The sequence below is a fragment of the Eulemur rufifrons genome, chromosome 7 (genome assembly GCF_041146395.1).
Source record: "Eulemur rufifrons isolate Redbay chromosome 7, OSU_ERuf_1, whole genome shotgun sequence".
Taxonomy (NCBI): domain Eukaryota; kingdom Metazoa; phylum Chordata; class Mammalia; order Primates; family Lemuridae; genus Eulemur; species Eulemur rufifrons.
The window spans coordinates 196,003,371-196,067,835 of NC_090989.1; the positions used below are offsets into that span (position 1 = coordinate 196,003,371).

At 42.9% G+C, this 64,465-nt stretch overlaps 1 protein-coding gene across 5 annotated transcripts; it reads left to right on the forward strand.

The window, feature by feature from the left end:
* The first annotated feature begins 24,400 nt into the window (after positions 1-24,400).
* NFIL3 (nuclear factor, interleukin 3 regulated) lies at positions 24,401-37,854 on the forward strand. 5 transcript variants are annotated; one of them, XM_069473984.1, is made up of 3 exons: positions 24,401-24,463; positions 28,205-28,341; positions 35,968-37,854. In XM_069473984.1, the coding sequence occupies exon 3, from the start codon at positions 36,143-36,145 to the stop codon at positions 37,529-37,531; it is 1,389 nt and encodes a 462-aa protein (XP_069330085.1). In that variant the 5' UTR covers positions 24,401-24,463; positions 28,205-28,341; positions 35,968-36,142; the 3' UTR covers positions 37,532-37,854. The 5 variants fall into 5 exon arrangements, with proteins under 5 accessions (XP_069330085.1, XP_069330087.1, XP_069330083.1 ...); XM_069473985.1 differs by lacking the exon at positions 24,401-24,463 and adding an exon at positions 27,663-27,677; XM_069473986.1 differs by lacking the exon at positions 28,205-28,341 and having other exon boundaries at positions 24,403-24,463.
* The last annotated feature ends 26,611 nt before the right edge of the window (positions 37,855-64,465 follow it).

Consider the following 64,465-nt stretch of genomic DNA (forward strand, 5'->3'; position numbering starts at 1 on the left):
TGGGTTGTGTTACAAGACAGGAACTCACAGAACTTAAGAGAGTCATCGCTATTATGATACGTGCAGAGAGACTCTTTACTCTCTGTCTGGGTGGAGACATTACCACATTATCTCTTAGTACTTCTCACCAGAAATAAAATTCTAAGGAGTGGGTCCAGATAAAGGGTGGTCAACCTCTTGTATTCTGGGCAAACCCAGCAAGAACATGAATATCAAAGATTCCATCTATTGCAGAACTGTCTCTTTCTCCCTTCAATTCAGTAAATCTTAATCGTCAATATTCCACTCCCAATAATGAATAGAATATTTATCCATAAGATCCATGAGGATACAGAGGACTCAAACGACACTTCAAACTAGACCTAACAGACATACACAGAACTCTCCACCCAACTACACAAGAATATACATTCTTCTCAAGTGCACATGGAATATTATCCAGGATAGATCATATGTAGGCCACAAACCAAGTACCAATAAATTTTAAAAGACTGAAATCATACAAGGCATCTTCTACAACCATGATGGAATTAAGCCAGAAATCAATGACAGAAGGAAAATTAGAAAATTCATAAGTATGTGGAAATAAAACAACATATTCTTATATAACTGATGAGTCAAGAAGGAATCATAAGAGAAATTAGATGATTAGAGACAAATGAAAATGAAAATACAACATACCAAAACCTGTGGGATGTATCAAAGGCAGAGCTCCGAGGGAAATTTGTAATTGTAAATGCCTACATTTAAAAAAGAAAGAAAGATCTCAAGTCAGTATCCTAACTTTATACCTTAAGGTATACAAGGGAAAAAAGAACAAACTAAACTCAACTAAACTCAACTATACTCAAACGTAAGAGAAGGAAGGCAATAACAAAGATTAGAAGTTATATAAATAAAACAAAGAATACAAAAAAAGAAAATCAATTAAACCAAAAGTTGGTTCTTTCAAATAATCAATACAATTGACGAATTTTATCTAGACTAATAAAGAAAAAAAGAGAGAAGCAAATAACTAAAATCAGAAATAGAAACGAAGACATTACTACTGACTATACAGAAATTAAAAGGCTTATAAGAAAATACTAAAAACAATCTTATGTTCAAAATCAGATAACCTAGGTGAAATGGACACATTCCTAGAATCACACAAATTGCTTAAACTGACTTTAAAAGAAAAAAAAAATCTCAACAGACCTATAACAAGTTAAGAGATTAAATCAGTAACCAAAAATGTCCCAACAAAGAAAAGTTCAGGACCACATAGCTTCGCTGGTGTATTCTACCAAACATTCAAAAAATTAACACCAATCCTCAAACCCTTTCAAAAAATAGAAGAGGAGAGAACATTTTCTGACTCATTCTATGAGGCCAACATTGCCCAGGTAAAAATATCACAAGAAAAGGAAATTTCAGTCTAATATCTTTTATGAATAGAAATGCAAAAATCCTCAATAAAATACTAGCAAACTGAATCCAACAGCACATTAAAAGTATTATACTCCATAACCAAGTGGAATTTGTATGGAATATGTGAGTGGTTCAACATAAGAAAATCAATAAATATAATATATCACATTAATACAAAGGAGGGGAAAACACATGTAATTATCAAAATTTAATGCAGAAAAGGCATTTGACAATTAAATATCCTTTCATGATTTAAAAAGACTGTCAGAAAACTAGCAATAGGAGGAAAATTCCTCAAGTACTAAAGAGCATTTACAAAAAACCCACAGCTAACATCATACTCTGTGATAAGAGACTAAAAATTTTCTCTCTAAGATCAAGAATGAGACAAGGAAGCCCACTTTCACCTTGCTATTCAACATCATACTAGAAGTTTTAGCCAGAGCAATTACACAAGAAAAAATAAAACAACAAAATAAAAGGTATCCAAATTGGAAAGGAGCAGATGAAATATCTTAATTTGCAGATGGCATCATCCTACTTATAGAATATTCCAAAGAATCCACAAGAAAGGTAACACATTAATTCAGCAAAGTTGCAGGGTACCAAGTCAACACCAAAAATCAGTTGTGTTTCTATATACCCTCAATGAACAATTAGAAAAGGAAATTAAGAAAGTAATTTAAAATAGCATTTGAAAGACTTGTATGTTGAAAATTATAAAACATTGCTGAAAGAAATTAAGACCAAAATAAATGGAAAGACATCTCATGGATAGGAAGACTTAACAGTATAAAGATGTCAATACTACCCAAAGAGATCTACAGATCAACTGCAATCCCCATCAAAATTCCAATGGCCTTTTTGCAGAAACAGAAAATCCAATCCTCAAATTCATATAGAATTACAGGGGGCCCCAAATAGCCAAAGCAATACTAAAAAGAAGAATAAAGCTAGAGGACCAATGTACCTCAAGTTTAAAACTTACTACAAAGCTATAGTAATTAGTATGGTTTGGATGTGGTTTGTTCCTTCCAAAACTCATGGTGAAATTTGATCCCCGAGGTGGCAGTGTTGGGAGGGCCTAGTGGGGGGTACTTGGGTTGGGGTAGATCCTTGTGAATAGATCAGTACACTCCCTCAGGGGTGAGTGAGTTCTCGATGTTATGGAAATGGATTAGTTACCATGACAGCAGTTGTTAAAGAGCCTGGCTTCAGTGTTTTCTCCCTCTTGATTCTTCTCTCACAATGTGATCTCTTTGCACACACCCACACACTTTCACTTCCCACCATGAGTGGAAGAAGCATGAGGCCCTCACCGGATGCAGTTGTCCAATCTTGGACTTTCCAGCCACGGAATCATGAGCCAAGTAAACCTGTTTCCCTTGTAAGTTACTCAGCCTCAGGCATTCTGTTACAATAGTTCAAAAAGGACTAAGATAGTAAGCAAAACAGCATGGTGCTAGCATGAGGATAAACATTAGACCAGTGGAATAGAATTGAGACTTCAGAAAAAAACTCATACATTTGACAAAGGTGGCAAATCCATGTAATAAGGGAAAAATATCTCTTCAACAGATAGTTCAAAAGAATGAAGTTAGACCCTTACTTCACACCACATATACAAAATTAACTCACAATGGATCAATGTTCTAAATATAAGGACTAAACCATAAAACTCTTAGAGGAAAGTATAGGGGTAAATCTTCAAGACACCTTGGATTTGGCAATGAATTCCTAGATATGACACATAAAGCACAATTAACAAAAGAAAAAATAGACAAATTGGACTGCATCAAAATTAAAAACTTTTGTACATGAAAGAACACTGTCACCAGAATGAAAAGGCAGTCCACTTAATGGTAAAAAATATTTGCAAATCACAAATCTGATAAGGGTCCAGTATCCAGAATATATAAAGAATTCTTGCAATTCAATAATAAAAAGACCAACAACCCAATTAAAAAATGGTCAAAGGACTTGAATTTCTCCAAAGAAGATATGCACATGGTCAATAAGCACATATAAAGATGCTCAACATCACTAATCATCAGGAAAAAGCAAATTAAAACCCCAGTGAAATACCACCTCACAGCCACTAGGCTGGCTATAATTTATTTCTGTTTTCTTAACAGGCTTTTCACTAGGGCATTTAGGATGGCTAAAATTTAAAAAATGAAAAATAACAAGTGTTATCAAGGATGTGAAGATATTGGAATCCTGGAGCACCACTAGTAGAAACGTAAGGCCGTGCAGCCTTACGTTTGGAAAATGGTTTGCCAGTTCCTCAAAGAGCCAAACATAGAATTACTGCGTGAAGGCCAGGTCCACTCCTAGCAATCTCAGTACCCAAAGGAATTGAAAGCAAGGATGAGAACAGATACCTGCGTGCCAATGTTCATCTCAGCATTATTCATAATAGCTGAAAGTTGGAGACAACTCATTCGTCCATTGACAGATGAATGGATAAACCAAATGTGATATACACATACACAATGAAATATTATCCAACCTTAAACAAATGAAGTTCTCATACATACTATCCCATGGACGAGACTTGAAAACTCCATGTTAAATGAAATAAGCCAGACACAAAAGCACAAATATTATAAATTCCGCTAATACAAAATATCTAGAATAGGCAAATTTATAGAGACAGAAAGTTGATTAGAGATTACCAGGAGCTGAGGGAGGGGGAATAGGGAGTTATTGCTTCTGGTTACAGGGTTTCTGTTTGGGATGATGAAAACGTTTTTGGAAATAATGGTGTTTGTTGTACAACATTGTGAAAGTAATTAATACTACTGGATTGCATGGTTAAAATGTGCAGTGACATCCCAAGATGGCCAAGTAGACATGCCTAGCACTCCTTCACACACACACAGCTCAAAACAATGAATTAGCAACTACAATTCAAACAAAATGACTGAAGGAGAATACCAGAGAAAAGCAAAGGAGCTTCAGAAACCCTGTGACACACCAAACCCAGCACGGCCATGTGGAGCAGGGAAGGAAACAGCTAGCCTCCACCACCCTGTCCCCCGTCAAGATCAGCCTGGAATCAGGAGCGACTTCTCCCTGTGGGGAAAGGGAAGCAAGAGGGCCCAGCAGCCCCATCACCAGTAAAGACACCTGCAGGCTTCCCTGCTGGAGACTCCCCCAGTCCACACAGGCTCTGAGCCCCACACTGCTTTTGCACCACCCCCGGAGGAGGAGCTGGCACCGTGCCCCCACCCCTCATGTACTGCGCTGCTCTGCACCATCTTGGAGCTGGAGCCACTGCTAGACTGTGACCTGCTCTGGGGATGAGTAGCCATTGCACCCTCTATCCCTGAGTCTTCACCCACTTGACAGCACACCGTCCATGAGCCAAGCCGTTGCCACCTACCCCTGTGGCCAAGCTCCTGTGGAGCCTCTCCATCCCCCCATTTCAGTCACAGGTGCACCCTGCCCCTCAGGGCCTGGACCCACATGGTGCTCCACACCCCTGGGATCTCAAGCCTCTGGCACCAGAGTAGTCGCACCCCACACCTGCGCTATAGCTGAGGCAGTGCCCTGCCCCCAGGGACCCCAAGCTTCAGCCCACTAGAATAATCATGCCCCCCAGGGCCCAAGCCCATGTGGTGCCCCGCAGAGAACTGGAGCCTCTGCTGACCTTGTAGCCATACTTTCTGGAACCAAGTTGATGTGGCGCCACTTGTCCCAGGGAACAAGAGTGTTGGCTGAGCTGTCCCACCCCACCCTCCAAGCTGAAAGCCACAATTCCCCACCTCCCTGGAACTGGACTAGTCCCCCCAGCATCCAAGCTGCTGAGGCACCCCCTTTCCCTGGGGAGTGGAGTCATCACTGCTCTGCTTCCTGCTCCCCCCAGAGCCCAAGTCACAGCTGTGCCTGGCCATTCCTGCATCCTTGCTGCCGCTGCAACCAGCCTCATAGAGCCTGAGCTACTGCCATGCCCCAGCATCCCAGGGGTCCAGAGTAAACACTGCATGGAATCTCATCCCCTGCAGCCCAAGCTGCCACAGTTTCCTGTTGAATCCGCGACCTAATTGCAGCTGTGCCCTGATCCCTGGGGACAAACCGCAGAGCATCCCTTCTTCCCTGGAACCATGCCAGTGCTGTTCCCTGACCCCCAAAATCAGAGTCACTGCTACATCCCAGCCCCCTGGGCCCAAGTTGCTGGGGTGTGCCTCAGAGCAACAGACCCCAGCATTGTTGGAGAACTAAATCCACTTATGTCTTACAGAGTGACTTGCACCTCAAGTCCCAGGTCCTATAGTAGTTTTGCAAGATCCTGAGCCCAAGACCCTGGCTTCACATCCACTCTGAGCACTCGTGCCCTGGATCCCAGCACCACTATAGGTGCCTATGGGCCATGTCAGATGCAAAACCAAGAGAGATTCCCTCCGCTAAGAATTCCCACTGTGGGAAGAACACAAACAGGTGGAATCCTAAAGCTCTCCCCACCAAGGGCCCCAATTACCTATGCTACCACCACCACTGCCACAAAATCCTGCAGCCTGGGCCGCAAGCACCTGTGCTCATCACTGATGTTGGTTATAGCTAAAGAAGCTGCGTGGAGACTTACACCACCTGGAACCAGAGCCACCTCACCCTGACCAACTGGCTCCCTCAGGCCCATGCACAAGTGAAAGTCATCCCCTACAAAAGCCACTCTGTAAAGTTTGGGAGAGGTGACTGTTCCATTCAATGTGGAGAAATCAATGCAGGAACACAAGGAACATGATAAAGCAAGAAAACATGACACCACCAAAGGAATATAATAATTCTTCAGTAACTGACTCCAAAGAAATAAAATTTTACAAATTGACTAAAAATGAATTAAAAATAATGATCTTTAAGGAAACTCAGGAAGATACAAAAGAATACATACAGACAATTCAATGAAATCAGGAAAACCATTCATCATCTGAATGAGAAATTCAACAAAGAGATGGATATCGTAAAAAAGAACTGAACAAATGTTGGAGCTGAAGAATTCAATCAATGAAATAAAAAATTCAGTTGAGAGTTTCAACTAGGTCAAGAAGAGGAAAGAATCTGTGAACTGGAAAATAGGCCTTTTGAAATGAATTAGTCAGTGGGAAAGGGGGGGAAAAAAGAATGAAAAAGAGCAAAGAAAGCCTATGGGATTTATGTGACATCATTGAGCAAACAAATGTTTGCATTATGGGATTTCCAGAAGGAGAAGAGACAGAGGGAGGGCTAGAAAGCTTATTTAATGAGATAATTTCTGAAATCCCCCAAGTCTTGGGAAAGATATAAATGTCCAGATCCATAAAGCTTAATGTTCTCCAGATAGACACAACCCAAAGAGGTCCTTTCTGAAGCACATTATAGTCAAGCTGTCAAAAATCAAAGACAAAGAGAAAATTTTAAAAGCAGCAAGAGAAAAACCATCATGCCACATATGAAGGAATTCCCATCAGACCACCAGCAGATGGCTCAGCAGAAACCTTGCAAGGCAGGAGAGAATGGGATGACCATTCAAAGGGGGAAAGCCAGCCTGGAAGACTACACCTGACAACGCCATCCTTCAGAAATGAAGGCAAAATAAAATCTTTCACAGAAAATCAAAAGCTGAGGGAATTCATCACCACTACTCCTGCCTTATAGAAATAATTAAGGGAGTTCTTTAAGCAGAAACCAAAGGATGATAGTTACGATCGTGAATACATATGAAGGTGTAAAATTCACTAGTACAGATAAAGACATAGTCAAATTCAGAATGCTCTAATACTGTAATGGTGGTGTGTGAATCATTCATATCTTCAGCGTGAGGGTTAAAAGTCAAAATCATCAAAAATAACTACACCTACAATAAATGGTTAAGGAATACACAATATAAAATATTCAAATTGTGAAATTTAAAACATAAATGGTGTGGAGGACGGTTAAAGTCTAGAATTCTTGTGTGTGACAGAGTTAAGTTGTTATTGGCTTAAAATAGTCAATTATAATGATAAGATGTTTTACGTAAGCCTCATGGTAACCACAAAACCCAAAACTGCAACAGAAATACAAACAATATTGAGAAAGAATCAAAGTTTAGCACTACAGAAAACGATCAAATCACAAAGATAGACAAGAGAAGAAGAAAATAACAAAGGATCTACAAAACCACCAGAAAACAAATAACGAGATGGCAATAGTAAGTCCTTATCTATCAGTAATAACCTTGAATGTAAATGGATTAAATTCTTCAATTGAAAGACACATAGTGGCTTAAAGGATTGAAAAATAAGATCCAAGTGTATGCTGCTCACAACAGATCCGTTTTAGCTTTCAGGACAAATACAGGCTAAAAGTGGAAGGATAGGTGAATAGATTTCATGCAAACCATAACCAAAATAGAGCAGGGGTGGCTAAAACTTATATCCGATCGAATAGCCTCCAAGTCAAATACTGTCACAAAGCAAAAAGTGTCATTATTTAGTGATAAAGTGTCAAATTATCAAGGGGACATAACAATTGTAAATATATATGTGCCCGACTTTGGAGGACCTAAATACATAAAGCAAATATTAATGGACATGACAAAAGAAATATATAGCAATAAAAAATGATAGGAGACTTCAACACTCCATAGTCAGCCATGGCTAGATCAACCAGACAGAAAATCAACAAGGAAATACTGGACTTGAATCGCACGTTACACTAAATGGCCCCAACGGACACACACAGAGCATTCCATCCAACAGCAGCAGAATACACATTCTTCTCAAGCACACACAGAACACTCTCTGTGATAGGCCATATGTTAGGCCAGAAAACAAGTCTTAACAAATTTAAGAACATTGAAATAATATCTAGTATTGTTTTTGACCACAATGGCATGAAACTAGAAATCAATAGCAAAGACATCACAAAAAAGAAAACTGCAAGCCAATTTCTCTGATGAACATTGATGCAAAAATCCTCAATAAAATATTATCAAACCAAATTCAACAACACATCAAAAAGATTATACATCATGACCAAGTGAGATTTATCTCTGGTATGCAAGACTGGTTTAACACATGCAAATCAACATTAACAGAATGAAATGTTTAAAGCCACATGATCATCTCAGTGGACATGGAAAACAGATTCCACAAAGTCCAACTAACTAACTTTCTTTCTTTCTTTCCTTCCTTCTTTCCTTCCTCCTCTTCTCTCCTCTCCTCTCCTCTCCTTCCTTCCTTCCTTCTTCTTTCTTTCTTTCTTTTTTTTTTTTTTTTTACAGGTCTCACCCTGTAATCCAGGCTAGAGTACAATAGCATCATCCTAGCTCACTGCAACCTCCAACTCCTGGGCTCCAGAGATCCTCCTCCCTCAGCTTCCTGAGTAGCTGGGACTACAGGAACACGCCACCATGCTCAGCTATTTTTTGTAGAGATGGGGTCCCTGTCTTGCTCAGGCTGGTCTTCCAACATCCTTTCTTGATAAAAACTCTCAACAGTTTAGGTGTAGTAGGAAAATTCCTCAAATATAATAAAGGTCATTTGTGAAAAACCCACAGCTGACATTATAATTAATAGGGGAAAACTGAAAGTGTTTCCACTAAGATCTAGTACAAGGCAAGGATGCCAACTCTCTCCACTTCTAGTCAACATAGTACTGAAAGTCTGAGCAAGAACAGTCAAACAAACAAAAATAAACAAACGAAAGGCATCCAAATTTGAAAGGAACAAAATAAATTATCTTTATTTGCAGATGACATAATTCTATACGTAGAAAACCCCAAAGATTCCACAGAAAAATTGGTAGAACTAAATAAATTAATTCAATAAGGTTGCATGATACCAAAATCAACATACAAAAATCAGTAGCATTTTTATACACAAATAATGACATAGCTGAAGGAAAAATCAAGGAAAACAATGATATTTATAATAACATCACAAGAAAATAAAATACTTAGGAATTTAACCAAGGAGGTGAAAGATGTATACACTGAAAATTATAAAAACATTGATGAAAGAAATTGAAGAAGAATAAATGGAAAGATATCCCATGTCCACAGACCATAAAAATTAATATTGTTATAATGCCCACACTACCCAAAGCAATATGCAGGTTCAGTGTGATCCCTATCAAAATCTTGATAGCATTTTTCACAGAAATAGAAAAAACAATTCTTAAATTCATATGGAACCACAAAGGACCCTGAATAGCCAAAACAATTCTGAGAAAGAAAAACAGAGTTGGAGGCATCATACTTCCTTATTTAAAATTCAATCTCATAACTATAATAATCAAAACAGCATGGTACTGGCATAAAACCAGATACATCGGCCAGTGAAACAGAATAGAGAGCCCAGAAATAAATCCAAATGTATACAGTCAGTTAATTTTTGAAAAGGGCACCAAAAAGACACAATGGGAAAGGATAGTCTCTTAATAAATCATGCTTGCAAACCTGGATTTCCACATGCAAGAGAATGAAACTGGACCTTCATCTTATACCTCAACTCAAAATGGATAAAAGACCTAAATGCAAGACCTGAAACTATAAAACTTCTAGAAGACAACACAGGGGAAAAGATCCTGGACATTAGCCTTCACAATGATTTTTTCCAATCACACCAAAAGCTCAGGTTACTTGTGCAAAAATTAATAAATGGGACTAATTAAACTAAAAAGCTTCCAGTAGCAAAGGAAATAATCAATAAAATGAAACAGCAGCCTACAAATCACAAAAATAAATTGCAAACCATTTATCTGATAAGGGGTTATTATCCAAGATTTATAAGTGCTCATCCAACTCAATAGTAGAAAAACAAATAACCCAATTAAAAAATGAGCAAAAGACCTGAATAGACATTTCTCCAAAGAAGCCTTAAAAATGCCAACAGGTATACGAAAAGGTGCTCAACATCATTAATTAGGAAATGCAAGCCAAAATCACAAGATGCCACCTCACACCCATTAGGATGGCTGTTACTAAAAAGTCAAAAGATAATAAATGTTGGCGAGGGTGTGGAGCAAAGGGAACCCTTGTACACTGTTGGTGGGAATACAGATTGTGCAGCCATTACGGAAAACAGTATGGAGCCTTCTAAAGAAGCCAGAAATAGAACTACCGTATGAGCCAACAATCCCTATTCTGGCATGCACCCAAAGGGAATGAAATCACCACCTCATAAAGATATCTGTGCTTTCATGTTTATTGCAGCATTATCCACAATAGCCAAGATATGGAAACAACCTAGTGTTGATGGGCAAAGAAACTGTGGTATTTACACACACACACACACACACACACACACAATGGAATATTATTCAGCCTTAAAAAGGAGGCAATCCTTCCATTTGTCACAACATGCATGAACCTAGAGGACATTAGCTAAGTGAAATAAGTCAAACACAGAAAGAAAAATATTGCATGATCTCACTTATATATGGAATCTTAAAAAAAAAAAAAAGTCAAATATACAGAGATAGAGAATAAAACTGTGGTTACCAGGGGTGAGGGTGAGGACAAAATGGGGATGTAGGTCAAAGGACACAAAGTAGCGGACACGTAAGACGTACAAGTCTGCAGACCTAATGCGCAGCAGGAGGACTACAGGTAATAACATTGCATTGTATTTGGGATTCCTGCTGAATAAGTGGATTTTAACCGCTGTTACCGCAAAATCCAAAAACAAAAATTCATAACAATGTGAGATGGTAGATATGCTAATTTTCTTCATTATAGTAACTATTTCCCTACCTATATGTATCCCATGACATCATGTTTATACCATACATAATGAAATCTATCTTAAAGATGCTTAAATGGCAAATTTTATTACATAAATTTTGCTGCACTTTTAAAACTTTATAATGTAATATACCAAACACCATTGAATTGCACACTTTAAATGGGTAAACTGTATGGTATGTAAATTATATCTCAATATAGCTGTTTTTTAAAAGGAGATTTAAGAGGTAAAGTCAGTAGGAAATTGTAACTGACTGTATGTGGGGGAGTAGTGAATATTTGTCACTCTATGGCCACTCAGCAGCTGAACCGCCTCCTATGTTTGGGAATAGAGCCCGCCTCCATCAGAGAAATTGAAAATCATCTACTGATTGTCCCAGCCTCCTGGTAGCCAGGGCCCTGCACATGATCTGGATTCTGCCAATCAAAAATACCTAACCCCTCTTCAACTCCTCACCCCCAACTCCCGATCAGAAGGTAGTGATGTGAAGAGGTGAAGATCTTGCCGGTTCCTTCCCCGTGGGGACAGTGCCTGTGACGGTGGCTATATCCTGTCTTCAGGGGCACTCATTCTGGTAGCAGCACTGGAGGAGGGAGCCAGGCGGGCTGCAGCTCCTCTGTCCGACAGCAGAGACAGCAGTGCTTTCCTGGCAGTTTGATTTAGGGCATGGCTCCTGGCTTTGTAGCCTCTAAACTGGATTTGTCAGCCTTCCCATCGATTCTGTGAGTTGCCTGGTTTTTTTGTTTGTTTGTTTCTTTTTTAATAAGTTACTGTTCTGCTCACATTAGCCAGAATTATTCTTCGCTGCTTGTAACAAAATACCCTGAGTGATGTAAAAATTGGTCCCAGATTCTCAGGAAGTTGAGTGAAATGTGGGATGGATTATTCTGGACAGGATGTAACTGAAGGAAGTAAAAACCCAGCTAGTATCAAAGACAGGAGCTCCGCTAGCACCGGGCACATACAGGTGAAACGTTAGTTAGACGTGGAACCGAGTGCTCACGGAAGGCTGCCCTAGGGAGTCTGCGTGGCCAGGGTCACAGAGTAGGCAGTAGGCAGAAGACCATGTGGCCAAGCCCTCATCCTCACCTCGCCAAGGCAGACCTAGTTACTGACACTGCGTAGTCTCCAGGTGCCAGCAGTGACTGAAACTGACTTGGTGCCACATGGAGAGTCACCCCATGCCTTTGATGGATTAGATTGGGCCTCATGGGTGCCATGGTGAGTTGGCAGTCAGGTTCCATTCCAACCTCCTTTGAGAGGCCTTTTATGTACCACAGAGCCTAATGTCCATATTTACTAGTCTCTCTGCAACTGGTATTCTGGATGCCAATTGAGAGAAAATTTGGTGGTGAAGGAGGAGTGTGGCAGGTCTTCCTGTTGACGTAGCAGTTGCTGCAGGCAAACAAGGCCATAGAGAAGGACGCTGGGTTTCTGCACCAGTATTCTCTGGGCCTGACACTGGTATCACTGCAACAGTCAGCCCTGCCAAATGTTTCTGTTCCAGTCTTCACAGCCATGGGTTCTGCTCATTTAGAGGACTGAATATGCATGGGAGGAAAAGCTTCTACCAGTTGACATAGCAAGTATTTCTTTAACCTGGAGGTTGAGACTGCCATCTGGCCGCTTTTTATGGCCTTTACTGAGCAGCTAGTAACTGGGAGGCTATGCTGTTTGATCTGCTTGATGTAGGAATGAGGAAAGAAGGTAGAGAGCATGAGTAGACTGAAGGGAAAGCAGGTACACAGACCCTGTTCCGGTGAAGGCAGTGTGGGGCATCAGTGGTGGTGGCTCTAGCCATGGATAGCATCCTTTGTTCAGGGTCAGAAATGTAAGTGATGCAAAGACAGGAGTCTGTGCCCAGATTCAGTAGCAGTTTTACCAGTTGACTGGATATTGTTTCTGCTTCTGCAGCTGCTAGGCGTGCACTCTCGTTCTCCAGTTTTGCTATAGAATCCATGAGCTACTGAGCATTCTTTCAGTAAAAAATCCATCCTACTTAGACCAACCAGAGTTGGTTTCCCTGGTTTACAATTGAGAACCCTGACTGACAGCAAGAGAGATGAGGGAACAGTAAAAAGTGAGTCAGATGCCCAGTGACTTGTGTAGACAGTGGTCCCACTGTCTGAGACGGGTAACTGGGAGTGGTGCCCGATGCAATAGGGGTGATGATGAGATTGATTTGGGACAAGCTGAGTATGAGTTGCCTTGGACACATCCAAATGTGTATATTTAGTAGGTATTTGGATATACCAGTCTGCAGGAAAGAGATCTGAACTAGACATAGACTTGGCTTCACCGGCATATCGAAGGGTCAAGGGAGCTTGGTGACTGCATGAAGGATGGCACTGGCAAAAAGGCGGCAAAGGTCAATGGAAACTAAGATGACGTGCAGGCGCGGAGACGAAGGCTCACCCGTGCTGAGCATTGCTGACTCCACATCCAAGGGGTATGCAGACGGAATGTGTGTCTGGATGTGCACTGCTGACTCTGGCGCTGAGGCCCGTGCGGTGGAACGGAGTGACAGGGCCCTGCCAGCAGCGCTGGGGAACCGAGGACACCACGCAGCAAGGATGGCCGGCAGATTCCTGAAGCCACTCCTCCAGTCATGTGACCCGGCCTCCTTTTTCGTTGAAGTGACTGGGAGGTGAGCAACCAATACAGATTATAAAACAGGTGTTTCAAGAAGCTTAGGTGTGAAGGGTAAGAGAGACTTAGGAAAGGAGGTAAAGAGACAGTGTGGGCTTGAAGGAGGATTCGTTCCAAATATGGGAGAAAATTAGGGTGAAAAACTCATTCCAGTCTTAGTACTGAAAGTTTCTTCAGTCCCCAGCAAACGCGGACGGCTGGTTACCCTAAATTCAGGTGCAGATGACATCCGGGCTAACACGGAATGGCAGGGAGAGGAGGCTGCGACCGAGGCCTGGCGGGGCGGGACTGGACCTAGACGGAAGGGCAAGGTCAGGCTCGGACCGCAGGCGAGGCGTGCGAATTCTGCGCCTCGGAGAGCCAGAAAGGAGGTTGTGTGCTCGGGTAACTTGGCGTGATGGAAAGTGGTGGGAATGGAGGGCTTCTACTTGTCTTTCCTCCCCGGGTCTGAGCAGGGGCACCGCGGCGGGAGGTGTGCGGAAAGCAGGAGGGCTTTCTTCTCCAGTCGGGGGAAGGCAGCTCCTCGGGGCCACTGGAGTTGGATTTGGTGATACGTGGTCATTCTCCTGAACCAGCCTCTCCTTCCCCAAACTCCAGGAAAACAGCAAGACAGGGATAGGGTTTTAAAGCGTTAAACCACCAAGACTGAAAGGATGGGAGGGGAGTCACCTGAAAATGAGCAATGTCAGAAACCTAAGGGCGAAGGGCACGGCCCCACAGGCGCCTGCGGAGGGGCGCTCAGTGAGAAGGGCCTCAGTTTCCACCCTGCAGATGCCAGGGCACTCAGAGCCGACAACAGGGTAGTGGCGGGGTGAGGAGTGATTGGCTGACAGTATTGGGTGAGTCACGGTATAGATCATTTTTAGTCCTCTGTCCCCTCCCCATGTAGACACCAGCTGCCACCACCCCATTACTAGGATGCCTGGAGGATTCTTCCCTGGAGAAGCTAAGAGAAAGACTTTCCTCTCCTCATATTCGCGGACCTGGCGTGGCTCCCACAGCGTCAGCCCAGTGGAGAGTCGGGGAGGGGCATTCCCACAAAGGAAGCCTGCGGCGCCGCTACCCAGAGAATTACAGGTGGGACTGGGTGCCGAGCAGACAGCACCAATCTGCCCCTGGGCAGGATATTTTTAAGCTAGACCTAAGAAAGAGACGGAGCAAGCCATACAAAGCATTGGGTAGAATGTTCCAGGCAGAGGGAACAGTTCGTGCAAAGGCCTGGGTGGGAAAGAGATTAACATAGTCGAGAGCCAGGAAGACTAGTGCGCTGTCTCCTAAGGAGTAAGAGGAGCGGCGTGAGATGGATTTAACGGGTAGGAGGGATCGGATTTTGCAGACTCCTATGGATCATATGGTTTGGCTTCTTCCCAAAGTATGCTGAGAAGCCGCTGAACAGAGCTGACCAACGCCTGGCTGCGCTTTGTTCTGTGTGGAGAACGAGGACACAGTGACAGCGTTAAGTGAAGACGAAGGAGGCTGGGGCCATGGTGACGGCAGTGAGGGCGGAAAGACACAGCAGCTGCGGGGCGGGTCTCTGCGGGCCTTGCCGCCTGGGCGCCTTGCCGCCTGGGCGCCCCGCACGCCACCGCCGCCGCAGCGGGGAGTCTCCCTACACTGTGGATCAGATGGTGTTTGTTGAATGAGTATAAGTTCTGATGTACACTTTCTTTAGATCAGATACTTAAGCAAAAAATACCATCGTGTTGTTTTATTTAACTGAATAAGCATTCATATAGGCCTCGGTAACTGAGGCCCAGAGAGGTCAAGCCATTTGCCTGGGGTCACGTATCTGGTAAATGGTGCGGTGGCTCCAGGGTAGATGCTTCCAATCACATGCTCCACTGCCTCTTCTGACAGACAGGGTTCGGGCATTTTGACAAATTTACAATAAATGTTTTGTTAATATTTTTTAAAATAGTCTGAAACATATTAGATACTGAATCATTTGTTTAAAAAAAAAACCCCAAAGAATAGATTTATAAATGAGAAGAAAAATTCAAGTACAAAAATTCAAAGAAAATTTTTTTTCCCAAAGGAAATTGTTAAGCAATGTAACATGTATGATTGTATTCAGGAAATTACAGCAATAGACCAATTTTGACAGCTTGCACAGGCAAGCAACAAGATAAGGTGACTACCTTTTAGCAAAAAAACAATATGCAGATCAGGCAGGTAAGAGACAAACAATAAGTGCCAAAGGCAGTAACTGTGGGTGTTTGGTCAGGAGAGCAGAGTCTGCACACAGCTATGATCTCAAGGTTGCCTGGCAGGTGCTGGTTTTACAGACAAAGGAACACTGGCAATGAAGTTAATCAATCACTCTAACCCAGTAGCAGCAGCTTCCCCAAAGAAAGATGCACTGCAACTTTAAAATGCCAATGCATCCTTTGATTCTGCTCCTAAAATTAGGAAATATATCCTCAGATAATCATGCAATTCCTGCCATTTAGACTCAGGGACATTAAGGTGGAGCCTCAGTTTCTGTGTCTGTCGACAGCTGGCCTCTAAGCTCCTTTTGGCTTTAACTGGGGAAAGTCACCTTGATGCCATGCTTATAGGTCAAATGGCTGAATTTGAGATTTACTTGTTTCCAAATTTTCATTTTTAAAAATAAAGTCTTTTGTGATATATGCCTTTTTCCAGATAATTTTTCAACTTTAAAGAAGCACATATAGTACAAAGTGAAAATTCTGCCCACATCGACTCCTACTTCTGTAGCCCCAGAGGTAACCGCCATGTCCCACTGGTGCGTCCTTCCAGATTTTATGCATATGGAATACATACTTTTGCCTTTTAAAAAAGTTACCCATACAGGTCTACTTTTGACTTACTACATTATTGTCACCTTCAACATCAGTATAAATAGAGCTACTTCTTTTAATAGTTGTTACTGTTCCATTTTATGGAGGTATCATAATTTATTTAATGACCCACTGATGGGCACTAAAAGTTGCTTCTGATTTTCCCTCTCACAAATAACAGCACAGTGAATATCCTTGGGGATATCTTTGTTCACTTATGTGATTATTTCTGTGGGACAGATTCTGAGAAATGTGTTGCTAGTTCTATGAGACACATTGTTGGAAGTGCGATTGTGGGTTAGAAGGTAGGGATGACTTAACATTGGTATACACTGTCAAAATTCACTTTTTGAAGTTAGTATTTGTTTGCACTTGATTTCTCTAAAACCCTTGCCAACAATGCATATTATCATTCTTCATCATTGCCAGTTGGATAAGTAAAAAATATATCATTTTAATTTCCATTTCTTTCATGATTAATGAAGTTACTCATGTTTCTGTATGTTTCAAAGTCATTTGCACTTGATTTTTTTCAAAAATCAATTATTCATATCTTTTGCCTATTTCACTATTGAATGTTGATCTTTTTCTTGTGAATGTATAAGAGCTCTTAACATTGTAAGAATGTTAACCCTTTGTCTAGAATAAAAATGATAAATATGTTCTCAAACTTTTGTCTTTCTACTTTGTTTAAGGTGTCCTTTATCAAACAAAAGTTGCTTGAGTTTTACTTAATTAAATACATTATATTTTCTTTTACAATTTCTGGGTTTTATATCATGCCCTAGCCCAAGATTATAGATCTGTTCTCCCATGTGTTGGCTTAGTGCCCTTATGTGTGATTTTAACACTTTAATCACATGGGAATATTTTTATGCTTGGAATGAGGGGAAGGTCCAGCCAGTCACCCCAACAGGATGTATTTTCCCACTGTTAGCAGCTACTTAGCATCCGTTTTCTCAACCTTCATGTAATCTGGTGTCCATCTGGGGAGACTGGAAAGCTAAGAAACATTTCCTAGAGTCCCCCCTGCAGCTGCGGTTCTGGAGGCATGTGTTCCGTCATGTAGATGCACTCATGGGAGACTCCAGGAACAGAAGTAAGCCATCTTCCCAGGGCTCCTGAATGCTGCCGTTAGCAAGGGAAATCAGATGATGCGGGGCTCTCTGGAACCAGTGTTCTGGCATCTAGCGCCAGCTTCCTGGGAGTCAAGGTGCAATGGCGGTAGGGACAGCTTCTTAATGTGACTTCCTAATCCCAAACTACAGCTCTGGACACCACTCTGCAGCTTCCTGAATCATGAGAGACAGTCACCAAGGCAGCAGCTGCTTGTCTCGGACACGGCTTCAGTGGTCCCTCATTGAACAGCTCTGCCTGGGCTGAGGCATTCCAGGAGGCCCAACCTGGGCCATGGTCCCATGGCCCTTCTAAAAGTGTTGTAAACATCGAACGCCCTATAACACATCACTCTCTGTTCAAAATGCCCACAGAAACATCTATTACCTGCACTAAACCCCAAGTGATATACTCTTTGGTTTAAATTATCACATTTATCCCAATTTCTGGACTTCTTGGTGCATTTACCAACTGATAGCATTCATTCTAATCTTGTGCTGAAACAAACCACACCTCCAGAGACAACTTTTATCTCTAAGTGTCAGTGTGGAATTCAACATGTAATTTCCTCTTGTGTGTGTTACAATTAGGCAAAGGGAAGATTATGAATGAACCAGTATTAGCCGGAGCTGCTTCCCCACAAATGCCAAATTAGCAGTTTCCCCTTTCTGCACTGCGTGCCTGTGGCCCACACCAAAGGGTCACCCCGTGTTTATGCTGGAAGGGACACTGCCAACCGCCTGGTTTACTCCCTCAGGTCTCAGGAGAAGGAATGTTCAGAAAGGAGAAATGCAGCAAGGGAAAACAGACAACCTACAGAAGGGGAGAGAATATTTGCAAACTATACCTCTGACATGGGACTAATATCCACAATCTACAATGAACTCAAATAAGTCAGCAAGAACAAAACAAATAACCCCATTAAAAAGTGGGAAAAACACATGAACTGAGTTTTTTCTAAAGAAGATATACAAATGGACGACAAACATGAAAAACTGCTCAACATCACTAATCATCAGGGAAATGCAAAATAAAACCACAATGAGATACCACCTCAATCCTATCAGAATGGCCATTATTAAAAAATCAAAAAACAATAGATGTTATCATGGATGTAGTGAAAAAGGAACGCTTATACACTGTTAGTGGGAGTATAAATTAGTACAACCACTATGGAAAACGGTATGGAGAGTCCTCAAAGAACTAAAAGTAGACCTACCTTTCAATCCAGCAACACCACTACTAGGTATCTATCCAAAGGAAAAGAAGTTATTGTATCAAAAAGACACCTGTACCAGAATGTTTATCACAGCACAATTCACAATTACAAAGATAGGGACTGAACCTAAGTTGATTCCAATTGATGAATGGATAAAGACACACACACATCCCATGCAGTACTACTCAGCCATAAAAAAAGGAATGAAATAATGCCATTTGCAGCAACTTGGATGGAACTGGAGAACATTACCCAAGTGAAGTATCTCAGGAATGGAAAAACAAAGAGCACATGTTCTCACTGATAAGTGGGAGCTAAACGATGGGTACACGTGGTCATGAAGTGGTTTAAAGGACATTGGAAACTAAGAAGTGGGGAGAGTGGGAGTAGGATGATGGATAAAAACTTACCTATTGGGTACAATGTACACTATTCTGGTGATGGGACACTAAAAGCCCTGATTTCATCCATGTAACAAAAACACTGTACCCCCTAATATTTTGAAATAAAAATTATTGAGAAAAAGGAAAGGTGAAATGATCCCTTGGTGAGTCTGAGGTTCAGAATGCACTACAATCCCAGCTTCTGAGTTGCAGCCAGGACTGTCTCCAGTAAACTACCCTGTGCAGGACTTGGCAGAAATGCTTAGATAAGCTTTATCTCACTGATTTGAGCTGGATTGCAGTGAGGATGTGTCATCTCTTATTCTTAGTAAAATGAATTTTGTTAGAACATATTTCACAATTTTACATCTTACGTACTCGTAACCCTGCTAGCTGTGTCCCCATCTGAGCTTACTGCTGCCACAATGCTTGCTCCATCGCCAAGATTTTGCAATGAACACAATTGCAAAGCTGCTTCCAAAGTCTTGACCATTTTTAGTGTATTCTCCTGCTTCCCACCCACTTTTTTTTTGTTAATCTCCTTTATTTTGGTACCCTTACTCACATATACCATTTAATCTCAATGAATAAAAATGCTTACAGAAACGTGTGCCATCTGTGGTGGCTGAATTTAAAGACATGTTTCAGTTTTTGTAATAGTGTACTTGCAACATTTTCTCTTCTTTACAAAATCACCTCTTTTTTATCTTTCCCTGGTCTTTTGGAAATGCTCTGAAATGGATTTAGACCATCAGCTGCTTTTGTCTGGGGAAATCATGTCGTTGGTGTAGAGATCTAATTTCTTTCTTAACTTGAGCAAGAGCTGTTTAATAGGAAACATTTTGGCTTCCCATACTTTGAAGCCATAGTTTCTATGGAGAGTGTTATTTGACCATCCTCTATTACCCAATTTCCCACAAAAACTAGTTTTTGAAGAGTAAGGCCAAGCATGCTAATGGAACTCCTACTAATGGAACCATGGCAGAAGCTGGGGGACTGACAGAGGCTGGAGGACAGAGTGGAAATTTTTAAAACTCACAGGGTCTAGGTTGTGGCTGGGATGGGTAGGTGTCAAGAGAGAAGAGGAACGTGGATGTTTGGTAGAATAAAGGAATTCCAAGGAATAATGAGGATTTGAATGATTGGAGAAAGGCCAAAGGAAAAAAATTAAGAATGAATTGACTAAATCAGGAGAAAGAAATACAAATGAAAAACAAAGGTCAACAAAAGTAGAAGAATAAAAAGAAAAGGCAAAGAGGAAAGAGAAGCTGAATGATTAGAAATGGTATGAAGCACAGAAATAAAAGAAAGCACACAAGACAGAAATACCATTCCAGGAAGTTTCTGCCTAAGCAGTCAATGACTCATGAGGTCAAAGCCAGAATCCCGGCAGAGAGCGCATACCAATGGGCGTGGAGGACGAGAACCTCGCCGCTGCTGCCATGCTAGCTCACGTCTTAAAGCCTCGACTTGAAAATGAAACGAAACCATACCCTATGGATTCTGAGAAACTGAACTTCTGTTCATGAAGTTTAACAAAAGGGCACAAGACAATCCATAAACATAGTACAGTGGAAAGAAAACAGTCCTGGCAAATAGGAGCCCTGATGCTGGCTACAGCCGCAGCAGACAAAACCAGCCAGTGGTCACCAAAGGGTTTTTAGCTATTGAAACTTTTCCTCAAAGAAAGCCAGAAGCCCAATGCACAAAGCACATAAGGGGGAGCTGCCCAGTCTGGGTTGCCAGGTAAGGGAGCCTGCCCTCCAGCTGCTGAGCCCTCCCTCCGAGGTGCCTGTGCAGAACTCCTCTGTCAGAAGGCATGGACCATCCAGTCTCCACCTAGGTAAGTCCTGCTTTTGTTGTTGCTATTGTTGTTTTAATGAATTGCTGCCACCACTGAAAAAATCAGGATGTTTTACTCAAAAAAAAATTTAAAATATCAACTCTCTTTTGAAAAATTGGAGCCATGGGCTCCTGCGAGTGTGTCCCAGCACTGCAGCAATCAACAAGAGCTGAAAAACACTGTCTCCTAAAATGGGGCACTTGCTTTTTGGCACAGTCCACAGTCAGCTGGCCTGAATTCTCATACCCCTGCCTAGTAAGGTCCAGGGTAAAAACCTCCAGTTATATATGACCTCTTAGGGATCTTCCAGTTCGAATCATGCTAAACTGTAGCGTTCTTCCCATGTTAGAAAGGAGAGGTCACAGCTTTAGTTGTTCTGTCCTCAAGGTATAGCTCTTTCATTTGCTTAATTAGAAAGCATGTTGGCAATGTAATAAAATGAAGCAGAATGTGGTTGATTATCTTCTGCTAGTAGTTCTCATCCCTGTCCCAGCCACCTCCTCCCTCACCGCCACTGAGAGGGGCAGGCCACTGAGAGTAAGAAAGTTTTGGGCCGGGCGCGGTGGCTCACGCCTGTAATCCTAGCACTCTGGGAGGCCGAGGCGGGTGGATCGCTCAAGGTCAGGAGTTCGAGACCAGCCTGAGCAAGAGGGAGACCCCGTCTCTACTAAAAATAGAAAGAAATTATCTGGCCAACTAAAATATATATAGAAAAAATTAGCCGGGCATGGTGGCGCATGCCTGTAGTCCCAGCTACTTGGGAGGCTGAGGCAGGAGGATCGCTTGAGCCCAGGAGTTTGAGGTTGCTGTGAGCTAGGTTGACATCACGGCACTCACTCTAGCCCGGGCAACAAAGCGAGACTCTGTCTCAAAAAAAAAAAGAAAGTTTTGACTTCATACCTAAACCAGAACCTCTTCATCCTCCTCCTGAGAACCTCCCAGCCCAGCTCCACAATCAGGCACATGCCGATGTCTTCCCTAAGCCTTCCCACGCTGGTTAATTTGTTTCAAATATCTTAGGTTCTATTAACTCAAGTTAATCTGCAAGTACTTGCCTATTCTGTGACATAATACTCAACACATCACCACTTGGGTTCGGGAAACAGATCCTTCACCATATTGTTTAGTGGTTCCCTGATCACCAGGAGGAGCTAAAGAGTTATTTTCTAAGCTGGTATCACAGATACCTTTTACACTTCCTCTGATTTCCAAGTTAGATAGTAATAAAAAATGATGAACAAAGATGATACAGGCACAATCTAAAATATTCCAAGTAATTAGAGGAGCATTAAGTTTCAAAATTCAGCATAAAGAACAAGTTTCCACATTCAGAGAATTCCTCCACTGTCATTGCCTGGGGTGACTCCCGGAGTGTTACCTACCTATCTGGAAGGTCAAGTTGTCTTTTTATAAAAACATTTACTACCCATTCTACAACAGCTTTGGAATTCTATGAAATTATTCAAAATGAAGAACAATATGGAGAACATGTTGTGGAGGGGAGAGGAGACTATGCAGGGCAGCTCTGCATTTCTGGAAACTAGCTGCATTTCCGACCCTGAAAAGGTAACTGATTTGTGGATATGGTTTTGATTTCATCTAAGAGAGATTTCAACACTATAAATAGGCATTGAGAGGGTTTGGAAAAAAGGAAACTATCAGTAAACTTGAGAAAGGTGGAAATTAGAAACCAAAATCAGGATTCATTTTCATGAAGGTAGCCAACTCTTTGGAATAAATGTGTGAGGGAGGGGATGTGGTTCTGGAATTGGTCAGCACCTGGGAAGGTGGGGTGGGGGAAGATGTTGAAGTCCACGTTGCGTGACTGTCTGTAAGGGCCTTGTCTGTAAGGCTGTACTTCACCAGATGAACCACAACATTGCCCTGTGAAGCTTTCCAAAACCTCAATTGATAGGTGATCTGTATTTTTAAAACGTGATTCTTTGGGTGCTTATGATATTGTTAGGTCTGGTGGAGGGTAAACAGGTGGCAAGGAGGCCGCTAAGGGCGGAACCAAATTGCGGCTAGGAACTACTCCCTGCTGAGAAAATACATAGTAAAAAGTTCCTAGTAACCTTTAACTGACTTAGCGCTCATTACCATTTAATTAGCATAACATAGGTGGAGCTTCGTGGAGAATTCTAGAAAAGACACATGCAGAAAAGGAAATTTATATAACCTACTCTGTTATGTAACCTGTCACGTGATGTAACACCAACCTGTCACTCACCCTCAAAGGTGGGAAACGGCAACCAATCCTGCCAGGGAAAGGCGGGACACACTAGCAGGCTTACGAAAGGCAACACGTGCTCAGCCTCCAGCGTCTCTCCACTCGTAGGCACTGGCCTTCTCTCAGGAACGTATTTTCCCTTTGTGTAGCTACCTTTAGTTTCATTCTTTCCTTTATGTGATAATAAACTGTATTAAGTTGCTCTGTTTGCGACCACTCCGTCACCGGCTGCACTCAGTACCAGCACTCATTCTTGACACTGGGGACCGGGGGCCCAGGGAACATCCACACGGGGAACCTAACAATACCACTGTGTAATGTGACAATGGGAAAGGCAGGAAAGAAACAAACTCGGTGAGCAGATTTTCTGTCGATGGTGGCTACTGAGGCTGTAGAGATGGTATCTGGGTGTTCACTCTGCTCTTCTCGAAACTTGGTGTTCGATTTTTAGAAAGGTAAGGAGGCAAAACTGCAGTCTGGAGGCACTCAGCCTGGCTCCCACGCAGAGCAAGGAGCAGGAGGGGACTGGCTCCGGGAGGCCCTCCCACCTGCCACCTTCCCTATTTGGCAAGTCTGTGAGTCACTGCAGGGACGCGGCTCCCCTCCCCAGGCTGGCGCTGCCCCTCCGTCTCTCTATCTGCAAAGGCGGGGCGTGTGCCGCGTGCCCCACCGTCGCCGCGCCACGACCTAGGGACTCGCGGGCAGGCGTCCTTTCTCCCACTCGGGGAATCTGGGGGAGAAGACGATTGCACCCAGTTAGGGGCAGACACGACACTGACCAGGTATTAGCTCAAGATCGCCGTTGGAGACCCAGCGCGGCTGTCTCCAGCGCCGGCACCCAGGGCCGGCGGGCGTGCCATCGGGGCGCCCCGGGGCCGCCCGTCCGCGTGCCGGGGAGGGGCGCTGCAGACGGACCTCGACGGGTCTTGTTGCCCAGTCGTGTTACGCAACAACTGTGCCGCCGTCATCTGAGCCCTCATTGAGCAGAGGGCGGCGTTTCCGCATCGCGCGGTCCCTCAGCTCCCGGCCGTCGCGGCTCTCGGGGAGGCCCGGGGCATTTCGTCGCTGCCCGCGTACTGCCGGCTCCCGGCCGCCGACCCGGGTAGGGGAGTCCTCTCGGGAGTGCGCGAGGAAGGGGAGGCCGGTCCCTGCCACGCCCGGCGCTCGGGCCGCAGCAGGTAGCCCGGCCGGCTGCGGCTCCCCGGGAGACACAAAGTGCCTCTGCGAGCGCGCGAGAGTCGCTGGGCGCACAGAGCCGCGCGGCGCCTGGGAGGTGGCGGTGGCGAGGCGCGGACCGGGCGGCGGGGCTGGCAGTCCCGCGCTCCTACCCAGGCTCGCCCGGTCGTGTCGGCGGCGCCGGCCGTTGCGCAACCCTCGTCGCGCGGAGCACCGGGCCTCGGCCGATGCGGACGCTCGGGCCGCCGGCTGCCGGTGGCGCCGCGGAGCAGGGGAGCCGGGAGCACGGGGCGGGGGGGGGGGGGGGGGCGGCGGAGGCGGGGCGCAGTGGGCGGGGTCGAGGAGAGCCCGCCCCCGCCGGCCGCGACCATTGGCGGCGCGCAGGGGGCGGGGGCGGGCGCGGCGATTGGGGCAGGGGCCGCCAGTCACGCGGGGCTGGCGGGCGGCGACGTAGCGCGGCGCTCGGAACTGACCTACTAACACACATCTCTCGGCGCGGCCCCGGCGCCGCGGACCCGGCGTGCCCGCCTGCTTCCCCGCCGCGCCCTCACCGCCCGCCGCCGCCCCGGAGGCCCCTCGCGAGCGCGAGTCCGAGCCCGAGCCCGAGCGCCGCCGGCCCAGCTCCGGCCGCCCCTTTCTCTCCTCGCCCGTCCGGGAGCAGGAACATGGTAAGCGCTCCGCCCACCGCCGGCCGGGGGCCGCGCCGCTCGGCAGACGCGCGGCGGGCGGGCGGGCGCGGGTGCGGGCCGGGCTGCGCGCGGGCCCCGGCGGCGGCGGGTGTGCGCGGGGCGTTCGTTACATAAACTTTTGCTGCCTTGTCGGGATGGGACTCGCCACCTTTAGGTGGCTGCTTTGATTGCAGCGCCCGGCGCCGGCACGTAGCCCGCTGGTCCCGCTCCCCCGCGGCTGTTGCATAATGTCTTCTGATTCCGGGAGAACTGATGTTTTGGTAGGGAAGGGCGCCGGGGACCGAGCCTCTTCGAGCGGGAAGATGCTCTTTACCCCCGTCCCTTCGCCGGGGCCGGCGGCGCGGGGCAGAGGACGGCGTTGAGTAATGGGGATGGCGTTGGTTTGCTCGCTGAGAAAGGGCTGGTGGCGTGAACGGTGACGGCATTCGGAGAATGCCTGCTCGGCGTTTGTTTGTGTCAGCGGCTGTGTCTGCACAGACGTTTTCCACCCTGTTTGTCGTCAGCGTGTTTTACAAGCCCTCGGGAAGGTTGTGGGATTTGTCCTTTCATACATTGCATAATCTGCCCACGGCGAAAGGTTGGCAAGGATTACGGGCTCATATGGGAATGTGTGCGCGTGTGCGCAATGATTTGGTAATTTTAGCGTAGCATTGGATATTAGATCGTTATTTACGTCTACATTACTTCCCAAATAAACATGTTTTAAAACGATCCTACAAAGCATAAAAGGAAGAATTCCCCGGGTTGAATTCTGATCTCCGGTACTACTGGGGTTCGCCCTTTCAGTGTTCCAGAGCTGTTATTTTTGAATCTGGGACGAACCATTGTGACGTTTGCTTCCTAATTTTAATGCATGCCATTCGATCAGCCCTTTTTCTCACCTTATTGTCATTGCTTTTTCAGACACGACAAGACAGATCACATAATAGTTTCCTGGAAATGTTGCATTATGTAACTGCCAAATTTGCTGGCAGTGAGCATAGAGAGAGGGAGGTAATTACGTGATTTTATAATCTTGCTACAAAGAAAGTAGGACACTCTCAGCCTTTAAGAATGTCACTATAACTGTTTTGGGTGTTTCTTTTTTCTCCTTAATGATATTTTAAACAGGAAAGTAGACAACCGGGTAAGCATTGAGTTTGCTCACGCTGCTGAATGTGTCTTTTGCCCTAAATGAAATGTGCGTTCTTCTAAATTTAGCCCTATCACATTTTAACAATTGTGGCCTGGCAGTGCTATTTCTGGTGTTTTCTTCAGGGCTGTGTGCAAATACAAGTTCAAGGCCATTTGCTGTAGTTTTAACTGCACGCCTTCAGAGACCTTCGATAAGATTGTATTTTTAGGAAGGCATTTCGCGCGCCCGGAGCTTTGCCGAACGCTGACTCCCGTTTATCTTTTTAAGGACACTTTAGGAAACTGCTGTTCTCTGAGAACAGCAGGCAACGGCCAAGTGTCATCTTCTGTTCTTGGCTTTTGTAATAACAACAGCAAATGAGGTCAGAAGTATTTATTTCACATCGTATTTTTTCCCCGGACCAGGGATGATTTATGGGAAACAGATATAGGTTAGTAGATTGTTTTTTTGGTCTGGATACCCTAGTTTTACCCATGTGAAAATATATGAATATATAATTTGCCCAGATATTAAACTTCTTCCAGGACTGTTACATAGAGTAATTACGTGTGACTGTATGTATATATGTATACGAACAGATTTTTTTTCCTAACGTTACGTTTAAATAAAGTGCAGGATTTTTTTTGGCGGGGGCGTGGAAACGTACTAAAGTGCTTCACCTCTCAAACAGTATATTTCACCCCCAAGTAATTGCAGTCGCTTTCCGAGAAGCTAGTGTTGCTCTAGGCCCGTGACCATCGGCCCCCAGCTCTTGTGCGAGCTCGGGTGGGAGCGAGTCCCGGCCTGCGGAAGGCCGCGTGGCGCCACCTCCCGATCGCGACCTCCCTGCGCGGCCCGTCTCCTGCGGACCCGTGGGGTCTTCGGGAAGCCGAGATTGTGGACGGCGGGGCTGGGGGCGGCACTGGGGTGGCGGGCGGGGACCTCTGCCTGGGACCGAGAAGCGCCTCCGGGCGGCAGGGAGACGGGGCTGCGCCGTGGCCTGCGCGCCTCCCCGCCCCCTCCCCACATTCCTTTGTTCTGGCGCTGGGGGTCCTCGCGGCGCCGAGGCCCCGCCGCGCCGCCCACCGGAGGGAGGCGGGTCTCGGGGAGGCGCCGCGTGGGGCGCGGCCCGTGGGTCTGGGCCCTGGGGACTGGCCGGGCCCGGGCGTGCGGGTGCGCAGTCGGCTCGCCGCGCCGCGCGAGGCGGGGAGCCGAGGCCCGAGCGCAGGCACCGGGCGGAGCTGGGCGGCCCGGGCGACCCGACCCGGAGAGCTCGAGGCTTGGCGGCCGCCCTCGGCTGGGGCAAAGCCAGGGCCTGACTGCACGCCTTTTGCACGGTGAGGTTCTGAAAGCCCGCAGACACCTTTGTTCAAGGCGTCCTCACTGTATTTCTGAGCCAGGCGCGTCTCCGTTGGAGAAGTGAAACAGACGTTGAGATAAACCTCCAAATGTCCACAGACCGCAAAAATTGGGGGTGGGGGCGCTCCGGTATTGATAGTGATAAAAAGGAAGGCCCCAGCTTGACTTTGGCCACTAGAGCCTATTTTTTCTTTTTTAATCTTTACTTTATGTGGTTAAAGGCTAGAGTAGAGAGAACTCAGATCTCCAGAGTTGAAAATAAAATGAAAATGCCCACACAGACGCTGCTGTCCTACTGTAAAACTATAGTACTTTCATCCTGCCATAAAGACTTCCAGGTTCGTGCTCATGCAGTTACTCACAGTTGGTTCATGGAGACATCACAGATGTTCTCTGAAAGCGCAGCAACGCAGTCTGCTCTTTGTTGAAAATGCACGGAAAAACTTGGCTTCTGTGGGATCATGTCCTGCACCCCTGTCCCTAATCGGTTTCCCTCTTATTACAGGCTGCTTTCAGTAGTCAGAGAAGAGAACATGCTTTGGCGAGGTGCAAAGAGCGCAAGTTTTGAGCTCGCAACAACCTTGGGTCCTGGGCCCCAGCCCTGATGTCCCTCTGATGCCCTGATTTCTATCAACCTCCAGGGTAAACTGAGGGAATAAAACCTTTTGAGCTGGGCAATTGTAAGCAGCTCAGTAAATGCTTCCTGTAATTGACTAGGAATGAGAGTTTTATGTGTAGATAATATAAGTGATTTGCCCTCATTTTTCACTGCCCAAAATCTCTGTGCAGTAACAGTAAGGATTGATGGTGGAATTAAGCTTATGAAAATCTTTCTTGAGATACTTGTCTGTTCTAATAATGATTAATTTTTATGAAAACTGTGTGCCAGTACATCCAGTGTTAATTTCAGTTGAAAAAGAATTCTTGACAGGATCGCAGAACCTCACATTTCCCAAACCATCAGGGTAATGTTTGGGGAACTGTTTGAAGGAGCAGAGAGATGAGTAGTTGGTAGCGGGAATGATGCCAAATGGTTCAGTGCTTTCCAATTCCTTCAAACTTTCTGTGACGCGTTTTCTTCAACCTGGATGATCTCTGCACCTAAAACCTTGTAGTTGAGATCAACAGTGGCTGGCCAGACCCCACAGCGCGGCTCTCTTGTAGTGGGTGTAGGTAGTGGGAAAACTAAGGCCAACCCCTGTGAAACTATTGGTCCTTGACCGTTTTGACTAACAGAAGAAAATTCCATTCGGTTTACTGGCAGAAAGAGCCTGCTACTGATAGTCATCCTTGCCTCGTGACTGTCATTCTTCAGAAAAGAGGTGAAGCACCAGTACTTACCAACACTCACTCTGCACCGCCAGCGCGGTATGGAGGGCTTTTATTATCATCCCCATTTTATAGGTGAGGATATGAGAGTTCAGAGAAATTGATTAGCCTGAAAAGGAGAAGGGGAATTTACTCGTTGCCACAGTGTGTTCTCACACTCACTGTAGTTTTTGAAACAATTTCCTCTTCTGTGTTAAAGGCTTATCTTTGTGAAGTGCAATTATAACATCACTGTGATGCAACAGCCTGAAAATTAAAACCCTTTGTGAGGCCCTTGCACACATTGAGCAATGTGTCTGACTCACCAGCTGAGTGGGTTTTTCTAGCTGACCTTGCCTTGGCCATTAGAGTCAATTCCGAGATGCAAATACGATTGCAGCATGGAATGGAAAAGGTGCAGTCATGTTGCCTAGGCTTTATTTTTACCCAAGTTAAACTCACACATACTTCATTATTTCCATTGTAATCCAGATGGCATTGATGCTGTTAAAGTTGTTTATTTTTAATTTGTATTGAGGAATGAGAGCACTCTTGGGATTCAATTCAAAATATAACACAATGTCATTGAAATTTCCTTTAATATTCATTTCTTGTTTTTGTAAGGTATGCATGTATTTCACAGGGTTAACACATTGTTTGGTATCCTGTTATTTTTTTCTAAATTATATTTGACTTGATTTTTATTCAGATTGGACTTGTATGAGAATGTCGAAAGACACTGACCTTTGATCACAGACATTACATAAGAATTCTTTAGTTTCAAAATGAATTTTTATTACCACCACCCCCAGTTAGCTCTCAAGTTTCTTTCCAAATAACTTATTGTAGTTTTTTTTTTTTTTTTAAAAACTGTTTCTCATGGTTTTAATTAGAGAGCATAATCTTGTTTTTATGATAAGAAAGTTTAATAAGGATTTGCTAGATGCCACTTGGTAATAATCTCTACTTTGAGAACTCAGTTGATTGGAATCAGAATGATGTCAATAAGCCTTTTAGTTATCAGAACTGGTGTATTTTATTAATTAACTTTCTAGGGATCTTAAACTGTTAGTAGTCTTCAAATAAACACTAAAAATAAGCATTTTTTAATCCACTCTATTAATAAGGTATATAGTAACATAAATAACGTTTACAATCACCCACTGACTGGAAAGTGGAAGAAGAAATTAAAAAGCCAAGCTGAGGAGAATTGGGGTGATTCTGCAGTATCATTAGAAATGTTCAAGAACTTTCTCCACTGGACTGCCCTCCCCCCCAACCCACACCATTTTTGCCATCATTAATTATGCCGTGTTGTATGTATTACTTATCCATTGCAGAATTTCCTACAACTTGGTGTCCCTTAAGATTTCAGATTAGTTGCTAAACTGATCAATTATCTTTTCAAAAGTTTCAAGAATATGACTGGTCCCCATTTTGAAGTTTCTGTAGATTTTTTTTGAAACGCCTTACTGTTCCACTTCTCCCCCACCCCCTGCCTTACTCTCCCTCTTTAGTGAGAGCTGTCTTTATTTCTGGAGCCATGCAATTAATTGTTTGGTTGTGCTAGTGTCTACATACTCACCCTGTGCAATCTTCAGAATAATTTCATTGTGCGTTAGGTTACAAACACTGGCGTCTTATAAAAGAATGTCACGTTACACTATTTCATTAAATTACATCGATACAGCTATAACAAAATGCAATGTTGTTATCCTATTTATGCAGTTTAAAACTAATTTTCAACTAGTCCTTTGTTGAAATATTTTCATTTATCATAAACTCAATCAGGTTTATTTACAGATGCACCAAAATAGAAAAAGTAGGTCAATTTGTTGCTATGATAGGATAGATTCTGGCAAAGTGTGTGAGTCTGTGTTTGTCTGTGTGTTCCCTGTCTTGATCAAGTACACATTTCTCTCTAACTTAGGATCAGCTGCTTGCTAGAGACAAAATTATGTTATTAATGTGAAGCACTTAGCTAGTACTTAGAAAGGTTTAGCGTAGTTTTCTTAATTTAAAAAGCCTTTTCATTTTCATCAGGATTAGAAAATCCTCTTACAACCTCAGTGTTTTCTGATTGAATTTTTTTACTCCCCCATACCTCCTTGGTTGTACAGGTGGCTTATTTTCTTATTTTATCTCTGCTTTTAAATACTGTATTTTTTTTTCCTTATCCATGAAAAGAAGTGAAGGATTTTACCCACAGGAAGAAAACGTAGGTTAACATTTTGCTAGCTAATATTAATAGTTAAAAGTACAAAGAGCTTCGAATTGATTAAATTTTTTTTCCATGAAAAATGGCACTTACCTCAAAAACAAACCTTCTTACTAGAGAGATGGTTTACAGTTTAACATAACTTATGTTTATGTTGAATTATACGGAAGGAGTAAGCAGTACCTTCAGAGAGTAGAGGGAAAATGAGATATTTCTATTAAAAAATTTGCCAAATCATTGGGCATATCAAATAGTATTTCATCTTGTATTGACAGAATTTTAAAATCAGGATATATAATAGAAGCATTTTGCAATAAAACTTACACTTTAAAGATATAATTAATAACAAAAATTTCTCATAGTATATTTTAATGTCTAAACTATTAGTAAGATCTTAGATGCTTGAAGCAAAGCATGTTTCTTTTCTTTTTTTGTAAAGAGTTTGAATTGTCAAACACAATGTTTGAGAGATAGGTAGAGACTAGAAATGATAAAAGTCTATCTTTATAAACATAAGTAATGAGATAACTCCTCAAAGATAAATTTGGTCTAGAATTTATGTTAAGTTATATTTTTTTTAGATAATTTTCTAAATCAAATCTAATTCTTAATTAAAAACAATGTTTAGGTTATCTGACTTAAACTTTGAAAGTCTAGACTTATAAAATATAACTCTTATTTACAGAAATAGTGTGATGTACTATGAAAACGTATTAATTGGTGGTAGCACTTTCGGAGCAGGTACAGAGAAACACCCAGCTGGCATGCGGTTACGCCTGCACTTAAACTTTTCTTTTTTAGTTGTGTTTTAAGAAACAGTCACGTCATCTAATGGGTGTAATGAAGTTAATGATGCTGAATACACTAACATCATAGAATTGGCATGTAGTGTCAATTATTCACCAAAAAAGAAACTTAGGCAGTGACTAATGTACTGCAGCATTAAATGTTGATCTGAAAATATGACACATAGATGAAGTAATTGTTAAATTAATCATAAGGGAAAATATTGGGATTTGAAATAAAGTCGTTAGGTTAGCGTAAGTACTGACTGTTTAGAAGGCATCGTAAACTGCCTTTGCGTTTGCCTTAATTTAACTGTTGAGGAACGTCGGTAGAGCCCGAGCCTGCCTATCTGTGCCTTTTACTGCTCTATGATCTGGGGAAAGTCAGACTTGCTGTCGTAGCTGGTTCGTCTGCAAAATGGGAGTCAGAGAGACATTGCCCTCCCCATTTTGAAAAAGTTTTGTTTAAAAAAAAATCACAGTTGACAATGTCCACAGCTACCATATTTCTTTTCCTTTATTTATTTTAACATAAATAGGATTTCCAGCAGATTAAAATTTAGCAGGGAAATGAAAATTAATAAAATGTTTTCTCAATTCATCAAGTACTCTCAGAATAGGAAACAACTCTGAGGAAGGTGGAAGAAAGTTCTAGATGGTACCTTTGCTAGCTTAAGTTAGGACAGCACCTAAAAGTGCCTTACAGCTGCCAAGGTATCTTAGTAAAGGGTGTGCCTTACACGGGAGTGGACGCCGCGTCGCACAGGCAGGTGGGGGGGGGGGCTGGACTCTGAGAGCTGCCACTGGTCTGGCAGTGCGATGCCGAGTCCACCTCCCCGAGCCGCAGTCCTCTCATCTGCAAATGGTCGTTGTGCAGGTTGGTGGGAGAAAGCAGGCCAGGCTCCCAGTGCCTGTTGCACAGTAAGTGTCCAATAAATGGCACCTCTTGTGGTTGTTTGGTTACTAGCACCATACTTAAGCCGCGCTGTGCCCCCCACCCCGTGTCTGGAGCTCTGTGCACACACCTGGTGCTTGCGTGTTTTTCTACTACCCTGACTGCAGGTGCCTGGAGGCCTAGGAGTTTGATTTTTCCCTCCCTCTTTATGTGCCCCGAGTCTAGCTCAGTGCTCAGTACACAGTAGGTGCTCCATATGTGTTGAATAAGCCAGTTAATGAATAAGAGAAGTTCTCCGTTAATAAGTAAAATCTATTCTTTAGAATTCACTCAATAACATTAAATTTCTCAAAAAGAAAACATCAGAAATGTTCTTATTTTCTTATAAAAGGTAAATGGGTGACTATCAATCAAATGTTGAGCACCTAATATCTTCAGTTTGTTGCTAAAAGACCACAAATATATTTTAATCTCCTCCCTGAAGTACTTTGCAGCCTAGTTGGGCATAGAATACAAACATGTAGAAAGACACAGTGCATGAGATCAGCATCTCTCTCTGCGTCATTCCACAATGCTGAGAAACTCTTCAACACTGCAAGATTATGTGATAAATAATATTACGGGAAATATCCTAAGATAGAATGTGGTGATTTGCCAGTTGAGTTGTGGAAATAGTGACTATGTGCAGCTGCGAGAAGCACAGATTTATGGTGGCACATAGTGAAATTCAGATAGAAGATTAAGAACAAATGAGGTTTTCTGTGGTTTTTAAAGTACCAACGAAGTTGTAGAGATGATAAAGTGGACATATAGTACTTAGATACCTAGAAGAGAGAGGTTAAAGAAATTTTAAGGTAAATGGGGCTATTTTTGTTAAATGGAAGTGGGATTGCTGTTTCCATGTGGTGTAGCAATGGCTGCCTGCCCACCCGCTCCGGCAACATGCCCGCAGTGGCACCTCCGGGCCCAGAGCCTGGGAAGGGCCCAGCTCCACTCAGTGTGGGGAGAAGTTATGCAAAGTTTAGGAAGAATAACTAATACAGAACGGTAGGGCATTTCAAAAGCGTTACTGTAAAAACTTGTAAGTGAGGCAAAACGTAAAAGAATCTGAGTTTTTTCTAAGAAAGGGACAAATAGGTGATGCATGGAAGAGAAAGATTCTCAAGGGAAGATGACCAGAGTAGTAGTCTGCAAGGAACCACATGCTGTGTACAAACTAAAAGTTAAAAAATGTAGTGGGGATTTGAAGGCACTTTGGGAAAGATAAGGCAGTTGTCCTCTTCAGCTGGGGTTTCTCCCTGGTGCCCCCACCCGTTTCACTTAGCACGGAGGACCTCGCGGGATGGGGGATGCACACTCCAGCAGGACAGGACCCGTTCACTGTGCAGAGGAAAAAGGCTTTTCATGTTGGAAGAAAAAACCTAAGTGGAAATTATAGGGAATAGTATTGTTTTACTAAGTGATAAATAGTAAGATTCCTTTTCTACCACATCACTGCTGACTGTGACACGCTCCTTGCCTTCATTTCCCATTAAAGTTTGATTATCAAAAAACAAACAGTAACTGGGGATTAGTGATGACAAATTTCTCTGAGTTGTGCCTAGCTGTTCTCTTAACTGTGTTGGCTCAGTTTAATAAACAAAAACATGGCATGAAACCTTATTCTTTATGATCCTGAAATTATTACATCATTCCTTCCATTCCTTTGGGAAGAAGCTGGCAGACTTTTCCAATTGATAAAATTAAACTTCATTTGATCAATCATTATAAACTGTGCATAAGAAAGAAACAGTATCTTTTAATATGCAGGATAGAGTGCTACTATGTGCAGATAGTGCTGAATGAACAGTTGTGCCACCTCTACTTTCTGAAAAGTTTCGCCAACTGGGAAATCAGGTAGAGGATCAGTGTCTACAAACACAAGTTAGGTCCAAAAAGCACTGTGAAAAGATTGTTATTGGAACATAATATTATTATCTCATGTCAAGGCAACTGTCAGGCCAAATCATAGGTATTTCATCAGTGGAAGAGGAAGCTAATTGATGATTCTATTTTTGAGTTCTTATATTTTACTTGAAACTAGTGAAACTGAAAAAAATTATTTCTATAATTACAGTCTCTTAGCTTAAACTAATTTTAAGTTTCAAGAATGCACTGTACTTCTTCTTAAAAAGTCCCTTTGAATAGTTACTGTTTATTATAGTCCAAAGCTAATATATAACTGAAATCTATTATGATAGAATTTTCAGAACCAAAAAAAAGTATTTTGAAGGTTCAATCTTAAACATTTTGATAGATCAATTTAAAGAAATCAGGAAAAGGAACATTTCTAATCTCATAAGCTCGGATGCTTCCACAGAGATGGCTTTATTGAGGAGAATCCTTTTCATGAAAATACCAGTGAATCACCTGGTGGAATTGCTCAGATATAAGCCTACCCAGCAGTCAGGGATGTGATGGGCAGGTTCATGTCTGTGTTAAGGCACAGATTAAAACCAAGAACAACTCAGTTGTTAATGAGGCTTTCATTTTGGTCTTTGTGAAGAAAAATTATCTCCATTTATATTTTATTCCGTGTAGAATTGCAGAACCTGTTTACTTTGGTAAAGTTCCTTTTACGAGGTGAGCACGTTTGCTTGGCAGTGATTTAAATGTTATCTCAAATTATTAAGAAGCATCACAATGTGCACGTAGTATTTAGAAACTTAACCAGCCAGAGGCGGTCTGTCATTTCCTTCCTGGAATGGCCCACACCCAACCATTTCTCCTCAAACACTGCCTTCCTCTACTTCTCCTTAGGCAGCGCTGGTTTTATTTTTGTTTTTTTCTTACTCTCTGGGACCATAGAGTCCCTTGCTGATTAGGCTCACTGGGGATTTGTCCTTACTGCTTTACAGTGTAGATATTTGGACACTTACTTCCTTTCTGAGGCTGTGAACTCTGAAGGAAAGAATGGTGCCTTGTTTGTGCCTGTAAACCCTAAGTGCTTAGCACAGTTCCATGTACATAACTGGTAATAAACATGTATCACATGGATAAGTGTTTCTTTTCATGTATTGCAGATAACCAAGAAGACCCTACTCCATTCAATAAGAGGAGCCTGACAGATTTATCCCGAACAGTAGAACAAAAGGAAGAATATTGATGGATTTTAAACCACAGTTTTTGAAGAGGTTGAGCATACTGGGAAAATAATTCGTTCTCCTATACCACATATATAGGGTGAGGTGGTTTCTGATGCAGCTGAGAAAAATGCAGACCATCAAAAAGGAGCAGGCATCCCTTGATGTTAGTAGCAGTGTGGACAAGATGATGGTGCTGAATTCTGCTTTAACGGAAGTGTCTGAAGACCTGACTGCTGGTGAAGAGCTACTTCTGAGTGAAGGAAGTGTGGGGAAAAACAAATCTTCTGCATGTCGGAGGAAACGGGAATTCATTCCCGACGAAAAGAAAGATGCTATGTATTGGGAAAAAAGGCGGAAAAATAACGAAGCTGCCAAGAGATCTCGTGAGAAGCGTCGACTGAATGACCTGGTTTTGGAGAACAAACTAATTGCACTGGGAGAAGAAAATGCCACTTTAAAAGCTGAACTGCTTTCACTAAAATTAAAGTTTGGTTTAATTAGCTCCGCAGCATATGCTCAAGAGATTCAGAAGCTCAGTAATTCCACAGCTCTGTACTTCCAAGACTACCAGACGTCCAAACCCAGCGTGGGCTCCTTCGGGGATGAGCACGAGCCCTCGGTGGCGGCAAGTAGTTGTATTTCTGTCATCAAACACTCTCCACAAAGCTCTCTGTCTGACGTCTCCGAGGCCTCCTCGGTAGAACACACGCAGGAGAGTCCCGGTCAGGGAAGCTGCGGAAGTCCTGAGAGCAAGTTCCAAGTCATCAAGCAAGAGCCGCTGGAGCTAGAGAGCTACGCTAGAGAGCCGAGAGATGACCGAGGCTGCTACTCAGCGTCCATCTATCAGAACTACATGGGGAGCTCTTTCTCTGGCTACTTACACTCTCCGCCGCTACTGCAAGTCAACTGCTCCTCCAGCAACTCCCCAAGAACATCGGAAACCGACGATGGTGTCGTGGGAAAGTCATCTGATGGAGAAGATGAGCAGCAGGTCCCCAAGGGCCCCATCCACTCTCCAGTCGATCGTAAACGTGTGCACCCGATGGTGGTTAAAGTTCCAGAAGTGAATTCCTCTGCCTTGCCACACAAGCTTCGCATCAAAGCCAAAGCCATGCAGATCAAAGTAGAAGCATTTGATAATGAATTTGATGCCACACAAAAACTTTCCTCACCTATTGACATGACATCTAAGAGACATTTTGAACTCGAAAAGCATAGTGCCCCAAGTATGGTACATTCTTCTCTCACTCCTTTCTCAGTGCAGGTGACTAACATTCAAGATTGGGCTCTCAAATCGGAGCACTGGCATCAAAAAGAGCTGAGTGCCAAAACTCAGAGTAGTTTCAAAACTGGAGTTGTTGAAATTAAAGACAGTGGCTACAGAGTTTCTGACCCAGAGAATTTGTATTTGAAGCAGGGCATAGCAAACTTATCTGCAGAGGTTGTCTCACTCAAGAGACTTATAGCCACACAACCAATCTCTGCTTCAGACTCTGGGTAAATTACTACTGAGTAGGAGCTGGGCATTTAGAAAGATGTCATTTGCAATAGATCAGTACGTTTTGTATTATGCTGAATTTTCACTGGACCTATGATGTCATTTCACTGTAATGTGCACATGGTGTCTGTTTGGTGTCTTTTTGTGCACCACTTATGATGAAGATTAGATTGTGTTATCACTCTGCCTTGTGTATAGTCCATGCAAAGGCTGTATATAGTGAACATTATTTTTGTTGTTCTGTTATAAAGTGTGTAAGTTACCAGTTTCAATAAAGGATTGGTGACAAGCACAGAGCTTCTGCTCCATTGCACTTGATTTACTGGGAAAAAAAGCAATTTAAGTTGCAAAAGTAGGTATTAAGGTATTCTACATTTTACTTATGTGGGAGAATTTTCTCCCCTGAATAAAGGAAAACTGAAGTATAAGTTCAACAAATAATTTGTTTTTCCAAACAAATTTAGATTTAAAAATCTTCTAAAGAGAAAGAAAAAAATAACTAAATTTTCTTGCATTTGAGACTAATTTACTAAATTACTCCCCATTTTTTATTTTTCTTTAAGTTTTCTTAAAATTAATTTTTAAGTGGAAAAATCCAAGTTGTTTGGTAACAGCCTCTCTTTAGTCATCTCTCTTTTAAGTATGACACATAGATGTGGGTAGTTGAGTCATTGACCCACTTTAGTAGATTAAAGGGTGTTTTAAAAGAGTGGATAAAGACTAAGGATGGAGGCATTTTTATGTTACTGTAAGTCTTAACAGTTCTAGATTGTAATAGGGCACTAAACTAAATACTGTTTTTATTTAGTTTCCAAAATTCCAAAGAACCACATCAGTTACCACATCCCAACATAGTCTGAGTATATATAATGACCCTTTTTTTAAGATTTGCCAATCATGACTGTAAATAGTAGCTCTATGTCTTCAGGTATTAGTTTAGAAATTATAGAAATCCAGAAAAGAGCATCATCCTAAGTAGACTGAGGATAAGACTATTCCTGGTTATTTGAGCTCCTCGGTGCCGCACAGAAGCAAGTGCCATCAAACACGGTGCAAGAGTGCTTCTGTGGCAGTGGGTGACTGGCATCAGCATCCACCTCTGGGATGGGGTCGGGTGGATGTCAGTCAGTCAGTCAGGCACGGCTTCCTCCAGAGGTGACTCCTCACCAGAGCCCTCTCCAGAACCGTGTCTTTCCACACTGTCCTCTTTTCTGTCTAGAAGTGGGTAGGGCTTGGGGAGTCCCGGAGCAGGTGCAGAGTGGCTCAGCCCTCACTCCCTGCCTGCGTCTCCTGTTGGCACCGAGGCAAAATGGCGGCAGGAAGAGCAATGCTAGCATCCCATTTGAGGAGTCTGCAGTTTTTTGGCTGCCCAATTTGCATAAAAGCCTGATTTTTAATATGCTAGATTTCCTAAACTTTCCTATTTTAAAAAGTGTGGTGCTTTGTATTGAAGGCAATCCCTATAACACACACACGCCATCCACTTTGTCCTTGTGGCCATGGTGACCACTTTTCTCTCTGAGAGCTCCTGGCTCTTAGAGAAATGTGTTTCTGGGTTGGGCCCTTGGCCTTCTCTCTTCAGTATTTTATCAGCACCTGGGTGAGGCCCAGAGGCAAACTCCTCTCACTTGTGAATGTTATAAAACAGAGAAGGAGGGCTAAAATATTGGATGGGAATCAGGATCCAAAAGCCTTTGACAGCCTAGAACAGATGGAATGAATCAAACAGTATGAAATATAATAGGAATACAATGGAAAGCCAAGTTTCTATGTTAAAAAAAACTATTCAAATTCACAACTGGGAGAAAAACAATAAAATAACTACATTTTTAAAGAAAGCTGTAGTTCCCTCAAGCTTACTATGAGTCAACAACCGGTGGAATGTTGGGTTGTCTCAGTGCAAATAGTGTCCAAGCACAGATAACTGTCCTCTGTACCTGGGGGTGTGACTGATAAGAGGCGTGATAGCAGACATTCCAGAGGAGATGGGAGGGAGACTTCGCAACTATGAAATGAAAGAAAATAATAAGAAACTGTTGATAAATTGTCCAGAGGAGAGAAAAACTTTGAGGCACTGGAAGGGAAAATAAGTGGATAATAGCAAGAAAGGTAAATCTCAAGTTGTTTTAAGGAAGAACTTTGTGTCTCAAAGCAGTCCAGAAGCCAGTAGCCCGTTTTCTAGTATTTCTGAGTATCAGCACACACGGCGAATATCACACGCAGACATTAGCATTGGGGCTCTCTTCCTCAGTCTCCTGCGCCTTGTCATTTCAAGGATGGAAGTTATCATTGGGATGATGTTTAAAATGTGACTCCTTGGAAATAAAAGGAGTGTCGTAAGCAATTCCAAACCCACTAAAAAAGAAAATAAAAAGTAAAATTACACTGACGATTTGGTTTCATGATGTCAACTGAGGAAATGCTACCTCTTTCCCACTTACAAAGCCCCCCAAAATGGTAGAAAATGTATTTAAAATAAAATAAATCTATAGCTATACTCAGAAATAAGAAACACAAACCTCAGAGCTGCCAATGTCTTAAAAATTCCCAGGAAGGTGGTTATCAGGTCGGCCTGGACAGCGAGAGGATAAGAGGAAGCTACAGATGAGCACAGCCAGGGAAGTGCCCAAAGGGGCCCTGGCCAGGCAAGGGTACACACAAGGAGAGGGCCCGCAGGGGGACCGACTGCAGCCACCAGCTAGGCGGGTGGGAGCAGGGAGCACACGGGGCAGAGGCAGGCGGGGTCTCGCCCTGGTGGCTGACTCAGGTCTCCCAAGAAGCCCTGCCTGGCAGCATAGCCATCCTGTGTCCAACTGTATCTCACTGTTTGGGATTTTTGTTGTTGTTGTTGCTGTGCTCATTTTATAAAGAAGGATACTGAGAGTCATGTCGCAGCTCGCTCAGCCAGCCTGTGGTGCAGCTCCATGGGGCGCAGGCTCTGTGCCTGGGAAAGGGAAGACCCGCAAAGCCAGCGATCGGGTGCTTTGGTTCTCCCCCTGCTGTAACTGGGGAGTTGGGACCGAGGAGTCCCTGCGCTCTGCAGGAGAAAAGGAAGAAAGCTAAGCAAGCGTCCGAAGTATCCAAAGGCTTTTCTTCTGTAAGTTGGTAAAACTACTCTTTAAGCATCTATGTCTGTAGATGTATAATAGCTGTCTATAACTTTACTTTTTTTTTTTTTTTTTTTTTTTTTGAGACAGAGTCTCACTCTGTTGCCCGGGCTAGAGTGAGTGCCGTGGCGTCAGCCTAGCTCACAGCAACCTCAAACTCCTGGGCTTAAGCGATCCTACTGCCTCAGCCTCCCGAGTGGCTGGGACTACAGACATGTGCCACCATGCCCGGCTAATTTTTTGTATATATATATTTTAGTTGTCCATATAATTTCTTTCTATTTTTAGTAGAGACGGGGTCTCACTCTTGCTCAGGCTGGTCTCGAACTCCTGACCTCGAGCGATCCACCCGCCTCGGCCTCCCAGAGTGCTAGGATTACAGGCGTGAGCCACCGCGCCCGGCCTATAACTTTACTTTTTATCTTCAGTGAGCAAATAGTCCCAAATAAAAACAGCCAACATCTGTGCACGATTTCCACTTCACACATGCACACACGTAAATGTGTTTGGATATCTGTACATCCTTCCTCTACTGAAGTCTACTCTCTCTGAAATGGGCACATTTTTGACACAGCCATTGTTAATTAAAAGCTTGTGAAAAAATAATAAATTGTGTTTTTTTTATAAACTAGTAGCTATTAAGCTCATTTTGTTAAAACTAGAAATTGTCCCTGAGAAATGAGAATCGATGACAGCGCCACCTGGATTACGTTCCTTTTGTGCTTGGTGGGGCAGGGATGGGACCTGCGTGAGGGCTGTTGTCACTGGGAGACTCGGGCCACATCCCCCTGGCTACTTACACCACAGAAATTTAAATGAGAAAAACTTGCCAAGGCTGTGAAATTGTGGGATGCTCAAAATACTAGTAAGGACAGAGAAATAAGAGAAAATTCTGAATGAGGAACTAAAGTTTTCCTAGGAAAATGTGAAGTAAGACATCTAATTGGAAGTTAATATACAACACAACCAGAGCCAGGCACAGTGGCAGGTGCCTGTAGTCCCAGCTCCTCAGGTGTCTGAGGCGGGAGCATCGCTTGAGCCTGGGAGGTCAAGGCCAGTCTGAGCAACATAGCAAGACCTCATCTCAAAAAAATTAAAATAAAATAAAATACAACTGGTTTAAAGACTTTGGCAGTATTTTCCACAGAAGTAGTTTATACTGATTCTAGTGGACATGAGGAAAAAACTAATTCAAGACCAAATGGAAATAAGACGTGGTAGCAGTATCAGTGAAGGAGGAAAGATGACACTAGAAGGTGACAAGCACTACTTAGAAAGTCAGGAGACAGCCGCTGTCTCTGCTGGGTCACGCTGGCAACTGTCAGAGCCGTTGCTGTTTGCTGAGTGTCCACAAGGTCCTCGGTAGACCAGTGGTGAGTGGACGCTTATGAAGTAAACTACGTCAGCTACGTCACCCAGACGGGGTCTGAGAGCTGGTTTGATACCTCAGTTTAGCCAATCTTACCCACTTGGGAAGGAAAAGCTCACTGTGGGGGAAGTATTAATACTTGAATAAAGTCCAGAGTTCTAGAGGTCAAGAATAAGGCCCTTTTGAAAGAGCACATGAAAAAAAAATGACAGGAAAGAAGGAAAAAACATCATTCGAGAAGAATAATGTAACAATTTAACAAAGGAGAGCTGAGGAACAGGAAGAAACTTCAAAATTAATAACCCCTGAAGTAAACAGGCCTTCCAGTGTAACAGGGTTTTGTTTTTTTTGTTTTTTTTAAGTTATTCCAACAGCCGTGTCAGATGTCCAGTGAGAGAGGGAATTTTCTTTCTGAGAAAAGCACTTTGTATGATACTGGGGTCACAGGAAAAACCTTAAAAACACTGAGTCCGAAGGTGCCTGGCACAAACAAACAGCTGCGTTGCTCTGCTGAGAAAGTGAGGGCACAGAGGTGGCGGTTTGTGCGTGCTGTGGGTGGAGGGTCACTCCTGAGAGGAGGAGAGTGGGCAGGGAGAGCACCCACCTGGCTGGAGAGTTGGTGTGCCGTCCCGTGGGGGGCAGCCGCGGGGCCAGAGCGCCAGCTGTCTGCTTTGCAGTCATTTCCGTTGCTGCAGGGCACAGAGGCAGAAATACTGCTTCCTTGCCCTCCAGTTTTCAGCAAGTCCTACTAGACTGTCCAGGGCTTTTTGTGAGTGGGTTTTTGTTTGTTTGCTGCACCGTGTATCTGGGTCAGCGTTCTGCAGAGCAGCTTGCTGGAAAGCAGGAGCTGAAGGCGGTGACCATGAAGGCTGACGCCCCGAGGAACCTGCAGGATTTGGGGAGACACTTGGACTTTGATGGTTCCTGCAACTAAGACTTGGAGATCATCCTATCTAGATCTCTCGAGGGTGAAGGAGCCCTTCCTCCCCACCCCCTGACAAATTAATCAGCCTAAATAACTACCTAGTGGAGACCCAGCTCTGCCCAATGTGCTCTGGAGGAAACACAGAAAAAAAGACAGTCTCTCCTTTTGAGGAGTTTTAGATTTGCCTGTGAAGGAAAGACCAGAACACTGAAAGCAGTCACAGCCAAGTGAGTACACTACCAGGAGGCAGAATATGTAGAAAAGAAGGCACCTGCCGGAGAGCCTCATGGGCAGGAATGAAAGCACATCTCGGCAAGTACAAGCCTGGGTCAGAGGGGAAATTCGGAGCCTGGACGGGCAGGGATAATACTGCTGTTCCGGGGGAAGTGATAAAGGCATTCTGCATCACTGGAGAAGTGAATTTATTTGGAGGATTAGTAAGAAAGAAAATTCAAAGATGAATAGAACTAGTTGCCAAAGGACCTCGAATTCCAGGCTTAAGAAATTGCCCTTGATTCCTTTAGGAAGGGCTGTGGGAAACCCGGTCTTGTCACTGCTGCTGGGAGTCCTGGTGGGGCTGAGCTCAAGGGAAGTCGGGTGTGGGCCAGAAGAGCAGGTGGACGGGGAGAGTCTGAGAGCCAGAGCAAGCCTGGATGGCTCCGAGTGAACCGTGCGGGTGCCGTCCGCAAAGGGTAAGCACGGGTGGTGTGGAGGGCAGACAAGCAGGGGTCCTGGGAGCTGGCAGGCGGGGAGCTGCACTGAAGCCACTCCGTGGTTTGGCCCCCAGCTTCTTCGGAATCGTCCGGCTGTGAACACGCAGGTAAGCCCTACCTGTCCTGTGGAGAACGGCAAAGGTCACCGCACTCTGCTGCAGCTCTGAGCTGCCCTCATGCCCTAGCAGGGGTGGGGAGGTTCCAGAGCACATTCATGCATCACGTCACCATGTGGAAATGTCCCCAAAGGCACTGTGGAGCCAAGAGTTTCCACTTTGAAGTTTGGGTTTACGATTTCTCCACTTCTCTCCGCATGGGCACCGGTTTCTCCAGAAAAAGAACAGGAGAAGGATTGGAAGCCCAGACAGTGTTGGGGGAGAAAAGAGAGCAGCGCGGAGCATTCGCCACGAGGGGGTGGATGCCCATCTGCCAAGAGAGGACAGGTTGTGGGGAGAGGAGGCGGTCACCGGGGGCTGTGGGGGAAAACGAGGCGGGCTCCACAGGGCAGCCAGGGTGGACTGAGGGCTTCAGGGAGAGGAGCCCTGAACTCCTCAACTGCTGCCACTCGAACAGCCTTTCCACCAAGCAGTTTCTGTCTGGGTAGCTTTAAGACGGCTGTGTCCCTGGGCCGTATGTCAGCCCAGGAGCCGGACAGAAGTGCCCTCTCTGTCCTTAGCAACTGCCTTCTGTGACACCACGCTACGTTTCCTCAGGTGCTGGCAACGTGGCTCACGCCATGCTGCACTTAGGATGAGCCCTAACAGACAGAGTTTGCGTCTTCTCCCCTCCTGGAAACTTAAAACCGTATCACCACATGCAAGTAGAAGTCTGAAAGGTAGCCGAAAAGCCCCCGCCAGCCCAGCTACATCAGCATTTTCTGACTGCTTCAGCAAGGAACAGGCTACGCCGGGGTTACTGAAGAAGGTGGATTGTACTGAATCGATTCTTCATCTTTACAAAGTATGATGAGTACCACAATAAATTATTTTTTTGCTTCTTTGATTTGTAGTTGATTTTGTATTGTATGAAATTGGGATAATTATGTAGGTAATTCAGGTGAAAGAATTCTGAATTTTTTGATATTATAAATGAGTGTGTTTTTAGAAAGTCAAGATGATTGTCTGGATTCTCCACTTCACTTGCTGTTAACGTGTAAATTAGGCAAAAAGCTTGCAAAATACATAAACTCATTTTCTCCAGGAGGAGAAAGCATCGTAGCTCCTCCTCGGAGTCACGCAGTAAGACGGAAATGAGGAAAGTGTCATTCTTCCCATTCAATGAGTTTGAAAATAAATTGACCTCAGCCCAGAATGTCCTATGATGGAAAAAAGTAAGAGATAAATGGTGAAAGCAAGAAACAATGGCAAAGCAGAAGAATATACAAGCCATGGCTAGAACCTGCTACTTCTCCCACTTCTATTTAATATTTGTCACTGCTTAACATCTTGGCCAAGTTCTCTTACATCTAAATGCCATGAATAGAGTACCAAAAATTGAACTCTGCTTTAAACATGCAGCAATGTGTGTTTATGTTGAAAGCATAATAAAGAATGGACTAACAACTGGTCATTTTTTTCTGAGTTTGCCTTTTTAAGAACTCAAGGTACACTTTTATTTTTTTATTTTATTTTATTTTTTTGAGGCAGAGTGTCATTCTCTTGCCTGAGCTAGAGTGCCGTGGCATCAGCCTAGCTCACAGCAACCTCCAACTCCTGGGCTCAAGCAATCTTCCTGCCTCAGCCTCCCGAGTAGCTGAGACTACAGGTGTGTGCCACCCTGCCTGGCTAATTTTTTCTATTTTTTTTAGTTGTCCAGCTAATTTCTTTCTATTTTTGCTAGAGATGGGGGTCTTCCTCTTACTGAGGCTGGTCTCGAACTCCTGAGCTCAAGCAATCCTCCCAGAGTGCTAGGATTGCAGGCATGAGCCACCACCCCCAGCCTCAAGGTATACTGTAAACACACACAGTTATAGTGAGTGTTGAGATGGGAGAGCCTTGGTGGCGTTTCCTCTGCCCACTCCCTCCCACAAGCATGATTGCAGAACAAGGTGACTGGGCTTCAGGTGACAGCAGATTTGGAAGCTGCTTCGGAGGAATTTTGTGCCTATGTGGAGGGGGGTTGTTTTCCCCTGGGGATGTGGCTGGCACAGCTGGACACAATGAGCACAATGCATGAGGAGGGCTGGTGCTCTGGGCTTCTGCACAATGCTGCTTGCCTTAACTGGACTTTTGGGAGCTCTTCCTGGGTCCCAGCAATGGCCCTTTGTGGAGCTCAGCAAGGAAATGTGAATCACCTGCCCAAGCTCATGGCGGGGGAAGGGGGGGCAGGATGTCGTTTCAAGAGCCACCCTCCTAAGCGTTATGCAATACTGCCTTAGGTAAAGCACTTGATTTAAAATGTAGAAACTGGGGGCTGCGGGAGGAAGCTTGATAAATATTTTACCCCCTTAGTTAAGGCTATAATTGCTTCATGTCCCTGAGCTACGACCACAGTCCCTTACCGCCAGTGGTAAGCAGACTGGCCTCCCCGAAGCGCACATCCAATCACATCACCCATCTTTTAAAAACCTCAGGAGACCCTCTTGTTTACAAATGACAAAAGCCAAACCCTCTTGTCTGGAATTTGAGGCCTTCAAAGTTTCTGCTGACACCAGCCTTTCCCGGCACAGGCACATGTCAGACTGCAGTTCCCACCGTGCCGGCTTGTCCAGTTCAGGCCACGGAAGTGAAGCAACACACCACGTGGCAGTGCATTGCACACAGTAAGACCTGAGGTTTCACAGTGCCAAACGTCTCTCTTAGTACGAGTGTCCTGGAGCAAAGTAGGGAAAGCCACTGGTTCACACCATGGATGCCAGATGTTGTCCCTGGAGCCCAGGGGGCCCCATGGAGATGCTTCACGGGCCTCTGGGAGGAAAAGAAGAGAGGAGCTGCAGGCCAGGCCCACAGCAGCTCCCCTCTACTGAGCGCCTCTTTTCTGATTTTTTGGTGTTTTTCGGTATTGGGCTTCTGCCTGGTAAAATGGTTCTGCTCCTCCCGACTCTGTGAAGATGCTCTTCATCACCCCAAATCCCGGTGCTCTTCCTGCTCCCCGTGTCCACAGTGCTTGCTGGCCCCAGCGTCAGTCACGATGTGTGTTGTCCCATGTGTCTTCTCTCCAGCTAACACAGTGCCCACCATCCCAACAGCATTATTCAAAATAAATTCTGGTACGAGAAAATTAGGACTAAGCTTTCAAAACAATCATTCTATATGTTAGATAATATTAATATCTGTTGCATACTACCGGTGTTACTGATCTTTCCATCTAAAAAATAGTTCTCTTAAATCGTACCCCTTGAAGACAATTCAAATAAATTAAGTAACCTGGCCAGGTCCTAAAAATACAAAATAAAAACGTCCTGAGACGTTAGACCAGAGATAATCAACTTTTGCTCCTTTATCCCACAGTCCTCGCTGTTAAACAAAAAAGTACATCTGTCTGTTTATCTGTCATCTACCTACCTACCTACCTGTCATTTATTATCTACCTGTCCATCCATTCGTCCATCTAGCTGTTATCTATTTATCTATCCATGCATAGATAAATCTATCTATTCTCTGTCCATCCATCCCTCTATCTGATGAGAGAGAAAACGCAGGTGCTAAAGTCAGTCAGAACATTAAATACTAGTAAAGCTTGATGTATCTTAATTTTGGACAGATAAATGTAAAAGGAAATTTCAATATTCTTCCTGCTTCACCGAAGATAATTTTATAAACACCCTGGACATCAGTAAAGACCAATGCTTTACGTGAGAGAGATTCAGAGGTAGAAGGGTAGTAGCTTTCATATACTTGATCAGATAATTGGGAGGGTTTTTAAAAATAATTTTTTAAAAGGTGCATTTTAGCATCTCAGTTCAAAGCTCTTAGCTGTTTCTAAACAAAGAAGGTGTACACACATCTCTTTCTTCTCCCTATTTCTTCATACAAGCTGGATTTTACTGGATAATATAGTCCTATAGATATTTTCTAGTTTTGAACTATTTTTGACACCTATACTATATTTTGAAATTGAGGCTATGTTTGTTTCATAAGGGGTCTAGAACTCAACTCCTTCATTACCTGAAAGAGAGCAAGGAAAGTGTAGACCTTCCTGTGCTTCCTCCCAGCGTCCAGGGAAAAGTTTCACCACTGAGCGAAGTTTCATGAGGCAGTGAAAACCCACATAAAGTTGGGCTTTGAATGAATCAGGAATTGTGTTTATTCAAGGTACCAGACGGTCCCTTAGAGAGTATAAGGCCAAAGAACATAAGACCCCCTTTAACAGTTGTAAATTCTTTCAGGGCTGGGGTCCAAATAGGCTTCGGGGGAAAGCAGTCGTCTATGAAATTCTTTTGTGAGAAACGTCTCTGGATTAAACGTTTAAGGAATTCATCTGGTCTCTCATACTAGAGCTTCTTTACAATTACAACCAACCCCAAGGTAATTCTATTTTGCAATTTTCTATCTTGAGTTCCAACAGCCTTCACAATATTTGTAAGGCATTAAAATTTACCATCTGCTATTGCCTACTATGTCCTAGGCTTCTGATGTCATAAAAGTATTAATTATTTTAAGTAGTACATTTTTAATCTTCTTAGCCTCTTTTATGAATGTGCACTAATGAATCCTTACCAATCCATTAAGTATGATAATTTATTATTACTTTTTTTTTTTTGCTATAAAACAAGAACAGCTTGTCTGGATTTGCATCTATAATGGTAACAGAAACTTCGAGAACATCTGCCTTGGTGTTAACTTCTAATAGGCCTCACATGGAACAATCTGTTCTCCACGTATGGGACTCCGTCATTACTCAACTCCCTGAGAAAAGATGGCACCAAATCAACTACTACTGGTTATATTTGCATTATTTTTAAGTCATTTTTTTTTTTTTTTTTGCTGTCGATATGCTATTATTGAAACCTACTACTTACTTAGGAGAATTCTACTAAAATTCAATTTCTATACTAAGACTGAAATATTAAACCAGGAAGAGCCATACTTAGTAAATTCAAAGAATGCATATTTTGTGAATCTTTGAGGTGTTCTTGCCATTTGAAGAATTCCTAAAATTAGTCAGAAGACCAGAAAGATAAGCTAAAGTACTCTTGTGTAACCCACAGGATATATTTAATGTATCTGCAGAAATTTTGTGGTGTGACTTGCAGCAGTAAGTAATTTACAACCAGTTTACAAATGTGACTGCCTGGCTTAACTTTTTAAAATACAAGTGTGATCAAGCCAATCTTCTGGTTTCTTATTCTACAGACTAAGCTTTGCTATTCAAAATGCAGTCCAGGCTCCTGCAGTGAGAACCTCACACAGAAGCCCCTAGAAACATAGAATGTCAGGCCCCACACAGAATTAGAATCTACATTCTGACAAGAACCCCAGGTGGGCATGCATGCTCATTAAAGTTTGAGAAGTAAGATCTATAAGAATGGTCCCCAACAAGCCTACCTTGGTGAAATTAGTGAAAAATGGAAAACAGTGAGTTTTTCATAAAGCTAAGGTATTCAACTGTTCTTAGTAGACAGTTATGACCTTCCTCCAGTTTTGGTGTTGTTCCTTGAATAAAATGACGTTGAATTGCAGATGATAGCAATTTGGTTTTTTACTCAGTAAAATAAAAATTCAACAATTTTATGTCAGCTTCCTGTTAATTTTTTTTTACCTGATGAAAGCAGTGCAGAAGTCTGGGAACGGCAGCTGTTCAGGGCAAAGGCCACGCTCCTTTACACCATGGAAGGCTCGTTAGCAATCCCTCCCCACCACCACCTTCCAGTCTGTTCTCCAGGGACCCAGTCCTGTCCCACCTTGAGCGACTCTGGGCCTTCACTCGTGAAGCCTCTTCTGCTGGGAACCCCTGCCTCTGTCTGACAAACCCCTTTCACATTCTCTAAGGCCCACTCACGTTATGCTACAGCTGTGAAGACATTCTCAGTGGTGCCTACGATGTTTTCCACATTATATAAAACCTTGTTTGTGTGTGTATGTCAGCACATCGAGACTGTGTGGTCCTCAGAGGCAGAGACTACATTCTCCCCACCATTTCCCAACTCCTAGGAGAGATTGACAGACACGGGTTGCTCAATATGTTTGTTGAATGAAATGACCTATTTGGAAATAAGCACCATCTGAGGCAGGTGTTAGGAAATACTCCATTAATAGGTTGAAAATGGTAAAGGGAAAGGCTGAGGGTCCCACTCATTAGGAGACTTTTATGAAGTCCCTTAATCCTTCTGTGCCTCAGTTTCTTTAGTTGTAAAACAAGAATATCTGATTTACCTTACTGCACTGGATTATTCTGAGGGTAAATAGCAAAGAATTATGGAAAAACCTTTAAAAGTTAAAAGCGGAGCTGGGTGTGGTGGCTCATGCCTCTAGTCCCAGCTACGCGGGATGTTGAGGCAGGAGGATCACTTCAGCCCAGGAGTTCCAGGCTGCAGTGAGCTATGATCATGCCACTGCACTCTAGCCTGGGCAACAGAGTGAGATCCCATCTCCCCAAAAAAGAAGTTAAAAGCTGAAACATTAACAAATGGTTAAACATAAATATGAGGCAGTAATCTTTTTTTATTTTTTTAACATTCCGTTAGAATGAAGACAGACCATCTATGAGTATTAGGTGGTTGTAGGTCTAGGGCTGCCATAACAAAGTCCTGTAGGCTGAGGGGCTTAAACACAAAAATTTATTCTCCCACCGGTCTGGAGGACAGAAGCCTGAGATCCGGGTGTGGGCAGGGTTAATTCCATCTAAGGCCTCTCTCCTCGGCTTAGATGGCATTTTCTCCCTGTGTCCTCACATGGTCTTCTCTTAGTATGTGTCTGTGACCTGATTTTCTCTTCTGATAAGGACATTTGTTGGACTGGATTAGTGCCTACCCTAATGACCTCATTTTAACTTAATTACCTCATTAAAGACCCTGTCTCCAAATATAGTCATGCTCTGAAGTATTGGGTGTTAGGACGTCAACTTATGTTTTTTGAGGGGGTAATTTGGCCCTCAATAATGACTTATTTAACTTTGCATAATAGGTATTTGGTGGATTTTTGAAAAAGCTAAGGTACCTCCTACGTGGTCTGACCATTCCACTAATCCAGCCAGTTTTTTGGTTCCCAAATTTTCCCAACAGTAGGCCATTTCAGAAATGCAAGCACCATTACATTAATAATGGTGAGCCAAGGGTTCATACTTAGTGAGTAGGATATGACTTAAATGGATAAAAAGGTTTTTACAATATTTTTCAAGTTATAAAAATAAAAAAGAAACATAGTATAGAAGTATAGAAGGAAAATTTTAAAGCTGCTTCTTCCCAATCTGATCCTTCTAAGACGATCAATGGTTTAGTGTGTGTTTTCCATGCTAAAAATGCTTATATATGCAAAGCTCTATGAAAACGTGTGCACATATGGAGACTCCATATGGAGACATTTTCACATCCATTTTCCTTTTATCAGTAGCCCATGATACTGCTTCAGTTTCATGATGTCATTTTGGTGGAATTACAATTAACAACTCAAAATTACATATAATAAACACATTTCAACTGGTATGAGGGGTGGAGGAGGCGGCAAAGGATGCGCCTTTTACTTGCCGGCGGGCCTGGTGCTCAGCCACTTCCTTGCGCAGACGGTGTCAGTTGGCCACTGTGGTGGTTGCTTTTATGTGTCAGCGTGGCTGGGCTAAGGGATGCCCACATAGCTGGTAAAGCATTGTTTCTGGATGTGTCTGTGAGAATGTTTCTGGAAGAGATTGGCATTTGAATTGGTGGGTTGAGGAAAAAAAGTTACTCTTCCCAATGTGGGCCAGCATCACCCAATTGTTTAGAGCCCAAATATCCAAATAAAACAAAAAAAGCAGAGGAAGAGAAAATTCAATCTCTTCTGTGGGAGTTGAGACATCCAGCTCCCTACTCCTGCACTCAGACGTCTGAACTTGTTCTCCAGCCTTTGGACTCCAGGACTTACACCGTCACTCTACCCCACCCCCCACCCCATTCTCAGACCTTTGAACTTGAACTGAATTGCACCACCAGCTCTCCTGGGTCTCCAGCTTGCAAACAGCAGATCATGGCACTTCTCAGCCTCCATGATCGCATGAGCCAATACCTGTAATAAATCTCTCTCTCTCTCTGTGCATACACACACACACACACACACACACACACACGTATATATAACTGTATATAACCCACAGTTAACTCATCTCACAAGATTCAACCTCTGAGATGCTGTTCTCTGTTTTGTAGCTTTGCACTGATTTCTTGAATTTACTTACAAGTACACTTAATTTAAATATTATTTTTCAGGATTTAATAATTTCTCATCTTTTAGAAAACTATTACATATGTTCATATCCTGATGTGATTAAATGTTTGGCAACTCTTTTTTCTATCTCTTTCTCTAATGGTTAAAGGCACTAAGGCTCTGTGGCTCAGCCCCTATCCTTCCCTCACTCTTTGGGATCTGCCTACCTGCAGCAGTGTGCACTCTCCGCTTCTCTGTGCCCTGAGTCTGAGGGCACCAGCTACCCCCGAATGAGGAGGCTAATAGTTGTCACAGCTATGGCAGTTGTCCAGTCCTATCAGTGACTGAGCAAGTAGATCTCATTCTGGAGTCCAGCATTGGTAGGCTTTTTATGTCTGCACATGGAAAGCCACATTTGCCAATAGCCCTGTTAGTGATAAAAGTAATAAAAAAGAACCTGAGATAGCACAAAAGTACATGTTGGCTCCCTCCCCCTCCCCAGCCCCATTTCTCAACAGGTTGGGGTGGGGAGGCATAGCGTAGTGTGCACTTTTTTGTATTGTTTGGTAACTATGGAAGGAAAGGAAAATGGAAAGAAAGAAACTTAAGATGGAAGTATAGGTAAGTAGTTAACAAGCATGTAGTTTGGAAGACATATGCAAAATTTCTAAGACATGTTAGAAAAAGAAAAGTAGTTTTGCCAGGTGTGGTGCCTCACACCAGCAATCCCAGCACTTTGGGAGGCCAAGGTGGGAGGATCACTTGAGGCCAAGAGTTCAAGACCAACCTGAGCAAGAGTGAGACTCCCATCTCTACAAAAATAGAAAAATTAGCTGGGCATGGTGGCACACACCTGTAGTCCCAGCTACTTGGGAGGCTGAGGCAGGAGGATAACTTGAGCCCAGGAGTTTGAGGTTGCAGTGAGCTATGATGACACTCCTGTACTCTAGCCCGGACTAGCAAGACCTTATCTCAAAAAAGAAAAAAATGTAGTTAGCAAGCAGAACATCAGAGCATGTGTGTGTTAAACACAGATAGAGGGGAATGGAAAGACTGAGAGGTACCCAAAATTCATGACTTTAAATATACAGGAAGCATTTGAGGCACTAAATATTCAGGAGGCTTTAATTCAACCACACATTGGTGACACCTATTCTGGCCCTATGTGTTCTCTGTCTAAGAAATGCAAATAAAAGCTATAGTCTCCAATCAAAATAAATGTGAATTAGTAATACAAAGAAAAAAAAAAGAAAGAAACCCATAGCTGCTCAGCCAGCTAATTGCCAACCTATCAACAAATCAGACATCCCTGCCCCTTAGCCGCAGGCCCCTTGTCTGATTAGGCCCCCTGGCTCAGACCTCTGGTCCTCAGAACATCACTGATAGGGACAGCTGATGACACAGAGACAAAGGACAGACACACCAATGAACGCTGTCATGAGCCAAGATTCAGAGATCACACCCTCCACCCTGCTCACACCCAACCCAAGCTCTGCTCACTAACCCTATTTCTTTACCTTTGTTTCTCCCTGTGTGTTTTAAATTGACTTAACAAACTAAGTGCTTGGAACAGTCTAATTTGGCCGATGAGACTTTCTGTTCTGTGACCTCTGGAACTGCTGGTGATGTCGAATTGGTGATGAGTATGGAATGAATCCCAACTAAATTAACAAAAAATGAGCCCACACTACAGAAATATTCTCTAAAATTAAAGCAGTATTTAAGAGGAAAACCTCCAATCTAGGAGGACTATGAAAAACTAACTTATGTTCTAGTGTAGAAAAGGCATTAAACAAGAGTTTAGGAAATAAATCCAGGTCAAAACTCAATGCAGAGACCAGGTGCAATGGCTTGTGCATGTAGCCCTAAGTGTGGGAGGCGGAGGCTGGAGGATCGCCTAAGGCCAGGAGTTCAAGACCAGTCTGGGCAATATAACAAGACCTCATCGCTACAAAAAATTTAAAAATTAACCCAGCATGATGGCAACCACCTATAGTCCCAGCTACTTGAGAGACCGAACCAGGAGGATCACTGGAGCCCAGGAGTTTGAGGCTGCAGTGAGTTGTGATGATGCCACTGCACTCTTGCCCAGGCGACACAGAAAGACCCTGTCTCAAACAAAACAAAACAAAACTCAGTACAGGACTGACCAAATAAATCCATAAGGTAAAACAAAAATGAACAAACTCCTAGAGCCAAAGGAGATGGCTTCAGTGCCAGTGAGAGCAGTGAGGCGGAGCGTGAGCAGCAGTGGATGGCAGAAGCCAGGGGGACGCAGCGCTGCCGCCTCTGGAGCCGGCCAGGAGCGTCCTTGGCAGCAGCTCCACCTCTGCCTGGAGGACAGAAGGAGGGTCATCATGATCGACCAACAGAGCATCTTCACAACTCGAAAATAATGCTTATGGTCTTGTCTCTCAAATCACAAAAATGGATCAGACTTAAAACAAATGAAAAAGAACTAAGTCAAAGCTTAAGGAACTTCAGGAATTACCAGAGTGGATAAAAACATTCTGCTCAGAGCCACTCCTTTATTATAGTTTTGTCTTTTCAAGAATGTCTTACAAATGGAATCACCTGGTATTAATCTGTAACCTTTGGGCGGAGCCTCTGCGAGATCCCGGTCGCCGCGGGCACCAGCAGCTCACCCCTTCCCGCCCGGAGCCACACCGCGGTGGCTTCTGCATTCGCTGAAGACATTTGGGTTGTTTCTGGCTCGGGTCTATCACAAGTAAAGCTTGCCGAGGTTTTGTGTGAAAAGAAATGTTCATTTCTCCAGGGCAAAAACCCAGTGTGGGGTTGCTGGGTCGCACGGTAGGTGTATACTGTACTTTGTAAGAAACCGCCGGAGTTCTGGAGTGGCTGCTCTGCTCGGCGTGCCCCTGGCAGCGGGAGGCTCTGGCCTCTCTGTATCTCTGTCAGCACTTGGCATTGTCAGTACTTTTTATTTTGGTCATTCTGATAGGTATCTCGAGGTTATTTTTCTTTTCTCTCTCTATTTCTTGGGAAACTTTGGATATTAATTAATCATTAACAACAACAACAACAACAACAACAACAAAACCCTTATCACTTATTAAAATACCTGAAAGAAAAAGGATACAAAGTAGCTGAGGGGGAAAAAATCCATACAGCCATTTTATTGCTATTTAGCAATAAAAATTTCAGGCATCATCTAACGAAGGGGTCTAGCACTAGGTGTTATAAAGGAAAAATAAAAATAATGGCTCTTCCTATCTGACAAAAAGATGGCACAAAGGAGACAATCGAGTATTAGAGACGTGTCTTAACCCCTGGTTACCTCTTTCTGTGGTTACTGGAAGATCTAGGACCTTGGATGAGGATCCTCACCACAGCTCGCCCCTAGACCCAGCTAAGGAAGCCCTTCTCACCTCACCCCTACTTGCCCCATCCCTTTACCTGGAAGCCACTATTTTGGACTTTCTCGTCTCTGACATCAACAAATAGTCTGAATCTAATACACCAATATGCCAATTTACACACACACACACACACACACACACTGTGATAGTATATTGGGCATTACAACAATCCGAATCTACAACAAACGGGAAACTAGCCGGCAACATAGACCACTACAAATGCAATGGGCTAGATTTACCCCAAACCAGATTTGGGGAGACCCGGTCTCTCTACTCACGTGAAATGAAAAGGCACATCAGAACCTCGGAGTGGGCCAAGGACCTGCAGTGTGTTGCTCCTGTGGGGGCTTAGCCAGGATCTGGCCAAGCTTGAGGCGAAGCCACTGGGACCTGGGCCCTCCCTGTTAAAAGCTCTCAGAGGGGCAGCACCCAAGGGCCTGGTCATACTCTGCTGAAACACTCAGGGTCATGCCCGGAAGGCCTGGCTCTTCACCTACAGATCAACCAAAGGGTGGGAAATGCATCAAGTTTGCTGAGTTACAAACTGTGCTCAAAGGTATAACTGGCACCATACCTGACACTGTTTCCTAAACAACACCAAGTGGTGTAACTATTTAGTCTGCAAGTTGACAAGACGGGAAACTGGGAAGTTGGTGGCAAAAGGGAGGAAAAATTTGGCAAAAGAAAATCACAAAAATGAAAAAAAAAGGACATGGCCCAACCCTCGTGTCAAAGAAATATCTAAAGCCATATAACAGGAGGCAATGAGCAAAGTCACTCAGAAAGCGCCTACAGTAGAGGAATCCGTCCTTATCCGTGGGGCACGTGTTCCAAGCTCCCAGTGGATGCCTAGAACCGCAGAGAGTATCAAACTGTGTTTTTCCTATACTGTGTTTTTCCTGTACGTACAACTCCATGACAAAGTGTAATTTATAAATGAGGCACAATAAGAGATTAACAACAATAATAATAAATAGAAAATTATAACAATATATTGTAATAAAAGACATGTGAATGTGATCTCTCTCTCAAACTATCTTACTGTACTGTGCTCATCTACGTTTGGAAAGCAGTGACCTGGCTAGCGAAACCGTGGATACCGGGAGACACTGCGCACTCGTCAGAGAGGAACAAATTATCCCACAGGACGCAGGAAACTGAGTTCCCAAAGCCTCAGGGCACTCAGGAGTAAATTCTCTTATAGGAAGGGCTGAACAAAGTCACACTCCTTTAAACAGCAAAGCTGTCCAAAATGTGATCCATCCAAAAATGTGATCCGTGCCATGCCACGAAGTAAGCCTCTCATCTGCCACGGGAGAAACGGAATTATCAGAGGAGACATGCTGAGCCCAAGATGGCAGACAGGTTATGGGCAGGTGTTGGACCCCTGTCTTGGGGTAAAGAAACGCCATCTCACCACCTGGGATGCAGACGTGGCGTTTGCCGTCGCCAGCTCTGCAACGCCCGCCCCTGCACCCTCCTGCCTCCCCCTGGAAACGCGCTGGGCTTGCTCGGAGCAGAAAACGCCCAGAGAACACGCCTCCCGGCTCAGCTGGTCCGGGAAGAGGCAGAGGTACATGGGCTCCTGCACTTAAATAGGGCTTTTCCCTCCCCCAGAGCTCCATTCAATGAATTCAAATTAGATCAAGTTCCTGTTACTGCTTTGCCCTGTAGAGATTTAAGAAGCACCGATTTAAAATAGGTCAGAGGGCAAAAAACAAAACAACAACAACAACAAAGAACACAAGTATGTTGACAAAATACACTTCTAATGTTTTAAGGATGCTGGTCTTTCAAGGAAAGCTCTTTTCTTACAGAAGTGACCAAGAGAAAGCCCATGACAATGACTAAACAACTAGATAACTAGATAAACAAACAAAAGAACTGTAAAAAGTCAATACTATTAAACACAATTTAAATAAACTCTAAAATTTTGTTGGTAAATGCACAGGTTTATAAACTGTATTAAGAACAGCGTGGGTAATATTCCTATTTAATGTGAATACTTGGACAAATCATATTAGTTTGGCAATTCTGGGTTCAAAAGTAGCTATTTGTCTTCTCTCTAACCCCATTACTTTACACTTTGTAAATTTCCTCTGCTGGTTTCATGGGTCATAATATTTGAAGGCATGAAAACATAAACATAGGTATTTAACTAAATTAAATAACTGCTGTTATATAAAAATTTTTGTTCCTGTAAACTCCAAATAATAGTGCAAATCATTTTAACTTGGTTATTTCACTTCTGCTATCCGCATGTGATTTTTAAGCATTGTTCTTTTGATTTTTAAAATCAACAATGATTATATTACAATTTACATAGATTTTTGGGATCCTTAACTGACCTCAATACCAATGACTAATATTAAATTAAGTTAATGGCAGGTGCAGTGGCTTGTACCTGTAATCCCAGCTACTTGGGAGGCCAAGGATGGACGGGATTGCTTGAGGCCAAGAGCTTGAGACCAGCATGGGCAATATAGCAAGACCCCCATCTCTGAAAAACAAAAAAAAATGAAAAAAATCATCCAGCCATGGTAACATGTGCCTATAGACCCAGCTGCTAGGGAGGCTGTGACAGGAGGATCCCTTGTGCTCAGGCTTCAGTGAGCTATGGGTAGAATCCACTGGAGTGTAGTGGGCTCCATCATAGCTTACAGCAGCTTCAAACTCCTGAGCTCCAACGATCCTCCCACCACAGCCTCACCAGGAGCTGGGACTAGCGCCACCATGCCTGGTAATTTTTTAAAAAATTTTTTTGTAGAAATGGGGTCTCACTATGTTGCCCAGGCTGATCTTGAACTCCTAACCTCAAGCAATCCTTCTTCCTCGGCCTCCCAAAGTGTTGGGATTACAGGCGTGAGCCACTATGCCCAGCCATTGATAATTAATTTATCAATATTTAATTTATTTTAAAAAGCTGAAGTCAAAACTTTGAATTTTTATCTAACTACATACATATTTTTAAACAAAAATGCCTGTAAAATTATATTTAAGGTGTCAAAGTGAAAAAGCTTGTGAATGAAAAACATACAGGGTAAATTGTTCAGAAAAATATTATTTTGATCTTTGAATATACAATCTGCTCTTAAAAAAAAAAAGAAAACAATTTTGTTCTTTGTCTTGTGGAGGGTAGAACCCCACAGTTAACTCTTCTCACAAAAGTCAACCGCTGAGATACTGTCCTCTGTTTTGTAGTTTTGCACTGATTTCTTGAGTCATTTTAAACATAAGTCTCTCATTTCTAAAAGCTAAATTTACCTGCTAGTATGTTTAATTTAAATATTGTTTTTCTGGCTTTAATAATTTCTTTTCTTTAGAAAACTATCATGTATGTTCATATCCTGATGTAATTAAATGTTTGACGATTCTTTTTTCTATTTCTTTTCCCTAATCTAGATCCACAAATTAAAACAAACCTGGCAAAAAAAAAAAAAAAAAAAGAGAGAGAGAAATAAATGATATGGTGATAAAATGTCATTAATGTAAATATTTTAATAATTATTTCCTTTTCAGGTTGGACAGAACATACTTAGGTTCATATATAATGATGAGGCAAAACCATCAGTGAATTAAGGTTGTTCCTAGATTTAAAAACCCTTGTAATTTGGTGCAACTGTAACATGCTGAGTGGACAGAGTAAAAGGCCCTGGACGTTTGTTAATATCCTCACTGACCATAAGTTCCTTCTCTCTGGATGGCCATTGGCTAAATATATCCAAATAGAAGATTTCACTCTGCTCCATTTTGATTAAATATCATTAACTGATCAAAGCAATTCTGTTTTGTCACCCAGAGGTGATTGTATAAACTATAAATCAGAAATTGAGTTATCTAGAAGCGGTAAAAAAGAAAAAAAAAAAAAAAAGCCCCAATAAAAGATCGTGCCAGATACCAACAGACTTTCCCCAAAGGAACAAATTTAGGATTTTTTTATCTAGAAAGAGGTGACTCCATTGAAGTAGACTCTTTCTAATTTCATCAGTATATTTGACTTTTGAGGATATGCCAACTGGATAGCCATGTGGCAAAAATACAAAATTAGACCAGGCATGATGGCTTACATCTATAATCCCAGAATTTTGGGACGTCAAGGTGGAAGGATGGCTTGAGGCCAGGAGTTAAAGACCAGCCTGGGCAATGTAGTGAGACCCTGTCTCTACAAAAAAATTTAAAAATTAGCCAGGTGTGGTGGCATGCACTTGTAGTCCTAACTCCTTGAGAGGGGGAGGCAGGAGGATTACTGCAGCCCAGGAGTTAAAGGCTGTAAGCTAGGATCACACCCCTGCCCTCCAGCCTGGGTGACAAAGAGAGACCCTGTCTCTAAAAAATAAACAAACAAACAAATAAATAAATAAAATTAGATCACTATGTCACATCACACGCAGAAATAATTCCTGATTAAGAACATAAATGTGAAAAATGAAATATTTAATATTTTAGCAGAAAATATAGGAAAATATATTTTAAGACCCTCGGGTAGGGAAATACACAGAAAGGACACTTCTGATTGCAAAAGATGGGTAAATCTGACATCATTAGTGTAAAACTTCCATTCAACCGAAGACAGCAGGAATAAAATGAAAATAGGGATCAAAGAGTGAGAAAAGATATTCAAAATGCACATAATCAGAGTATATAAAGAATATATTTTAAAAAACTCCTACAAACCAATGAAAATAGGATCTATCACCCTAAAAAAAACCTGAGTAAAGGATATAAGTAAAGAATTCACACGAGAAGAAATTGAAATGTGTAATCGTGTAAAAATATTCAGTCTCACTAGCGATCTGAAAAACTCAAATTAAATCACAGAGCAACCATTTATGAAAAGCCTCAGGGAAAAAATTTTGTTATAATCTTTGGAGAAATGGAAACTTTCATGCATTGATAATGGAAATGTAAATTCATACAACTGCTTTGGAGGATGATTTTTCAATGTCCTATGAGGCTAAAACTGTACATATCTTTTGACGAGTTTCATGTTTTAGCCAACATTTAAAATTTTTTTGGCAAGTTTGTACAAGAAGACAGATAACAGAATGCTGACTGCAGTATTGCTTGTAATAGTGAAAAAATTTGAAAATGACTCAAATGCCTATCAACAGAGAATGAATAAATAATGATATAGTCATTTAATTGAACATAAATAATCAAAACAGTGAGCCAGAGCAACATTTTTCTAAAAAGACACATTTCAAAATCAAACTGAGTTTAAAAAAAAAACCCAAAATAGTGAATTTGAAGACTTGTAATCATAAAAACTTGTAAGAAACTAAGCAAAAAATCTTAAAAAGTGATTATCTCTGGGAAGGGAAAAAGGGGGAGCAGAGGGTTTCATAAAGAGTTTCATAGCTTCAATTCTAGTACCCATAAAATAATTTAAACTAAGGCAAAATATTCGGCTTTGAAAGGACTGGGCTGTGGCTGCGTAGGTGCCATCGTGTTATTCTGTGCAATTTTCCATGTGTTTGAAGTACTTCATCACAAAAACGTAATAAAGAATTTTAGTTGTCATAACAATTTCATTCTGTTGCTATAATTTAATAAACCTAATCTGGAATAGTTTCCCAGTAAAAGTCTTTTGTGGCATCATGTATTTTAAGAGTATGTGTATATACTTTAGAATGTTCTTCATTGGGGGTTTGTCTGATGCCTCCTTGTGATGATAGTCAAGTCTCTGGGATACTGGGCAGGAGACGGGTCCTTCTCAGATGCACATCTGGTGGCACGTGATGTCACTCACTGGTGCTGCTAGTTTTGATCATCCAGTCACGCCAGTGTCCAGCTTCTCCATTGTAGAGTTATTTTCCCTCTTACAGCACAATGAGCAATCTGCTCCTCATTGTAATGGCCCGCCAACCCCTTCTATCATTCACTGCTGCTCCCTGATGGAATCAGTTTTACTGAGGATGTTGTAACATGATGATTTTCCAACTCCAGCGTTCCCTCTGTGTTCACCACCCGGCATTTGGCATGTTCTGTGAGCAAGAGCTTTCCCTTTGCAACCATCCACCCACCCATCTATACCTGTCTGCTGTCTACCTATCTGTCTATTCCCTGCCGTCACTGTGGACTCATGGGTGCCTAATGGTTTTCAATGGTTTATAATTCCTTACTATCCTTAATTATTTTGGTGCTCAAATTATCCCAGATTTAGTCATTTTGGCCATTGGCAGCCCCTTAAAGCCTCCTTTGATATATGTCCATTATTTTTTGAGCACTTCCTTCTTTTTTGCATAATAGCATATTCCAGGTTTATCTTCTGCCATCTTTGCCTGATCCCTGGGCACTCTCTCCAAGGACTGTGTTCATAATTTATTTGGATAAGTTCTTTTTTCCCCCCCTTTCAGTGTGGTTATGATATTCATTTGGGATACAGTTAGATGTAGGGTTACTTTCAGTTTTAGAGTTTTTTCCCTTCTTTTCCATTCTCATAAGTTAATGTTATTTGTTGAAGATATAGAACATTAACATGCTTGCAAAAGTCAGAATGATATAAAAAAGAATGATATTATCTTCTATGTCCCTTTACCCCTTCCTCCCCCCACTTATAAGTAACCACTCTCAGTGTTTTTTGATTTATCCCTTTTGTGGTTTTGTTTGCTTGTCTTTGTAAACATAAGCAGACATGTGAATGTCTTCTTACTTCCCCTTGCTTCTTGCACAAAAGGTGGCATGCCATACATACCCAAGGTCATTTCATTTTTTTCACTTAACTGTGTATCTTGGAAGTTACTCCTTTTGTTCATAGAGATCCTCACTTGTTTTGCAATTGCATAGCACTTTTCTGCGCATGGAGGGTTTGAATATATGACAAATAAAGTGAATGAAGAATAGAGAGAGGAGAAAGTCAGGAGACAGATTTTCTAAAGATATGGAGAAAAACTCTGTTTTATTTACTTTAAAATGTCACCCAGGACTCTGGCAGTGTGCCAACACGTAAGCAAAATACTATGATTGGGTATTTCGTAGCTTCTGTCTCAATTCAATTTCAATCTCCTTTTGGGAGGCAAGAGAAAAATACATATGTATCTGCTATCACTTCTTCTCTTTATTACTGCAGAATCTGAATTTCCAAACTGGAATGAGATCCAAGACTTGACTACACTAGCTCTGCACTTGGTCTAGCCTTAGTAGTGTGTAAAATTCAAAATAGAGATTAAATGATGCTAATTAAGACTCAGTTTCTCAGCCAAATATGTTTGTTTCCTATAAAATAAAATAGAAAATGATTCTAAGACCCACTGAACCATAGAACTTTTAAAAACAATAATCTACATTCCCGTTTCTTTGTCCATTATAAGAACTAATGATCTGAGCTCTGGGTATAAGTTTAAAAAAGGAAACTTACATGTTCCCAAATAAATCATACTTAACTATTATTTTTGCTATAACCTTTCTCCCCTGGGCAGTGGGGAGGAGAACTTTATAAACAGTTACCATTTAGCCACATAATATCTAAACCAACAAATCACCAACCCCTACTGTCGCCTCTCTTCCCCCATATTTTCTCAGTGGTATTGACTAGGAAATCGGTGCCTCTCATTGGCTCCGGGATGGGAGAGGGAGCCTAATAGCAACTTAAGAGAAGCATGTGGCCCCTTTTATTAAGTAAGGAGATAGAAATAAAGACAAAGAAAATGTTATTACTGGGATATGGCTTGTGTTCATGATTCTGGCTACTGATAATAAATGAGGTTCCCGAGGGACGTTCTTGCTCAATTCTTCAGAGAAGGATTACCCAGAATAGCGGTTTCATGCATTTCTTGGCCAAAAGAGCCCCGCTTGTTTGAAATAGCTTCTCAGCCAGCCTTCCTTAATGTTTTGCTGAGACCTTGATACTTTGGGTCCTTGGGGCCAGGGTACTGTTAGACTGGTCACTTCTGCCCTTCGAGCAACCTTAAGTATGCTACACAAATACCATCAATGTCTGTGAGCACCGTGACATGAAAATGGACCAAAGCATTGCTTTATAAGAAAAAAGTTGCTTATTATATACATGCATCAGGGGCAAAAGCATCTTCCAGCTGTAAAATTTCAAATACTCTTTTAGATAGTTTCAAAATGAGAACATAGATTAGATGAATGCAAGTTAGTAACAATTACTTTTTAAATGCCCATATGTACTGTACATAAAATAATATATAAAGCCAGAAAAAATCTGTTTCTTCTAAAAACACTTTAACAACCTTGGCTGTATGTTAGAATTTCCTGGTAAGCTTTTAAAATTCCCAATGTCCCGGCTGCAGCCTAGACCAATTCAGTCAGAATCCCTGAGAGTGGTAGAATAGAATACGTATCAGTATTCTTAAAAGTCTGACCCTCCCGGGAGATTCCAGTGAGTATCCAAGGGTGGTAACCACTCAGAGAGCAGGAATTTATTTTGTCAGTCCCCAGTTTGTGAGCGCCTTTAGAAAGGTACTGCACAGCGCCAATGGCGCCAATGCCTAGGCTCTGCCCCAGCGAGTCTGAGTTCATTGTCCAAGGTGTCCAGGTTTTCAGTTTACTTGAATGAGACCCAGGGAAGTCTTTAATTATTTTAAATAATTAAATTTAAATAACTTCCAATTATTGTCATTTAATTCATGGAATCCATTGAAGAATAAGGTGGTTAAAATATGCAACTAAATAAATGATGTTTTATTAAACTACCAGAATTGGTACAACAGGAACAGATAAATATTACCTGCTCTACAATTCTAATTTTTAAATTTATTTTTTTATACATTATATTTGTGCATATTTATGGGGTACATGTGAAATCTTGTTACATGCACAGAATGTGTAAGGATCAAGTCAGAGTGTTTAGGGTGTCCCTCACCCAAGTATTTATCTTCTCTCTGTGTTGGATATGTTTCAGGTCCTCTCTAGCTACTGTGGAAAATATAGTACGTTATTGTTAACTGTGGTCACCCTACTCTGCTATCAAACATTAGAACTTATTCCTTCCATCTAACTGTGTGTTTGTACCCATTAAACAACCTCTCTTCATTGCCCCCACCCCACCCACACGCCCTTCGCAGTCCCTGGTATCTACCGTTGCACTCTCTACCGCCATGTCAGCCTCTCACTGAGCTCCCTGATCTGAGTGAGAACAGGCGATATTTGTCCTTCTGCATCTGGCTCATATCACTCAACCTAATGACTTCCAGTCCCATCCA

Coding starts and splice junctions, on each gene's coding strand:
- NFIL3 (XM_069473984.1), top strand. CDS start 36,143: ATGCAGCTGAGAAAAATGCAGACCATCAAAAAGGAGCAGGCATCCCTT.